The sequence below is a fragment of the Micromys minutus genome (genome assembly GCF_963924665.1).
Source record: "Micromys minutus genome assembly, chromosome: 7".
NCBI classification, from domain to species: domain Eukaryota; kingdom Metazoa; phylum Chordata; class Mammalia; order Rodentia; family Muridae; genus Micromys; species Micromys minutus.
The window spans coordinates 20,175,283-20,247,371 of NC_137976.1; the positions used below are offsets into that span (position 1 = coordinate 20,175,283).

A 72,089-nucleotide genomic window follows, 5' to 3' on the forward strand; every position below is an offset into this window, starting at 1 on the left:
TGTGTGTGTGTGTGTGTATTATGTGGCTGATCACATATGGACTAGAAGACAACTTGTAGGACTCTGCTCTCTCCGTCCACTATTTGGCTCTTTGGAATCAAGGCCAGGTTTTCAGGCTTGGTGTCATACAAGCTTACCCAGTGGGCCAATGAGTTGACACTTCTTTATACTTTAATTTTATTTATGATTCAAATCCTCATTCCAGTGGGAATCTATCTAGTGAATGATAATAGTTATCCTTTATACACACACACACACACACACACACACACACACACACGAAAGATGTATGTTTTAAGGGTGATTGTATTACCTACCTGGAACTGTAGAAAGAGATGTCAGAGAACATGGTTTATGCATCTGACTGAAACATTTCCACCATGAGAAGGATGCTTAAGCTTTCCATAGTTAAGTGGACATGAAATTGAACACAGCATCATTTATACCTTTTCTCAGTGTATTCACATAAAAATATAAGAGCCTAATTTCATTCTGACAAGCGTTTGCCATAAACAAATTTTCAGTGTAATGGGGCAAGTGTAGGAACTAAATAAGTTGCTGAGGAAAGATTCCCTATGAAAAAATTTAACAACTATTCAGTAGGGAAACGTAAGCCATAACTCATCATAGAAGAAATACTTGGGGAGAACTCAGACTAGAAAGGAAAGTATAGGTTTGTGTTGCTTAGTGAGAAACCCAAGTGAATACGTTTAATAAATATGGGGGGAAATCTAGGTACACAATTGAAAATATTGTCAAGAGAGAAATTTTTAGCTATATGGTAAAGAAACTGTGGCTGTACTTGAGGATATTTTAACCTAAAAAAGTGATAAAGTATGTGTAACAATTTTCAGTAATTTTTAGGCCATAGGCAATAACAAAAATCAATGGCAATAGCATTTTAAAATACTGTTTATAAATTGCATTTAATGCTCAAATTTCATTGTTGTCTTTTATCTAAGCTTCTAAGCCACAGTACGGTGTGTGTCTCTTCTGCAGATCTGATGGTTTGCTTAATCCTAACTTACGGTGGCTTTTTTCCTTGATATGACACTGATTGGTATATTAAAAGTTAGTTAAATAAATTGAAGATGAGAACATGTAAAGGGTCTAATTTTGTTTTTAGGCTATTAACTCCTAGCATTTGAAATAAATTCTGAGATTGGAAAACCTTGTGAGGCGAAGAATTTTAATAATCCTTCATTCAAGTCGATAGCACTTGGAAAATGGACAACTTGACATTTTGGGGTGGGGCAGATAATAGCAAGTTACAGGAAGTTGCCTAGGTTTTAACAAAGAAGGATACCACAGTGAAATGGTCTCTCCTAGCATTCTGCTTACCCAGATAGCTGAATACTTAAGAGTGGATACTGAGTTTTCTTTCTCTGATAGGAGAGCTACAAGAACATTTTCCAATTATGACATTTAGATAATATCCTACTTCAACCCAACTTTCCTATACACACGAATCTCAGTTGCTAAGGGGCATCCTTACACACAGCTCTGTTCTCTGCCAGTCACATGGCCAAATTTAAGTCTACCGAAAATTTCATAGCCAGAGGAATGTAGAAGATGATGTTAATGAGTTTAAAGGTGTTACTATAAAATTATGAAAGAATGAATTTTATCTTGGCCATGATTCCAAATTGTCAAGTATATGTTCATAAGAACAAAATAATGCTTTCATATTTGAATTTTTAAGAGTGTAAAAACCCAGATAAAGCTCTATGTGGCCCAATTTAGGGTTTTACATCCATCAACTTGTGTTTGTCGTAACCACTGCTTATATCCTCACTACCCGAGAGTAAAACTCAGTTAGTTGTTGGTTAAAGATAATTTTATTCGTTAAATAAATAATATGTATGAGAGAGTAGGCAGCATGCAAAAGTCACACCCACGTGAGCCTTATTCCCTACTGAACTGAATAGATAACTCTTAATGCATTTGTATAATCCCTTCCATAAGCCTTAATAATTATGCTAAGCTATTAAATTAACAAAAGTGTTGACACACACCATTCCTTTGTCATGTTGTCCCTTTCTCTACTAAAATATGTGAACTAAAATTATAGACTTGGACAACAGGCATGGGGCACAGGGTGATGTGGCCTTATTCCAGAGGCTTGCTCCACAGGGCGATCTACACTGTTGTTACATCCTATCCACCCCTGCTGGGAGAACTGGAGAGAAGATACTGATACCGTCAAACAAGAAATGTAATGTATAAAGATAACCCTATTAAACAAGAATCATAGAAAAGGGGGATAATCACGTATGCCTTTGAGCATATGAGAGTTATCTTTCCCTCGGTACCACAGTCACGGTCATATCAATCATCCCTGATAGTGATGCTCAGAGATCTCATATTAAGACATGAAAAGTGTCACGTACAAAGAGAACTCAAACCTCCTTGCTACATATTTACTAGAACACACTGTTTTATAATTATTCCCTCTAGTCCTGCCAGCCACCCGCAGAGGCCCCTCTTAGGGCAGCCCACCTGTGGTTCAAAGCCTTCCCTGGGACTCTAGGGAGAGTATGAAGCTTGACCCTCAAGGGCTTAGGGAATGGATTTCAAATTGAGTGAAATTTCACCCTCAGCGCTAAAATAAGGCGTGTCGGCAATGGTCCAAAGGTAATCTTGCAAATATGAAAGCACTATGTTATGTTATAGTTTAAAGGCTTCTGATGTTCGTGTGCACGGATGGCAAACTGAATAGCAAAGCGCAGAGTCGCATTTGCCTATGGTCCGAAAAACCACAAGCTGGCCAAGGAATCGGGCACTTGGTGCACCAGATTCTTTCTGCTAGAGAGGTTTGAGAGCAGTGCAGACACAGTCCTCTAGCATCTTTTCTTCTTTTTACACTTGTGGCACTTCCGGCTCCCTTCATTTCCTCTCTTGTCTTTTGAGCTACTGTCGCTGTCGCTGTCTGGCCTTTGCCTCTTTCCTTTGGCCCTAGGATACAGGTCAGGGTCACTTGGAGGCTGGTGAGTCCATTCATGGGAGCTGGGTCCAGCCTCTAGGTCTGGAACGTGATTTAAGGAGCAAGGCCCGGACCCGCTGTTGGGAAGTGGAGCTGTCATCTCATAGAAAGGAGGTTGCAGCACTGGACTGGGTGTGTGCCACTGCTGGGAAGAGAAGACACTCGTGAACACACACTCAAAATGCTAAGGCACCTCACACGCACTTTCCGGCAGCCATGGGTGAGCTGGGCTGGGTGTAACACAGCGAGTGGATTGTGTAGGGTTAGGGTCATTTCTTTAGCACGAAGCACAAAGATGAAAGATGCCACAGAGTTTACTACTGCATTGATTAGTGATGTCCAGTAGAAATATTATGCAAAACATTTAATTTGTAGACATACAATAAAAGGGAACATAGACATAAAATAGTGTATTTATTTATCCCAAATTAGGTAGCCTACTGTCATTTAGAACCTATTACCAATATAGGTTCTAAATTACCATTAAGGAGATATTTTTTTCCCACAGTGATGGAATATTAACCCCAGGCCTTTGCTTTTCATAGGCAAACACTACAACGGAGGCACATCTCCAGGTATTTTGTTTTTATTTTCAGGATGAGTCTTCTCAAACGCTCACAGTTTACGCTATATGGAAGGTAAATCATTCCTGGAATTATTTGGTTTAATGTAGGTTTACATAAAATTGTAAAACAGGAAAAAATAGCTTTCTACCAGGTTCCATTTGGTCCACATATACATAAGTCCTTCCCGATATGTGATCCAAATGTGGATTTGGAGTTTTAATGAAAGTAGAACGTCCTAGGTGCTGACAAAGCTGAGAACTCAGAAGGTGTGAAGAGGCACAGCCATCCTCCCATGGAGAGTCACCTCCCTGCTTTACCAAGTACACTGGCATGCTGACTATTCTAGTCCGGTGACACGGGTGTCACAAGGCAGTCTTCCACTCTGCTGGGTCTGGGGAAAACTCATTACTAGTACGTATCTAGCTATATTTTAGAAAGATTTGCTCCAAGAGGGAAAGCCTCATTTTACAAGAAATTCCCTGGGCTTACTAATTGAAAATAGCTATTAAAAAAAACCCCTAAAACTTACATGCATGTTATATATTCACAAAAAGGTCACCTTCTGAATAAAAAATTAAGTAAATAAGAAACGGTCTCACCACTGTCACTAACAAAGCTATCCTCCAGGCTTTGCTGAGCAGGGCTGCAGGACTTACATCATTTTAATAAGACAGAGTTGTGAGGAACTATTCTAAAATCAAATACTGGGATGAAGAACTCTAGGCTACAGTGAAAACAAGTAGCCTTTTAAAACAGATGAGCCCTGTATACAAATGTTATAAACTGAGTGAAAACCATTATGCCTCAAAGCATCTTTGGGAATGGTCGCTTTGATGAGAGTTCAGCACTTAAATGTGACTGGGTTACTTCTGTCATGGCTGCCACCTGCCCATTACCACTGAGCACATATAACTCACTAAAATTTTGTGTGACGCTGTCTAAGCATGTGCCAGGGCAGGTTCTGTATCCACACTAGGTCAGACGTTTTGATGTTAAGAATGGTGTTTTTGTTTTTAATGCTCTTGTAGATTATACACTGGATCAAAAGTATTGCACACTCACCATATTTTGAAAGAAAAAGTACTCTTGAGGTAAGGCAGCACTCATAACCGGAAAAAACGGCACGGGAAAGGAAGGCCTGCACGCCATCTCATCGTTCCTTTGCAAAAGAAGAGAAGGAAGGCCAGCTGAAAAGGCTGAAGTGCAATTGTTTTCTCCTTCGAACACTAGACAAACTCTTTAGATATGTAAGTGGAGGACAGTACTTCCCTGGCCGCCTTTAGGAGGAACCACTTTGAACACATGTGAATAGTGAACTTTTTCGCTGACAATGTAATGACAAGGCACTGCATTAATTTTTTAATTGCACAGTATTTATGCCGCAATATTTAGAATCACATTTGAGATTTTCCAATAAGGGATATGTCAGATCATGTTATGTTTGAGGAAAGAAATACTTGGACATGAACACAGCACACCAAGTGACTTTCAGCTACTAAGAGAAAACATTTTCTATAGGTTGAAAAACAAGCTGGAATTTTTGTCCCTTTAGTTTGAAGGATATCATTATAGTTTAAATAAGACATTATGTGCTTACCCTGTTGCTTTAATATACTTGTTGATGTCTAACAAGTTAAGATAATGACATTCCATTTTATTAAACAAATGCATGTAGTTACCTGAAGCTGTGTGAGTTAATCCTAGCAAAGCTCTCAAAACTTTGGTTAGCAGGTTCAGAAGAGCGAGAACTTCCTTAAATGAGACAGAATGAAAGAAAATAAAATTGAAGAGGAAGTTTTATGGCATAATTACTTGGAGTTTGAAAATTATAGCATTAAGTCATAGAGTCATGCAAAGCTCCCAAGTTGGTGGTTTGGTCTATAGTTTAACATTTGAGAGACTGAGGCAGGAGGATCTAAGGTTTCAAGTTAACCTGGAAAACACAGTGAGATGCTATTTAATAAAAACCAAACCAAGGCGAGTGTAAAAATCTTACTCTTTCAGGACATAGTATTGACTTAAAATTCTGTACTAGTGCAATAAATTTATATCTAGAATCATATTTACATATTTTATACATGACTATATGCAACTAGATGAAAACTGAACATCTTTCAAAACCCATGGACGGATATTGAACATTATACAGGCATGGTACTAAGTGCTATATACAACGTTGTTTTAGTCCACATTGCTGTAAATGTAATATGTCCCATTGCTCAAAATATCTTATCACCATTGTCATTTGCTTCTAGAATATAAGATATGAGTTCCCTGAATATCACAGACAAGAGATGTTGACTTTAGAAAGGCATGCCCCACCAATGATGATGATGGTAAGGATGAGGAGGATGATGATGATGAGGAGGAGGAGGAGGAGGAGCAGGAGGAGGGGGATGATGAGGATGAGGAAGAGGAGGAGGAGGAGAATGAGGAGGAGGAAGAAGATGGTGGTGGTGGTGGTAAGCCAGCAGCATCCAAGGATGCCGGAGAGGTTCTGAGATGGCTTCTATCAGTCCTCTGAGCCTACAAACACTCTCTGGGCTTCTTGTTATAAATGCCTTGTTATAAAGTTCATGGTGTGTGCAATAGATGTCCTTTGAGGCTTCTCTGTTTGAAATTCAGGCCTTAGCAACGTGCATAAGATGGTTTTCCAAGAAAGACTAATTGGGAAGGACTTTCCTGTAGATCCTAGGTACCTGAGCAGTATGAACAAGGTAAGACAGCCTAGCTATATAAAGTTTAGAACTATTTGTTCTAATTCATATACATGTTCAAGTTGCTAACAACTTTTTTAGGTGCTTCCTGGTTAATTCTGAAAAAAAGCATATTAAAATTTTAAGATAGAAGAGATAGATGTGTTTGGTTTGGTAATGTGGTAGGCACTGCCAAATAATTATACATTAAACATTAGATATATACTCTAAAAAAGTAATAACCTTGATATAAAGGGCATATTTTATTGTCCTATAGCAGTGGTTCTCAACCTGTGGATGATTCTCACCCCAAGGGATGGTGACCCCCTTAGGGGTTGCATATCAGATATCCTGCATATATGATATTTACATTATGATTCATAAAAGTAGCAAGATTACAGTTATGAAGTACCACCAGAATAATTTTATGCTGGGTTCGCCAGAGCATGACGTATTGTGTTGAAGCGTTTCATCATTAGAAAGGTTGAGAACCACCCCAGAAACAACTAACAGACTATATGAAGTTCAAGAAAAAACAGAGGCCAAAAAAAGAAAAAGAAAAAGAAAATGAAAACCCATATGCTTAATCTTTACACACCAAGAAAACTTTGACTAATTCCAAGTTACATCTTGTTTTACATGTACTTTATGCTCATTGTAACTAGTAAGATCTTAATGCACACTATCAAAGCTTTAAAATAACCAAGTACTGACAAAAATGTATTCGTATACTTTTATGCAAAAATGCTTAAAATCTGTGCATTTATCTTTGTTTTTTAAAATAAAGTTGTTCAATTAAAAAAAAAAAAAGGAAGGTTGAGAACCACTATATGTGATATATACAACTTAACCCGTAAGCCCCTGAGAATAGGACCAGAAAACTACACGTTCATGATGGACTGCTGCTGAGAGAACTTACCAAACCGATACTGCACATTAATTGGTCTCCCATACAAACGAATTCCATTCAGCAAGGCTATGGCGTAAGACACAGATTCAGGATGCTTGAAGCAGACAAAGCCAAAGGACTTTGGTTTTCCGTCTCTGTCTTTGCAAAGAGTCACTTTGGTTAGCGGTCCAGCCTGTAAAAAACTCAAAATAATTATTTTCTTATAAATCCAAAGGGTTTATTCTTACTCTAAGATAAATAGATTCAAGTTTTATCAAATAACAGTCATAAATAGCTCCACAAATATTGCATCTTCCTAGAAAATTTTCTAGCTTAACAAAAATGATTATGGAAAAAGAACTTATAGATTATAGTACCAATATTAAGAGGAAACACTGTTTTTATTTTAAGTTTTATACATCAACTTAGAGAGTGTCTGAACCTCACATTAAAATACTAATACCTCTTCACAAATATTAATAGCATTTAACTGAAAAGTACATGGGATTGAGAAAAAAAAATTATGTGCTTGAGTTGGGGCCAAAAAGCATGTCGGCATGATGTCATGGGTTCCCCTCTGTTAAGAAACTGCAAAAGGTTCTTTGGGGAAAAAAATTCAACATTGATGACAGGGACTCTTTTTATTGTCCTACACTATATCTAAAACAAAAGGCAAGCTCCCTTAGCAAAGGTTCACTTTTGTTTGTGGCCACTGAGCTTAAAGTGGGTAAAAGGGTGGCCAGGTAGGTGTGAAGACTTGATTTTGAATCATCAGAATGTAAATTGCTAGAAGCTAGAGGACTAGCTAGCCTGGGGTATACTTCAACAATGACAACAACTGTCACAAAGGCAAAAGTCAAGTACTAACATTAGAAGTGTTCTCTGACTTCCATAAACATGTGGCAGAATGCACACCGGCAGGCATGCCTGTGTATACTACTCAGTGTTTACAAGAGAAAATTAACCTATTATGCATTTTGATGTAGTAACACTGCTTCATATAAATGCTGAAAAAAATTTATTTTAAAACATTTAAGATCTGGTAGAGTGGGTAAACTATTCATAAAACTTGAACAACTCAAAAAGGTAACAACTAGAAATATTATTCCATGGTTAGTTATTCAAACAGAATAAAGTCCAACAAATTGCACGTATTCAGAATGCCTAGCAATAAAAATTTGCAATAGGTAATAAAAAGCAAAGAAGCAAAGCCAAATATTAGAGAACACTGTTAACCACACCTGAGGAAAAAGTTCTATCAATTAATTTATGTGCTTGAAGGCTATGTTCACAGAGACCAGAGTGACTCTAGATGTATTCTAGGATGATTATTTTTCACGGTGGAGTTTCATAAATATTTGCTTTTCTTCCATACAGAGGTGCTGGAGCTTGCACATCTGTCTCTCTTCTCTGAATACTTCGCCCAGGGAGTTGCTCATGATCCTTCTATTTGAATAAGATGATATTAGAAAAATGATTTCCTCATTGCTGCCTCTGTTATGAAGACAGCCTCTTGATGCTGTGCCATAGAGCCTCACACTGAATAAATCTGAGCCTACCCAAGCCAATTAAATTTGAGAAAATATGGTCATTTAGAATATCTTCAAGTGGTAATAGTTATACTCAGCTTACATTTGAGGGTAAAGTTTTTTTGTTTTGTTTTGTTTTGTTTTTTTTAAGTGAACAGAAAGGGTGATGTGTAAGCTTATGTTAAGGCAATACATGGTTGGACAGTAGAGAGGTGGGCAGGAACAGGTCTAGGAAGGCAGAAGAGGAGGCAAGAGGCAGAGTTGGATGAAAGAAAAGATGGAGGCAGATGTATATGTTTCTCTCGGTGCATCACTAGCTTGGTGACATTTTTAAGTTATTTCTAAGGCTTTCTATGGGTCTAATTTATCTCATATAGATGGGAAGTTTATATCTTTGTCTGTTGGTTGTTAGCTTATTGTGTAGAGGGTTTGTGGATTGAGAAGTTAATATATAAACCTGTTTGATAAGCTGAAAAAAGTAAATCTGAGAACACAACCATCTTACCTTTCCATGCCTCCAGTTTAATACTTCTAGTTTAGAAAGACAAAATATAAAAAATATATTTGAATTTTAAAAGAATATTCAAAATTAAAATAAATTATAAAATTAATGTAGTAATAAAAGTAAAGGGACTTATTCTGTTTCCTAGTACTTTTTTTCTTCTATTAACATTAACAGTAGGATATACAGAGAAGCTAACAAAATTCTTATTTTTGGGGTGCTGAAGACAGAGCCTAGCATGGTATGAATGTGAAGCAAGTGCTGACCACTGAACCACACTCCCAGTTTTGGCACATAATTTTCAAAAGTAAAGTTCCATGGACTTTTCTGATATTAACAAGTAGATCACTTAAGCTTCGTTAAAGTCAGAATGAGACATTTTTAGGGCAGCTATCCAATCGTTCAGGGTTTGCTTCAGATCATAATCTACAATTAGCAAATTCTCTCTGGGTTAATTGAAAACATGGACTTCTTACTGCTTGACCTGTTCAACCGGGCTTATATTTTAATTAAGTGGGAGAAGGAAATCATGAAAAGAGATGAAGAAATACTATATGTTTGTTGCCTTCTGTGTGCACACTAATGATGCAGACCTAGTACTTACTGCACAGAGAGCTCATGTCTTAGGGGCTTTGTAATCCTACAAACAACCTTTCTTCATTGGCTCCCTATGGAGGTTCAGAACGAATGCTTTCTGGAGAGGCTAAAATTACTCCATTTCTGAATAGTGAGTTTCAAATCATATTAGGTCACAAAATAGATAATGCCAATTGAAAGTGGCAATGGATAAGATAAAATATTAATTTTGTAATTTACATAATAAAAATTAAGGTTTAGGAAGAAAAATCTGCAGAGAATCTTTGCTAGGTGCCAACCCTTTAGCATCTATGAGTAGCAAAGACATCTTTTTTTTTTTTTTTTTTTTTTTTTTTTGAGCTTAGACATAAAGTAAGTTCTTTAAAAATTAGAAAAAAAATTCACTATTTGTACCCACAGGTCACTCTACAAATGCATCTCTGTTATTGTGTCCCTGAGAATTTTCCCTTATTTTGAAAGCGGAAGTCACTCTTTGTTTCTCTCATTTCAGTTGCAATAATTAGCATCATTATATCAACAATAGCAGTGCTATTAGCAGCAGCAGTAGCCAACAGGGCAGACTGTGGCTGTTTTACAAGAAGTTTATTCTTGGCAATCACATTACACTTCAGACGATTACTCCCATTTTACATTTAAGGACCAGAGAGACTCAGACACTGGCCTCACTGTAAACCTCTGTGTTGTCTCTTTCAACAGGTCCTCCCCCCGCCATATTATTTACCTGTCTTTTGCAGATTAGTATAATCCATAAGAAACAGTTTTGATTTCCCCCTTAGGGTCCCTTCTCAACGCTTTGGATTTTCTCTACAATTCTGAGTCATCAACCAATTAGATGAGGGGCTGAAGACACCCCTCCCTCTCTGGCAAATGGGACCCAAGCGTGTGTTTTTCCAGTTCTGGGGGGTGGGGGGGAATCCTGAAGGTCCGAGTATGAAATAAAGTGCCGTGACTCGGGAATCTATCAGCCAGGGCTAATTGACTAGTATTTCAGAAATCACTTGTATGATTCTAGAACAAAAATGCTCTCCCCATGAAAAGGCTTGGGAGAATGGGTGACAGCCAGGATATCCTAATCTCAGGTGCCATTTTCCAGGTTAGACACAAGGGTGCTTACTATTCCGTGAGGACCGTGACCGGGTTGTTTTGTGTTCCCGCAGCACATCCAGGGCCCGGAGAGGCTCCGGGAGCCCTCGCCTGGGGCTGCCAGGCTGGGGGTAGGGATAAGAAGTCGTTGCCCACCCGGGGCTGCAGAGGAAGGGGCGTGCAAGCCGCTCATCCCCGGGCTGCACACTTGAGGTGCCTTAGTGAGGGAAGGGAGACCCGAGCTCCGGTGGGGCGGGGTCCCGGGGCTCCACAGCCGCCGCCCGGCCTTCCCCGCGGACGGTACCTGAAGGAACAGCTCGTAAAGAATCTCTTCCCGCACTCGGGCCTCTAAATTGCCCACAAACACGGTCCTGTCCGCCTCCTCCTGGGCCGGGAACATCCCTGCGGTCCGCAGCCAGGGATGGAGGAGGTGCCGAGGCCCCGCCCCCTCGCTCCGCTTTACAGCGCGGCCCCGCCTGGGCAGCGGAGCCTGAGGCGAGCGCGCGCCAGGGGCGGGGCATAAGGCCACGCCCACAGGCTCCACGGGAACCGCCCACTACCTCTGAGCCCCGCCCTCCCTGGCTAGAGAGACCTGAAGGCTTCACCAGAATGTACACTTGGAACACAGCCTCTGTCTCTTTCTGAACAAAATTAATTAATTTAATTTCTTTTAAAGCAACGTATGAAATACCGTGACTAGGAAGTTGATTTCAGATTGACTAATTTCAGTATCGATGTGCCTAGGCTGATGCAAGATATTAATTTGTTTCCAAAGAGTTAAGAGGGTAGATCAGTAACATCGTGAAATTAATTGCAAGTAAAGAAATGTCTCCGTGCACGGATATTGATACACGAAAGGACTACAATGAAAGTTTGTTTAGCCTTTAAGTGATACCAAGATAGGTCTTTGAAATTTTTCTTTGGGCTCTGAAAAACCACAGAACTCAAGAAAACACTGCGTATCCATGAATCCTTGAGAAATGTTCCCAGAGGACCCTGAAATTGCCCTGGAAAGATCATTCAGTAATGAGTACATGATTTGGTCCTTGGTTGGTGGAGTGGTAGGAATTAATTTTGAATTCAGGAGATGTACTTCTGCTTGGTTGATTGATCAGAAAATTTCTAAAGAAAAGGAAATGGTTGAGAGACTCACAGAAATGAGTCATTACTGGCCTTATCACCCCCACTGCAAGGCAGCCTTTTGCCCAAGACTGATTGTCTAAAACAAAATCCCCCTTTTAAGGGCTTTCTGTTATGTTTTTTGTTGTTGTTGTTGTTTTATAGGTTTATAGATTTTTTTTTCTTTTTGGAGAAAGACAGTCAGATGGGCAGGCAGATGGATCTTGGAGAAGTTGGGGAAGAGAAATATCAAAATAAATTGTGTGAGACTATTTTAATAATATATACATTTTAGGAAAGTCTCATTTCTCTTTTAACTCTGACATACATAGTTGTATGAGTTGGGCACATATCTTTACTTTGGCATTCAGAATGATTTTTTTTAAGAAATAAATTAGAGCAAATAGGTTTATTTTTATCTGATACTTATTTTTTAATTGATTTTTGGCAGTTAGGAATTGTTTGTAGTCCTGGGAACAAAGAAATAGAAATCCAGGTAGTGGGGGAAGCATATCTGTCTAGATCACACAGATGTCAGTAGCTTTAGTAGTCACATTTGGTTACCTTTTGTTAGTATTTCTCAAGTGTGTGAATATTACCTCTCTTCACTTCATCACACAAATAAACACAGTACATTAAGAAGTAAGAGAAGTAAGCATGTGATAGAAAGCAGATATATGTTGTTCAAATGAATGGACACTTGAAACTTCCTACTCTGTGTCCATCTCTGACATATTTGTACTTACTTACTTCAAAAATCTAATCCAAACCGAGATCTTTTCTCTGTAACACTTATACATATTTGGTGCTTACATATAATTGCAAATGTTGTAAAACTTTGTCTTTCGAAATAATTAAAGGTTGTATTACATTGTGATGTGAAATATATTCTATCCTTTGTATGGGTTTGTGAGTTGTCTTAGTGCCTTAACACAATGCTATGCTCTTCTGGCTTTAAATATATTATGGTCTTTATTTTTTAGATTTCTTATTCATCATATTGAAACTCAGCTCATGTGCTTGGATATTTACTTAGAATTTGATCCCAGTAGATAATTTTTCATTTAAGTACATTGTATTTTAAATTTGTATTAAATGCATGACTCTCAGAAATGCAAAGAAAAAAGTTTTGTTTTTTTTTTTTTCTCAGCGTTTACTAGTTCACTAGTCACATATAAAGGTTTAATGGGAGCATGTGAAATAGTCCACAAAGAATTAGACTGATATGTGGGTGAACATAGTTTTGTGTGTATATATACAAACCTAGAGCTTACAGACTGCTAGTTATAAATAATTTTTCTAATTTCACTTCAGTTGCTCATCCTAGAAAGTGTATTCTTCTGGGATTTCCTCTACTGTGCAGTCTAGAATTGATGGCTGCCCCATATAGGTGGTAGCATAAGTCTCTCGTTAGAATTTTCAAACCCTCTTTATTTGGTACTAGTGCTGCATAATTGAATATAAGCATCCAAGGCAGACCCTGACACATTTGTGACTGCATAGTAAATACCTGTTGAAATTACATCTCTTGGAGAAAAGAAAAAGAGCATCTCTATGATGTATTCCAAAAACCAAGTCTATAAATACATGAATATACATATAAATGAATTGAGAATGGAAGAACGTGAGAATGGGTGCTTTCTATAACTGCAAATAATGGTACATATGCATTATTAATCTTCACAGTACACACAGAGAAATATTTTTCCTGTTAGACATTCATATTTTCCATTTGGGGCCATGGTAATGATGTTGAGATGGATTCTTTTATTCCCATTTTTCTGTGCATTTGTGATTTTGTTATGCCGTGGAATGAACCAGCAGTTCTGCAGCACTGTTCTTCAGGTGTCTAATTGTTGACTCAGAGTTAACAGTTTTGAAATCTTAGGACCTGTCAGTGTCTAGCCTCAGACTTGCAATGGAGCCGTGGTTGACCTTGAAGCTATACTGTTCTTCTATCCTGCTCCTGATGACCAGGTTTGCAGCTCATGTATGTGGTATTAGAAATTGACTGTAGAGTCTGGAGCATACTCTGTTAACATCCACCATCCTCAGAGCTTATTAAATACTTTTTTAAACCAGAATTAACATAAATTAATTTTATCCCAAATTACATTCTGAAAATTGACCTACTAAGTAAATGTTACTTAGCTCTTACAATTAGTGTTGAAGTGCTTAGAAACATGGCTGACACACAGAACTCCATCAACCCTGCAATGTCTGTAATTTTCATCACCAACAAAATCTCCTTTATGACATTATGTTCTCTCTTCATGGATCTATAAGATTGTATAGATCCATTGTATAGATCCATTGTATACTCTCATATTGTATTTCTGAGCAAAAATAAAATAGACACACAGGATAATAAAACCATTAGTATATTTGACATATTCCACTGATCAACTGGGCATTAACAACCAAATGTTCTCATATTGAAAGCAAGTAAAATATATGATAATGAGGTAATGCCATTTTATGCTTTGAAACTTTGCTAAACACTGTATTGACTAAAACCCCAAATTCATAATAGCTGGTCAAAATGATGATAATACAATTATCATCCTAAAATAGTTTCATTTTACCAAAAAAGAAAAAAAAAAAAAAAAAACGTAAAATATGTCTTTTGGAAGGTCTTTCTCCTATTCTAAAAGTATCATCTCATTAAAACTGCGTTTTCCATGTTTCACACTGTTTCTCGTTTCTCAAACAACATAATTATACACTTTTCATTTTGAGATTAACAGTTCTTAACAGCTGAGTAGGATGGAGGTGTCTACATTCATTTACATTCTTAAAAACACAGCCTCAGTAAAACTTGCAAAGGTCAAACACTTCAAATTAATGAGTGATTACCGGCAGTTACATGTCCTGGTTTCAAAATAAATATCTCATTTCTGGAGGTTTCTAAACCATCTCTCCTGACCTATGTGGTAAATAAAACATTCATGATTTACTGTATCATTGAATCATTTCCAAGATATATATTTTTTCTAAAAACAAGCTTTGTTTTGAACTTGTGTTCTGTGTATGAACAGTTACTGCCTTTCCTTGCTTTCTCAACATTTTTGCTGAGAAAGAAAATAGAAGAAAACTTAAACGAGCATAAAATAGAAAACTAGTAATGCTCTTTAAATGGTTTTTATATTAAAACCAAAAATACTTTTTATTTTCAAATTTTAGCTCCAAGAGACAAACTAGAATAGAACATTTATAAATATTATCTTTAATCTTTTAAGAGTCCAGACATTATCACCCCCCAGGTCCAACACTTCCTAATCCCATTCCTCCTACCCTGTCTCCAAGAGGATGTCAACACCCAACCTTCCACAGCCTACACCATTTCTGGGGCCTCAAGTCTCTGAGGGGGTGTCTGGTGCGTGTTAGGTGCATTTTCTCTCACTGAGGTCAGCCCAGGCAGTCCTCTGTTGTATATGTGTTGGAAGCCACATACCAGCAAGTGTATACTGCCTGGTTGGTGGCTCAGTGTCTGAGAGATCTAAAATGGCCACTGTGTTTAGGATGCATAATGACATATTCATAAAGCCTAGGCAGCTTCATGGGTGTAGATTTTCTTATTGATTTTAGGTCTGTGAAGAACTCAGTTTATAATCAAAATGATCATAAAACACAGCTTACTCTGACTCTATTTCTGGGATTTCTAGTAACATATTCTAGCCCCCCCCCCCACGCTTTCCACAAGCATATCCTCCCATGCCACATCTAAAATTCTGAGGTTAACGAATGAAGACACCTATAATTAGGTTTTCCATGCCCTCAAACCCGATTTGTGTAGCTGAACATTTGTGAGTTATTACAGTCTTTGGCTTAGACATACTCTCTTAACACAAGCCAGCAGGAGATGACCTCCCTCACCTTTTCCTGCCAGGGGAGGAGCAAGAATCGTTTTTACAGAAAAGCTTGCCAGACGGAGACAATCTTATCACACGAACCTTAATGAATTACAGAACATTTCGGTCAATTCTCGTGTTTCTTTTACAGTCTCTGATTCCAAATGAGAATATACATTTTTCTGTGTTTGATATGCTGGGCAAGATTTGGTAAGTTGTTTATTAATAACTTATCTTTAAAATGCCTATAAAATAACTAATATGGTTTGTGTTATGCCATCATAATATGAAAAACTTGCTATAATTATGATATTTATACCAGACAATATTATGAAGGTATGGGAGTGCTTATATGTGTGTGTGTGTGTGTGTGTATGTGTGTGTGTTTGTGCTTGCTAAATAGAAGCTTTATGCTCTATTTATTTGTCAGAAGATTAATAGCTAGAAAACAAATATGCAAACAGGGAATACATAGAAACATTCAAGAAAAAGGAAATTAAGGTGTAAGTCATTAGTTCTGTGTCTGAGAATCAAGACTTACTATATAACTTGCTTCTATGTCACTTCTCTGAAAAGTCTGACATTTAAGAAAATTATTGAGTAACTAATTTATCAGTTGCAAAGCAAACCAATTACCAATGCAGGAGGACTTCTCTTTTTCTTGTTTCATATAATACAGGTCCCAACATGGCTGATGGCAATAAACAAGAACTGTAATTCTTCTGCTGGTGATTATGGCAATAAAGCTTAATGTTAGGAATGAGACTTTTTACTTCATGGGTGAACTTCTCATTCTTGCATGAAGGAGTTGTTGGTTATGGTTGAACAACGCATTCTACTTTATGTAAATGAAACAGTAGCAGATTCACAAGTCAGGATGAAGAGCTCTCTGGTGGAATTTTGTGGATGATTGTGTTTTTTATGTCCTCTATAAATTTGTGACTGTGCACTTGAAAAACCATAATATACCAAGTAGAAATTAATATCTTTGTTTTTAAGTTGCCTATTTTAAATACTCCTAGTTTTGGGGATGTTTGAGCTTCATGTTCAAGTAGATAGTCTAGGCAGTATGCGTAGTTTATATTGTACATTTTACTCATTGACATTTTTTTTAAAAGGGTAGTTTAGGTTTGTGATACAGGGTATCTTGACTGAATAGCTAGAGAATCTTGAACTCTATACTACTGGACTTACTTCTCTTCTTATATGATAGTCCAGAGCAATGTTGATAGCATAGTTTGCACATTTCTGGTCCAGGCTCAAAGATTTTGGTTAGAATTTTGGCTAAGGTTAGCCAGCTTTCTAAGTTCTCCACAGGAAAAATAGAGTTATATTTGGTAAATATGTTTGGTTTCTGTTGAAAGTTTAGCTCGTTTATGACAATGACAACAATAAAATAGTAAAATTAAAATAAAATTAGTAAGATGATTTAAAAGTATTTACAGAATACAAGACAAGCAGAAAGGTAGCTAAACAGATTGTATAAAGATATTTATTTGTATGCTTATTCAAATTATATGCAAATATATTTTTATATTACATTTACTTACTACTAAAATTTCAGTTTTGCTGTCACTGTTATTATTGTAGCAAGAAAAGGAAAATATTTTTCTAAAAGGGTAGATAATAAATAGTGGAAATTTGTGAATCAATGTTTAGTTTGTTTTTAGTTCTGCTATCTGACAGTGAATGCAGTTTTGGATTCACTGCAAACAGACCATTGTGGTTTTATTCAGAAAGCTTTATTCAAGAATATCATTGAATTAGTTTTAATTTTCAAATATCACAAAAATGACATTTCTTTCTACTCATTTAAAAATATAAAGTTATTCTTAGGCTACTGATAATATTTGACTTTGGTGCAATGGTTTGTGAATTCCTATGATTAGAGTCAATTTTTTCCCCTAAAATTATAGCCCGTGATCTAAGCTTTATAGTTCAGATAGGAATTTGGTTAAAATAAAAACAAATCTTGCAGGCTATTTAGAACAAGTAGAGTTTGAGGGGGAATCAGAGGAAAACAACTTGGCTATTTGTAGGATGTGTGCATGGTTCAGTTGCTTTCCTTGTTGGATCTGAGCATCCTGAATTTTTTAGCTTCTACATCTCTAAATGGCACACAGCAGATAATCTGTTCTCAGCAGCTTCCAAGTGTAAGAATGAGTTTGAAGTCAAAGATTCTACTAGTGGTAGATAGAGACCTGTTCTATTACCTTATTCAGTGAGACATCCAGTTAAGTGAAATACTCAAGCAAATTGTGTCTAGAAGAGGATACGTGGTAGTGACATAAGGTGCTGAGGAATAATGATTTTGGGGTAGGGGGTCTTCCTCTGTGTCCTTCTTCTTCTATGCAGGATTCTTCTATTATTAAAAGAACCCATGTAATTTAGTCACCAATACCAATTGAACTAGCTTAAACTAATTTATGATCTCCTGTCACTGAATCCAAGTACTTAAAACTTATTACCAGATAGGCTCCTTTTAACTTTAGCTTGTGAAAGAAAAAAGCCACTTAGCCTGTTACTCATTTCTGAAGTATCTGCTTGGGTCACAAGTTCTGCATGAGCTTCCTTCCCAGGCACAGGCCAATTGAGCCCTCAAAGTGTCCGGGGATAAAGAACATTCTTGGTTGTGTACTAGAATGAAGAAAACACCAAAAGGAACAAATAACACCCCCCCCAGTGAAATTTAAAACCAAAATCCCAAAAATTAGTTAGTGTAGAAAATAGCTTACAAAAGAAAATAATGGAGAACTGGTAACTATAAATTAATTTATGGAGATATTAAAGAAAATATTTATTTGTTTGTTTCTGGATTCTTAAAATTATATAATTTCCACTGCTTATATAAGCAAACCATTTATTTCATATGACAGTTATCCAAAATGTACTTATTTTTTGTTTCTATCCTCATATTTTTAAACTAGAGCTAAATGTCACACACTATAAAAAATAATGACTAATAGTAATGATTGGTAAAACAATTCATACTGTGGCAGATGACTTTATTCTTTCTTACTTTTAACAAGATAATTGCTACTAGGATTTCATAATTTTAATAAGCCATACTTCTATTTTCATATATGAGGGAGTAGTAATTAAAATATGGTCTTTTGGTCTTATTGTATGGTATTTTTTTTATCAGATTACGTAACAATTTTGAATTTAGATTGTTGTCTGAGTAATGAATAATCTACATTTTTGTAGCTTATGTGTGCCTGTTGGTTTGTATTTCACATTAGGTTAACTACCTTGGAGTTTTAAGATGACTTAAAGCTAACAGTGGTATATACCTGTAATTCTAGCATTTAGAAGGTTGAGGTTGACTAACCACTGAGACTAGCTCATGACCATCCTAGGGAAATAACTGAGACTCTTGTCTAAAGGAAGTAAATGAGTGTACGTGCATACGTACAGCTTTATATTTGTATTTTCTTTTGCAGATTCTTAGATCATTACTAGCCCATGTCCTTTGGAAGTTTACTTTATCAAAGTATACTTAAGTGCAGCGAAAGGCATAGATACAGCTGAACACATTGATGCATGTTGAAAACTATATGTACCATATTTTACAAGATATTAAAAATCATATCAATTAAGAGGTAAAAGATTTCTTATACCCAAATTATCCTATACCCTTGGCAGTTAATTTCTTTTCTACTTCTGATTTTGTGTAACCTAGGCCTATTTTCTGATATTCTAGATTAAACAGCCCTTTTCTAGAGTTTCATGTAAGGGATTGTTTTTCATTTTTCTAAACTTTTCTATATCTTCTACTTGACCAAGTTTGTCTATGCACTAATAGTTTTTTATTATTATTCTTCATTTGGGAACCAATACATTATACAAACTGTAAGAACACAACAGATCATTTGTTTCCTGACTGACAGATAGGTTCCTTCAAGAATAAGATGTTTATGGGAAGCATGCTGTATGAACTTACACATGCTTTCATGGGGATATGTTGTCAATGATATGGTTTAATGAGGTACATATTTTTACTGTGGTGATCTGATTACAGTGAATATGACATGCCCAACAGACAATAATTCACAGATCTTCTCCCGGGTTTCAGATCTTACATTTTTTTTCTGTCCCCTTTCATCCCATGGAGAAATATTCATATTTCTTAAATATTTATGAGATGATATAATGTCCTTCTTAGGACCAAACATCATTTTTCTAAGTACTGTGAACAATTGTGCATTGCTGTATTTTCACCATTTATTGTAAAGTGAAGCCCTCATTGATTGAGGTTAAAAGTAGCATTATAGGTATAAATGAACATATTTAGAAATTTAGAAAGCAGCTTATCAATTTAGCCCAACTGCGGTAGTTAGATCCCCTTTTGGGCCTAAGGTCTCTCTGCTCATAGAGTTTTGGATGGGTCTATGCTACTAGACATGAGTTCCTTATTTTGGACAGAACTTCAAGTCCATTCAGAGAGAGCAGGTATTTACTACCATAACAGCGGTGCCACTGTTGCACAAAGTTAGTTCATTTTCCCTGGTGGATTGGTATTGGTGCTCAGAGGGTTCAGAGTGGAATAAAGAGTGTTGGTGCCTCTTCTTCCCAAGTAGCTGCTTAGCACTGCCTGGCACTATGAGGGAGAAGTAGTAGCAAGGAAATTTCCGCAGAACTAGCTTAATTTCTCTGTATCTTCCACCCACAGGCTATGATGCCTTTTACAATAACATCGTATCAACTAGGTCTGTTGGACAACCATGGGAAATGGGAACACCTTCTGTTCCTCTGGGATACTCTGGGACCTCCTTAGACAATAGCTTACAAGGAACTATGACACATCCAGCATTGGGATTTGGGAACCACATTTCTAGCCTTACATGATAACTCTTTTCTTCCCCTAACCTCATGCCCCCAGTGATTTAAAATATTTTATAGTTTTGGAAACAAGAATGGGAATCGTATAATACCTTCAGTTGAGGATGTACCTAATTTTCTCTTTTTCTTATCATTGTTCATTTATCAGTAGTTGATGTACAACAGAATACAGGTCAATTGTGTTGGTAACTTTCTGGGTGATTCAGCTTTTTAACATTAAAAGTTAAACCAACATTTGCTTTCAAAACCGCTCTTGGTATTTTAGTCATGTCTCTATAAATCTAACATTTTTGCTTAAAATGAAAGCATGAGGACCTGTGTTTGAATTCCCAGTACTCATGAAAAAAAGATGGGAATAACTATGAGTGACTATAATACCCAGAGTAAGGGCCAGAGACAGTAGGTTCCTTTGAATGTCAGTTTAGTTGAAATGTCTAGTCTTTGGTGGGTTAGTCACTGGGAGCTTTGGGGGCGGAGGGGTAACTGGTTGCTTGCCATTATTGTTTTTTCTATGGGGTTGCAAACTCATTCAGCTTCTTCTGTCCTTGCCCGAACTTCTACACTGGGGTTACCAGGGTCAGTCCAATGGTTGGCTGGGAGCATCTGCATCTGTATTGGTCAAGCTCTGGCAGAGCCTCTCAGGGGGTCAGCTATACCAGGCTCCTGTCAGCAAGTGCTTCTTGGCAAAAGCAATAGTGTCTGACTTTGGTGTCTGCAGATGGGATGGATCCCTAGGTGGGGGGCAGTCTCTGGATGGCCTTTGCTTCAGTTTCTGTTCTATTCTTTGTGACTGCATTTCCTTTTGACAGGAGGAATTCTGGATTATTATTTTTGAGGTGGGAGGTTGCTTCATCCTTCAACCCAGTGTCATGCCTATCCACTGGATATGGTCTCTACAGACTTTATCTCCTCTTCGTTGGGTATTTCCACTAATGTCCTCTCTGTTGGGTCCTGGGAACCGCTTGGTTCCCTGGCATCTGGGAGTTTCTTATGGCTACCTCAAGTCCCCCATCCCCACTGCTACGCATCTCTTTTTAACTTCTTTACCCTCTATACGTCTCCCCATCTCCACTCATATCTGAACTGGTCCGTTTTCCCCCTCCTCTCTATCTGGCATCAATGGAAGGGGATCCCCTTGGTCATATGGATGCTCAGTGACCCCGTGTAGGGGATACTAGAGCTCTGAGACTGGAGTGGTTTGGTGCGTGGGGAAGCACCCTCATAGAGGCAGGGAAATGGGATGGGGGTTTGTGGAGGGGAAACTGGGGAGGTTGATAATATTTGAAATATAAATAAATAAAATAACCAATGAAAAAAAAAAAGAAAAATAATCTAGCTCTTGGGTTAGTGAGGTGTCCCGCCTCAAGGAAGTCAAATTGAGAGTAAGAAAAGCTGTTTCTATATGGTCTATACACATGGGCGTTTGCAGCCATACAATGATGGATATCACACATGTGCATGTGCACACATACATTACCATAGCAGTAAGTGTAACATCATCATTTGTGAGTACTATTTTTTAGGAAAGGTGAAAGATTATTAGTCCCCAAGTATTTCCATTGAAAGTCTCATTCTCTACACTTTAGTCTCTTTGATGAATTGTTCAAAAGGAGACACTTTGGAGTTACCACTATCCTGTTTGTAATCAGAATATTCCATCTTCACATTTTTAGGGCATTTAAATTTTCCATCGAAAGTCAATGGCGATTCTCCAAATTCCGGTGAGTCCATTTGAGTAATTTTTCTCTGTGTTGTGGTGAGTTTGTTGAGTTTGCAAAAAATGCCATCCAAACACGTCCTGAGCTGATAAAGAAGCCCTCCTCTATTCTTCCAACAAGTGACAGCTCTCACCAAACAGCAGCAAGTTTTAATGGTGGGATAATTTTTTAATATGTAAATATATTTCTGTATTTCACAATCAATGTTATCGTTACTGCTGTCCTTCCCACTTGATTACTAATAACAATGATTTATGTCAGACCTAATTTATTTTATTATAAAAGAATGTTTGTGATTTTTAGCCTATGCCATTTGTTCATATTTGTCAATATTATTTCTATTACATCTTGTTCGGGAAGTCTTTTTGCCTGATTCATGGACAGCTTTAACATTAGAGTAGTCCAGTAAACCATGTTTCAGTGCAAATGAAGAAGAATTCTTATTCAATTGTATAATCTTATACCAACAAAACTGCAATGGTACCCTAATGTTCAGACTGACTTTTTTATCTTTCCAGAGAATAAAAGACCATGTCTTAGTTTCTCAAAGTTGAGTGCAATGAATTCCTTAAGAGATTTATTTTATTCCAAAGTAAGGATAAATCTGCTGATGTACTCAAGGGACAATGCCAATTGTGCCGAACCACTCTTTGAGTCTAATAACTCACTCAATTCCCGTTTCAACCCATCAAAGAAAACCGTCTGGATTATTCATGGGTACAGACCACTGGGCTCCACCCCACAATGGCTGAATAAATTTACTAAGCTCCTTTTGGGTAAGGAAGATGTGAATATCATTGTTGTCGACTGGAACCTGGGCGCTACAACTTTCATTTACAGCAGAGCAGTTAGAAATACCAGAAAAGTTGCCGAGATCTTGAGAGAGTCCATTGACAATCTTTTGGTAAGTTTGAAAAATGGAAGGCAGACATGTGATGCAGTGTATGCTTTGTTATGTGATACCACAAAATCAATACTATTTCCATAGCAGTTGGAGCATTAACTTAGACTTAGTAACTTTAGGGCATATATTGTATACTATAAATAGTAATTCCACATTTCATTCATATTTTCTAAATATGAGAAACCTTTTTATTTTAAACTATTAAAATTTTAAAGTTCTTTCAAACTCTGAATTTGGACCAAAGTAGTGATCTTATGTGAGTTAGTGGACGGTATGGTAATGTCTGTACAATTTTTTCTAGTTTCCTTTTCTAACATCAGTCTGATAAGATTGTTGTTGGTAAATATGAGAGAAAAGAAGCCGAGGAGGAACTTTACTCTGACATCCCTGAATATAGCTCTCAGTTTCTGTCAGGTCTGCTCAGGTTTGGCATGAATCTACTAAATTCAAGGTTACTTATAAGGTCTTTTATTTTTGAATAATTATTGTTTAGTAGGCCAACATTTATGGGATAGTAAACACTTTATGGTAGTTCTTTTTTTTTTCTGAAAATTGGTGATAGTAAGTATGTCAGAGAAAGACAGATCATATTCGATTTCTTGGGATGTTCTGGGTTTTGAAGTCTACACTTTAGTTGAAATGAACTTGCTAAGTTGAACAGGCATAACGTCAAAGCATCCACACCAGGGTTCAGTCTGGAGAGCATCAAAGCTCGAGCCTGTCACCTCTCATCCATGTCACCATGAACAGCCACTTTACCTCTCTGGCAAATTTCTTTGTTTATCCATTAGAAATAATGAAACTTTATTGTCTGCCCCATGAATATTAAATTAATATAGAGACATGGTACTATATGTATGCAGATATTTATAGGATTCATCGGCACGTGACATATTCTAGTAAGTGAATCAAATATTTATTATTAAAATCTTTAATTCTAAAAACATTGTGACCTGAGACAGAAGTTGAGATAATGCATTTGTCATACTGTGGAAAGTGTGAGTTAGGCAGAAAATTTTAGGGAAAAAAAATCACAGCATTTTGCTTGCAAAGTATTTAGAGGAGTTGGGAGAAAAGTAATTTTGTGGTTGGGAGAAGTTTTTCTGAGACATTGTATTGAGGAATTTGAAAAACAGAGTTGCTTTTTTGTTGGGAAAGTCCCATCTTGCTCTACCATAGTGGTGAAAAATGCCCATCATTTTATAAGCTTCAAGCATTACAAAATCAAAAAGTAATCTGGACCATTACTACTAGCTCCCTGGGAGTCTGCAGGAAAATATTCACCCAGAGAGCTCTCAAGGCTGTCTACTTGAGATATACTAGACACCCACACCTTGTCCTTCAATTATTTTGCTGAACTACCTAATCTGTAGTCCCTGTACCCACCTTAAATCCACAAGCTTCATTTTAGCATTTGAAAAGCTAGAAGTTCTGCTAGGGGGTTGCTACAGCCTGAAGAAAAGACAGAAGGTCAGCATATATCTTGTAATCAAACAGCTTCAGGCTTGGGTCTTAGTCCATTTGAGCCACTGTGTAACAAACACTTTACCTACCTTATATACAAGCACATTCATGTCTCACAGACCTTGTGGAGCCTGGGTCCTTACTTTGAATCTTTTTTTTCTGATTCATTGTTTGAATCTTTTTTTTTTTTTTTTTTTTTTTTTTGCCATTCTCACAACATGGAAAATCCAAATGAGCTTCTTTAAGTCTCCTCTGTAAGGACATTAGCCCCATTCTTGAATGTCCCAATGGTGTTATATCACTTTCTCTGAGTCCTACATTCAGCAGAGGCCATAGCATTAAGGTATAGAATTTCAGCATATTAATTTTCAGAGGCACAAATATTCAGTCTTCAGTGACTTAGAATACATCTTCTTTATATGTAGCTTTGTATACGTCTTTAACTTCTGTTTTCTTAGTAAAACAGATATTTAACAGAATATTATTTAGTTAATACTTAATTTTAGCATAGGCTAAGTTTTAAATAATAGGATGGATATGACTAACTTATGGCAAACATGAATATTAAATATAAAGCATAAAGCACATGTTAAGATACATAGCACAAAATAAGCACACAATCATGCCTGTTACTACTATTTGATCACTATAGGTCTCAGTAATTAAATGACATTTTTACATATCTCACTCTATATTATGGGTGATTAACCGTTTTAATTTTAATTAAATTTAAATTTACTTTAAATTTTCAAGTAAAATTTAATGGTGTTACTGGAAATGACTAGAGAAAAATCAGATATTTTGTTGGGAAAGCTAAACAAACCTATATCTCTTCACAGTTCTAGGTCCCCTTCCTTATGTGCCAGAAATATATGAAGCCAAAATCAATAATGGATTTCAGAATGCCAGTATATTAGGAATTATTTGTGATTATCCAAAGTTAACATTATTACATTGAGTTTTTCATTTACAGATCCATGGAGCATCTCTTGACAATTTTCATTTTATCGGCATAAGCTTAGGGGCTCATATTTGTGGCTTTGTAGGAAAGATTTTCCATGGTCAACTTGGAAGAATTACAGGTAAAACAATTTTTTTCTTTTGTAAAATTTTTTTTGCACATTTTCCATTAGATTGTATTGTATTGAAAACCTTGCAGGCATAGCTAAAAACTATACCTGACTACTCCTTTGTAACTGTAGATTGTGAATTCTTTCTTAGTGATTAGAATGGTCATGAGAAGCAATATTGAGTTTTGTAGCTTTATATAAATGTCAAGGTTACATGGCAAGATTCATTCCATTCAGTTGAAATATCATTTATTCTGAGGAGGAGGAGGTCTGGTTGGTTGATATTGTTGTTCATCCTATGGGGTTGCAAACCTCTTCAGTTCCTTCAGTCCTTTCTCTCACTCCTTTTTTTGGGGTCCCTGTACTCATTCAAATGATTAGCTGCATCTGTAAGGCTCTGACTGAACATTTCAGGAGACTATATCAGGCTCCTGTCAGCAAGTACTCCTTGGCATCAGCAATAGTGACTGTGTTTGGTGGCTGCATATAGGATTGATCCCCAGGTGGGGCAATCTCTTGATGGCCCCAGAGCTCCCAGAGACTAAACCACCAACCAAAGCGTACACATTGGTGGACCCATGGCTCCAGCTGCATATGTAGTGGAGAATGGCATTGTCTGGCATCTATAGAAGGAAAGGCCTTTGGTCCTGTGAGCAATGTGAAGTCTCATTTTCCCAGTGTAAGGGAATGTGTTAAGGTGGGAGTGGATGGGTGGAAGGAGGAACTTCTTAATAAAAGCTGGGGAGGGGGGATGGGAGAGGAGGGAACCAGGAAAGGGGATAACATTTGAAATGTAAATGCATAAACTAGTCAATAAAAATATCATTTATTAATTAGCTAAAAATTTTAGCTCTGTTGTTAATTTTCATAGGTACTATGGTATTTTCATTTATTTATGCATTCCTTTGAGTACTAGACAAATCAAGTGTTGCTATTCAAGTCTGGGATATTCTTATTTTCAAGTTCACTCAGATTCACAATTAAACTTAACTATAGTTAAGGGCAGCTCACATAAATTTACATCATTTGTCAATGTCAGGTTTATTAAGCTATTATTCATATCTATATCAATAAAATAATTATGGTAATTCCAATGATTTATAAAGGATATTATTGCCATAATAAAGCTCCATTGAAGAGAAAGGAGAAGTGAATTCATACACATGCCTGGGCTTGCTTATCAATTTTTTCTACTGACACAGGTTTCTTACATCATAAAGATTTAGAGAAAGAGATAGGTGGACTTCTCAAACAGGCTAAATAAAATAGAGACAATAGAAGACTGTGAGGTGAGCAATAGTTAAAATAGCACTTATTTGTATATTAGTTTGAGTTAAAGAACAACTTGCTGGAGTCTGTTTTTTGTTTTTCCTTCTGCCCCGTGGGCAGAAGTTCTCTCTTGCTGGACTGATTTTTATTCCCACCACCTTACTATGTTCCAGAAAGTCACTATCTTAAGATTTTATTTTAGAATTCATTCTATAGATTAACATTCATATTTCATGGGTTGCAACATTTTTGCTTAAGGGTGTATAAGAAATTCTTTGGAAATATGAATGTTAAGGTAATAGGAATTTTGTTACTTGAATTGTATTGATATCTGAGGAAGATTTTTGACCTAAAGACAAAGGGTGAGACTGGTAAGGCAAAATTGAAGAGATGTTTATAATTATTAAGATGCTTATTAAGGTTTTCCCTTCACCACAAGAGGTCATGGTTACTATTAAATGTACAATTACACAGCTTACTTGTCTACTCCTTAGATAAATTTGCTAAAATACCTTATCAATCTTATGTTGAAACATCTTTCCAGAGATTGGAATGCATTTGAAGGGTGCAGATAAATATTCAGATAATGAAAGTTCTTGCTGTTTGTCAAATTTAATTTAAGTTTAAGTATGTTGGGACAAGTTTAAACTAAAATTTCATGGGCTTATGTTTATAATTGAAAATCGGGTGAGTGTAAAATAGATAAAGCTAGTAAAATATAACTCAATGGATAGCCTATGTTTTACATTTCAGGTCTTGACCCAGCTGGACCAAAATTTTCTGGAAAGCCACAAAACAGCAGATTAGATTACACAGATGCAAAGTTTGTAGATGTCATCCACTCTGATTCCCAAGGTAAAATAATAAGTCTCTATGAAGTTCGTGTTTAAAAACAAAGTGTGAGATGTAGATTCCAAGGAAGAGGTTTTAAGATGAGGAAGAGCTGCAGATAAAATGTTTGGGGTTTATTTAATTCTTCATTCTTTTGGCAGTCACTGACTTTACAATACTTCTTTGCCATGCTCAATACTGCTACTTAGGTTACTGTTTAATTTTTCATCTTAAGTGCAAACCAACTAGAACTAAGAACAATGCCAAAACCTCTGTAACTAGAAGACTAGTTCTCTATTGATTTCAATTGTCTTTATGAAGCTCTCTAACAGGATTTTGACACCATTGGTCATACAATGTTGGACAAGTGCTTTAGAAGAATTATAGAGATTCTGTCTTGAGGCCCTTTTGATTGAAGGAATGAAATGTGCAAGAGAGAGAGAGAGAGAGAGAGAGAGAGAGAGAGAGAGAGAGAGAGAGAGAGAGAGAGAGAGACAGAGAGAGAGAGAGGGAGGGAGGGAGGGAGGGAGAGAGAGAGCTTTCTGGATTTGATCTGGTGATTCTAGCATTGACTAGACTCTTCATATCAAAGAGTCTCTTAATCACTTACCAAACTCACTTCAATGTTTTTCTGCATGTATGCTATATAACTATGTTTATTGTTGTGCTACTTACCACAGCAAGGACATGGAAGCAGTCCTCACCATGAATAGATAAAAACATATAGACATTTATATAGCCATAAAGAAAAATGGGTGAAACTTGGAATCACTATGTTAAGCAAGACAAGCCAAATGTAAGCAAATATCCCCTTCCATTTTGTTTTCCCAATCTAGACTTAAAATTATGTGCATTGGGTACTTCTGGAAAGGCTCTATGGCTCAGATCATGCACTGCCCTTGGCAGAGATTCAGAGTTTGATTCTCATCACTGACATCAGGTGGCACACAACTGCTCATCATTTCAGATCCAGGGAGTATCAAATAGTTCTGGTCTCCACAGACACCTGTAGTTATATGTGCACGCCCCACACAGACACACTGACATACAAATCATTAGAAACATTTAAAATCTCTCTAGAGTTATTTTTTATGTGTGTATACATATACATATACATATACATATACATATACATATACATATACATATACATATACATATACATATACATATACATATACATATACATTATACATATACATATACATATACATATACATATACATACATACATACATACATACATACACACACACACACACACACACACACACACACACACATATATATATATATATATATATATATATATATATATATATATATATATATCCTCATGCACATATATGTACATATGGCAGGCCTGGCTCAAGGACCAGTTGTGAGTTCACAATAAGAACCTGTTGTTTCTTCTTGATGGTTGAGTAGCTTTGTTGTTTTTACCCTTATTCATTGACAGGTAGGAGATTTGTCTCCTTAACTGGCGCTTCTTGCTTTTTAGCTTTCATGTTAAACTGAGACATGCAGAAGATTCAGAGACCACACAAAAGAGCTGACTTTCTTCTAGGGCAGTGGTATTCAGCCTTCTTAATGCTGTGACCCTTTGATGTAGTTACTCATGTCGCAATGACCCGTAACCATAAAATTATTGTTGCTAAGACTTCCTAACTACAGTTTTGCTACTGCTATGAATTTTAATGTAAATATCTGTCTTATGATGGTCTTAGGTGACCCCTGTGTCAAGGTCATTTGATCCTCACAGGGATGGTGACCACTCTCATAAGGTTGAGAATCAGTGTTCTAGTGCCCCATTTAAAACAGTGGTATTCTTGGCTTGAATTCTACTAAGTGAGCACATTATAATGCTAAAAGAGAGATTCTCCACTGCTATGTTGATGGGAGGGACACTTGCTTCTATGGAGTCTGAGGACTTGCAATGAAATGATTTAAAATGCCTTTCATCTGTTGTACATCAAAACTCTTTTATCTGCTCCCCATGCTGCATATGCCCAGAATTTTATGGCTCTTTATGATATCACGACACATTGCTGGATCCTGTTGTAGGCTCTACCTAGATCAAGTTGCTGCACATTGATCCATGCCTAGACACTAATATTTATCTCAAGAACTCAATAACATGAAATTGCTTGTACCTCCAGCTGAAGTATTTCAATTTTCCATAACAGTGAGATTTCACATGTAAGTATATTCCAAAGTTTTCTGAGTTTGATATGCCTTTCAGGATCCCCATGATTATTGATTGAAATATTGGCAATAGATCAGAATTTGAACCTTCTCTAGAGCCCTGGAAATCTATAAGCAAATAGAAGCTCATAAATCATAGCTATATGGCTTATGACACCCAATCTCAAGTTGTAATCAGTAGGGGCAGCAAGCTTTGTAGCTTTTGCTCCAGAGTAAACCTAGCTAGCATCAGCAAGCCCAAGGCACCCTCATCCAAAGAGGAAGAAAAGCAAAACACTGCCCTGATAGCTACATGTGACCTAATAGTATTTGACTGTGTGCTGATCCTTGCCCATGGTATCTTAGGCTGTTTCTCTGTGGAACCTAGTCCTCTCCACTGTTGACTCTGTGTCTCCCACTCTTCACACATCCATTTAAGTTGTCAAACTTCAGAGTGGGGAATTCTCTAGCCATGCAACCTTAAAAAGGTTTCCAGTTTTGATTCTTGCTTTAAGAAGTGTTCCAGGACAATCCTTAGCAGGTGTTTTTAATTTTGTTTACTCAATTGCACTGATGACACTCTGACAAATAGTTATTTCAGTTTCTCTTATATTTTTCTCCATCACACATTTTCCACAAAGGTTTTCCTCTCCTGGCTACCTCAAAGAATAGGGATTGGCCCATAGTGAGTAGATGAACAATAAATGTGAAAAATTATTAACACATAATTTTTATAACAGTCGATTTGAAAAGGAGGTACTAGAAAATTGCTATTTTTTTTAAAGAAAAAGCATCTATATATTGTAACTCATTCATGTAATCTTAGGATTTAGGAGGCAGAATAAAGAGGGTTATTCTGAGTTTTGGGCCAGGATTCAGTTACATGGTTCTAGGGTATTTTAAGCTGTTGTTTATATATATTCCACATTTTTACATCTTTGAAAGGGGAAAAAGTAATAGGAAAAAGAAGGAGGGAGTGGGGAGAAGAAGAGATGGGGGAAGGGTTGCGGGAGAAAGAAGATGCTATCAAAGAGCAACTCCTGAAGAAAGAGTTTGATGGGTTTTAGCAGATTTTTTTTTTTTTTTTTTTTTTTTTACTGTATACAGTTGCTCAAAATATTTTAAAAGCTCTATGATTTCATGGGTGTTGTCTTCCTAGGTTTGGGCATTCTAGAGCCATCGGGACACATTGATTTTTATCCAAATGGAGGAAAAACACAGCCAGGTTGCCCGAAATCACTTTTTTCAGGTACATTAAGAGTATTTTCATTCTCATCTTTTATTGAAACTAGATATGTTTCATACAATATATCCTGATTACGGTTATATGGAATTCAAAATGATATGTGAGATTAATTTACCTTTTGGCTTTTTAATCCGTGGGCAATATTTTGAAATTAGAATATTTGCTATGGACTTAGAGGAGTTATTGGCAAGAAATAATTTAAATTCATAGTACTTAATATGCAAAGGTTACTAGTGTACGTAACAACTGGTCATAGATGAAACTTGTTTTGTGTTTTTTCAATAATTTTAGTTTGTTATTGTAACCATGAAGAACAATTTTAAGTCTTCTAAAGAGAACATCTATAGCTAAAGTATCCTAGAATATCCTAGAACTTGAATCTGATCACAAGATTTGGCCCTTATGATCAATATATTTCCACATATACACATATTTGACAAGTCCGGTCACATTTTTGTTCCACACATGGGATCAAGCATGGCTTCTGAGTGTTCTGTGGTGGTAAAGCACATGACAAAATGCCACGGTGACTAGAGACACTTGAGCCAACGAATGAAAATATGAAATATTGGCAAAAGCAAGTGACATCAGTGAATTTTAACATCACTTGCCTACAAAGACATATTTGACATTGCACCAATATTTTAAGGATATAAAGTTAGAAGGGAGAAATTCTGTAATAGTAAACATTGTTGCAGTGTGTTAGTGTAAGCCTCTCGAATTGAAGCAGCTATGCTTTGGGTATTAATACTTTAGGATAATGTTTTGTTAATTTCATGAAAAAGTCATGCTCAATTTAATATTTTGATGGGACTTTTTGATCAGTTGAACTATAACTGTATTTTCAATGCTTTGCATACATAAGAAACAGAATTTGTTATACCTTGACTGTCAGTTTTTCTTTAGTTCACTTGACCTTGATTTCATGTATTTACTGTTATTTTTGCTTGTCTTTACTCACTCCTAAGGAATGAATTACTTTAAATGTGACCACCAGAGAGCTGTTTACTTGTTCCTCGCAACTTTTGAGACAAACTGCAATTTTGTTTCATTTCCTTGTCGTTCCTACAAAGATTTTAAGAGTGGCTTGTGTGTGGACTGTGGAAGCCTTTTCAAAGACTCCTGCCCAAGACTCGGTGAGAAAAACTGCTTATTACAATTCCTTTGGAAAATGAGTAATACCATCAGGGTAGTATTTTGGTCTGGATACTAAAGTATGCTAATCTCCTAGTATATTACAGTTTGGGGAAAATTTATCAACAGGAGTAATGGTTGCTTCAGTGTATATATTCACTATTAATTTTTGTCTAAGGAATGTGCCCTCTTCTTTTCCTATGTTTAGAGGCAGAATGTCTAGGTTCTTTGTGCACTGAAGACTGTTTCTTTTTCCTTTCTTACTTTTAATAGGAAGTCTGAGGGACAAGTGAGGTGGCGTACCTCATAGCTAATTAGCTTCATATTTGCTCTCAGTAAGCAGTCAAGAATTCTTTTTTTTTTTGTATTTTTTCTTTTTTTTCAACTTTATTTTTTTAAAAACAGAGATATATGTACAGATTTTTAATAGCATTTTTTGCATGAAACTATATGAATATATTTTGACTTTTTAAAAGGTTTGATAGTATACATTAAAATCTTACTAGTTACAATGAGCATAAAGTGCACGCAAAACAAAAAATAACATGGAAATAATCAAAGTTTTATTGGTGTGTGCAGATTAAACATAATGATTTTTAAATACCAAGAATTGCTGCAAGGCTATATTCTTAGCTCTTGATTTATTCATGACTTAAGGTCTAAGTGTATCCCACTCTGAGAGGGTGCTATATGCTTCTTCTTCTTCTTCTTCTTCTTCTTCTTCTTCTTCTTCTTCTTCTTCTTCTTCTTCTTCTTCTTCTTCTTCTTCTTCTTCTTCTTCTTCTTCTTCTTCTTTTTGAGCTTCATATGGTCTATGAGTTGTTTTTTTGGGAATTCAGAGCTTTCTGAGGCTAGTATCTAATTATCAGTGACTGCATATCATATGTGTTCCTTTGTGACTGGGTTACATCACTAAGGATGATCCATTTGTCTAGGAATTTCATAAAGTCATTGTTTCTAATAGCTGAGTAATATTCCATTGTGTAAATGTACCATAATTTCTGTATCCATTCATCTGTTGTTGGACATCTGTGTTCTTTCCAGCTTCTGGCTATTATAAATAAGGCTGCTATGAACATGGTGGAGCATGTGTCCTTGTTATATATTGGAGAATCTTTGGGGTATTTGCCCAGAAGTGGAATAACTGGGTCTTCAGTTAGTACTATGTCCAATTTTCTGAGGAACCGCCAGACTGATTTCCAGAATGACTGTACCAGCTTACAACCCCACCAACAGTGGAGAAGTGTTCCTCTTTCTCCTCATCCTCGCCAGCATCTGCTGTTATCTGAGTTTTTTATCTTAGCCATTCTGATAGTCAATAATTCTATATAGTTCATGCCTTTCATATTAGTAAAACGTAATAAAGGCAGTTATGTTCTCAGCCTTTGAAAATTAAAACCTGCCAATGAAAAATAAAGAGAAAAATAAATAACCCACAAAATGATGATATGAAGTAGGAGGAGATGAAGAGGGTAATGGGTGGGTGTATAATCAATGTATGTTATGTATGTTGCCTTAGTTGGAGTTGTGTTGCTGTAAGGAGACACCATGACCACAGTAATCCTTACCAAAAAAAAAAAAAAAAAAAAAAAAAAAAAAAAAAAAAAAAAAAAAAAAAAACAAAAAACAAAACCAAACAAAAAGACAGAACAAAAGAAAGAAAGGAAGGAAAAGAAGGAGGGAAGGAAGAAAAAATGGCATTTAAGTGGGGCTTATTTACCATTTTGAGATTTAGTGCATTATTGTCATGGAGAGAAACATGGTAGCATGAAAGCAGACATGGTGCTTGAGAATTAGCTGACAGTTCTACATCTGGAGCAGCCAGCAGCCGAAGGAAGGACACTGGCCATGGAGTGAGCATTTGTAACTTCACAACCTGCTCCTAGAAACACATGCCCTCCAACAAGACCACAGATCTTATCACTGCCCCTCCCTCTAAATCTATGAGGGCCCTTTCAATCCAAACTACCAAATTCATATCATCTATATAGAAGAAACTGTGAAGGAATAAATAAGTAAATTAAAGTTGTTCAAGTAAAATGTTGAAAAAGAAAAGACTTAAAAGAATTCCAAAGATTTTTTTCAGTGTTTTTCAAAGAGAATTCCAGGTCTCAGCATATTATAAAAATATAATATCTGGTTAGTATCATGGATCGATATTACAGAAGTGCTGGCAAAGCCAAGCTCTAGGAACAGGCATTAATAAGACTGGAATGAACCCAGGGCACCTGCTCTATTCAATTTTCATTGACTACACCTGGAGCATCCCTACAGAAAGTATGACCTATGCAGGATTTGTCAAATCCGTGTATTTCCATTCCATAGATTTCTTCTGTCCACAGGACCTAATTAGGTTATTTATTCACATTTACAGAGGGGGATTCCTTTTCTAGCAATATTGCTTCTCTGTGTTTCAAGTTAAGTATAGGATTGTTTAAGAACATAAGTTTAAAAGAGAGTCAAAAATTCTAAAATACCAAATCAGTATTTTGTCTACCATGTTAATCTTAAAAGTTTTGAGGTAGACAGAAAGATGTATCTGAATATATTTAATATATTACTAATTTAATGTTTTTATAGATATGTATATATAAGAAATATATTTCATACATAAATATTTATATTGTTTATGTTCATGTATATTATGGAATGTAATAAATACTGTATATATAGTATATAGCTGATAATTTGGGACCTTTATTTTTTGAGCTAAATTGCGTGTTAAAACTTTATGTAGTTCTTCTATTATGATGAGTTTTCTAGAAAGATCTGTGAATAAAGTTTTGATTTTATAATATGATGTACATATTATAACTGATACAAGTGGATTTTAATGTCAAGTTCTAATCAGCAGAATGATTTTGTGAATCTTGGATATAAGAGTTTCTTTGAAAATTAATGTAAAGTATCTTGCATATTTTAAGGTACCTTTTAATCTATATTTGATCACATGCATTGCTATTTAAGAACATTAGTGATTAGAGGAGTTTGTGTGCTCTTTGATAGAAATTCAACTCCTGTTCCTTTTTTAAAATCTTAGGGAATCAAGCTAAACTATGGAAAGAAGAGCTGAAGAACAAAACAGAAAGATGGCCTCTTAGGACCATCGCCTTTTTGGATACTACAGGCCAAAATCCATTCTGCAGTAAGATGTTTGCATTTTTTAAAATGAGTCATTATAGACAAGCATATGTTATCAGAGATCAATGGTGGCGAGTAATCAAGTATGACATATTCACTGTTTGCAAACATGTAAATAGAAGAATCCAGTTGATTGCTTCTAAATGCAGTGGTTAGATAATAGTTAGAATAAATATAAGAAGTGAGAAAATGGTGACTGTGGGAGACAAGGGGAGAAAGACAACAGAGTCGCTGTACCTATGCAATGTTCCAGTCAACATGCACTCACATGTACTTCTGCATTCACATGTATTTCTGCACTCACATGTACTTCTGCACACACATGTACTTCTGCACTCACATGTACTTCTGCATTCACATGTACTTCTGCACTCACATGTACTTCTGCACTCACATGTACTTCTGCATTCACATGTACTTCTGCACTCACATGTACTTCTGCACTCACATGTACTTCTGCACTCACATGTACTTCTGCACTCATGTACTTCTGCACTCACATGTACTTCTGCACTCATGTACTTCTGCACTCACATGTACTTCTGCAATCATGTACTTCTGCACTCACATGTACTTCTGCACTCACATGTACTTCTGCACTCACATGTACTTCTGCACTTACATGTACTTCTGCACTCACATGTACTTCTGTACTCATGTACTTCTGCACTCACATGTACTTCTGCACTCACATGTACTTCTGCACTCACATGTACTTCTGCACTCACATGTACTTCTGCACTCACATGTACTTCTACACTCATGTACTACTGCACTCACATGTACTTCTGCACTCACATGTACTTCTGACATTCACATGTACTTCTGCACTCACAGGTACTTTCTGCACTCACATCTTCATGTTTTCAGGGCTTTTTTCTTCTTCACCTTTTCTTTTCTTCCTAATGTTGACTGTTCTTTTCTGTTTCATAATTTCAGTTTCCTACATATGTTTGTTGAGTTCACCCTTTTTTTTATTGCTTAATTCTTTATTGTTAAATATATCCCACTAATAACTTTCTAGTACTGAATTATGCTGGTCAATTATTTTTTATATTTTAATTATTTATTAATATTTTAATGCTTTTAAACACAAGGTTTTATGCTTTAAAATATGTATATACACGTGCAGTGTACAATATGAGTCCTTTGTATTGTATATTTGATATATAGCTGAGGTATAACAGCTCCAATGAACTGAGGCTATATGCAGTTATTTAACGTAACTGCCATTCCTCAGCAACCAAATCCATTGACAATTAAAGCTGTTAAGCAAATTTAGCTGTATATATTATCAAGTAATTAGGAGACTTTATAATAAGTACTTAAATATGTTCCTTAAAAACATAACATTTTCTAATTGGCTCATATTGTGTTTCTATTTTATTTTATGCTTGCACACAGGTTATAATTTAGCATTGATTTAGCCAAATTATCACCATACACATGATTATATAGCAGTTTTTTATTCTTCAAAATTGGACTTTCAATTTTTTTTCTAGAAAGTCTGACCCTTAGTATGTTGACCATTCTTCGGGGAAGGTCACACACCAAGAATCGCTAGTAAAGATAATCTGTACTCAGTGAGGAGGAGCTTTGGGAAACTCAACTGGGTGAGAAAGTTAAGGTGGGGATAGTGGATATGGAAATTTGAGAATGAGAATAAATATAATCAGGAGAAAGTCTTTGAAATCTTCAAAGAATCAAGAATAGTTCGACAAGAAACAGAATAAATTATCCATTTGTAAGGTCATTTTGTCTGAATAATTTTATTTACATATAAAATGTGCATATGTCATGAGTTCTTGTGTGTCTATTTTTATGTGTAGTAAAACAAAGTTTGAAATGTAATATGAATAACATTCTGTGGTTTTATTTTGTAGCCTATTATTTTGCTCTCAAAATAGTCGCTTTGAGTGAAACTATGAGAAATGGCTCAATTTCATTTGGTTTATTAAATGACCGTGGAGTATTGGAATACCCAAGGCTCTATGAGTGAGTATTATTTATTATCTATTTCTTTGATAGATCAAATGTTTGCTTATTTGCATATTTGTGAATGGCTTAGTATATAATTTGTAGTAAAATTTCTAAATGAAGACATTTAAATATTAGTAGCATTTTACATATCACCTATTCTCCTATTCTATGGGACAAAAGTAAATACGAAATAGATAGCACATGGTTCACAGCTCATGGGCACACACATTAGAGGAGTAGGAAAAGCCACGTATTAAACTCTTAATTCCAGTGTTCCTTCTAAACATCTTGCTTGCTCACTTTCTCAAGCTTTTAATCAATATCATCTTCATGGCGTCATAAATAAAAATCTAGTGCCATTAGTCAATGACAGCATTATACAAATTTAACATTTAGGGAACCCTGAGTTCCAAAGCTCCCAAATACATGCTGAATACACCCTTCTCCCTAATTCCAGTTGACTTTTTACATACGTATAATTTGATATGTACATTTCTAAATTTACCTAATCTTTAAGCTCATTCTTAGCTCAAATTTGTGGAACATATGTTTATTGCTTAGGTAGATTCATAAAATATAAATAAAAATTCTCTTAGATAAAATAATGATATAGAGATGGACATCTATCTATCTATCTATCTATCTATCTATATATAAATTATAGTTTCCAATGTGCTGGTTTAAACTGCTACAAAGTTATTTAATAGTGAAACCATGTCTGATGACTGAGTAAGCAATGAACTTTATTTGGAAAATATTAGGCCATAAACTCGCTATAACTTTGACCTGCTATTGGTAACCTCTGAGATGCAGGAGGCACAGTTGCTACCTCCAACATTTACTGGTGTGACATCTCAGTTAGTTATAATACCCAAACTGGCCAATTGGCTAAAGATACTGTGTCTTGTGTCTAAACATAGTATAACATACAGATTGAGTCAGTTTTCAATTAAGAGAAAAACATCCATGACTGGCTTTAAGTTTAGTTGTCGAACAATGGTAGCCTTCTTCTTAATATTGCAGTTCTATAAACATTTAATGAAAAGATCTGCAATGGCGTAAAATATAATACATAACCCATCCCATAGTAGATTTAATTTGAAGCACAGAAGAAAATATTTCAAAATTTGATATCTATGAAGATCACAAGGAAATAATATACATTGGCAAAGTACTGGAAATCTTCAAGGTGACATAAAATGAAGAGCCTCTGTCAAAGATGAAGAGAGCATCCCCAGTGCTGAAATCCTGGCTCAAAGTCAGGCCAGTGAAAAAAATCTTACATCAATATTTTCACATCGCATTCTATAAATATATGTTTAAATTCTTAAGAACCTTCACAGATTAGTGGTAACATGATAGTTGAAGGGTGAAATAATATTTTCTCCTTCTTTTAACCTCTTTTCAGTCTCTCAAAGAAGATACAAAACACATCATAGAAGAATTTGATCCAAAATCATTACTCCTTTCAGGGTTCACATTTCATTAAGACAAATTTCAATTTCTTTTCACCCAAACTCATTTACATTTAATGTGTTGTAATAAAAAATACTATTCAGTAAATAGTTTCTTAATATAGATCTCTTTAAGAAAAGAATAGTAGAATCCTTTAAAACTATTTGATGATTCTTCCTCCTCTTTTTTGTCTGGCTCACACCTCACTCTTATACATGATCTGTGAACACAATATCTTTTTTAATTTTTAATTCTTTTCTTTTTCAGAATATTTTTTTGCTATCCTGAATTTTTATTATTACAAATGAATTTTCAAATTGCTCTTTCTAACTCAATGAAGAATTGAGTTGAAAATTTGATGGTGATTGCATTGAATCTGTAGATTTCTCTTGGCAAGATGGCCATTTTTATTATGTTGATCCTTCCAATTCATGAGCATGAGAGATCTTTTCATCTTCTGAGGTCTTCTTCAATTTTCTTCTGCAGAGATTTGAAGTTCTTGTTATACAGATACTTCACTTTCGTGGTTAGGGACACCCCAAAATTTTTATATTCTTTGTGACAATTGTGAAGGATGTCAATTCTCTAATTTCTTTCTCAGCCTGTTTGTCCTTCAACTAGAAAAACGCAACTGATTGAGGTAATTTTATATCCAGCCACTTTGCTGAAGTTGTTTATCAGCTGTAAAAGTTCTCTGGTGGAATTTTTGATGTAACTTAAGTATACCATCATATCATCTGAAAATAGTAATATTTTGACTGCTTTCTTTTCATTTTGTATCTCTTTGATTTCTTTTTGCTGTCTGGTGGGTTTGTCTAGTACTTCCAATACTATATTGAACAGGTAGGTGGAGAGTGAGCAGCTTTGTATATTCCTTGATTTTAGTGGGATTGCTTCAAGCTTCTCACCATGTAGTTTGATGTTGGCTTTGGGTTTGCTGGTTTGCTGTATATTGCTTTTATTATGTTTAGGTATGGGCCTTGGATTCCTGACCTTTCCAAGACTTTTAACATGCAGGGATGTTGAATTTTGTCAAATGCTGTCTCAGCATCTAAGGAGATGATCTTGTGTTTTCTTTCTTTGAGCTTGTTTATATAGTGGATGACAATGATGTATTTCAGTATATTGAACCATCCTTGGATAAAACCTACTTGATCATGGTGAATGATTATTTTGATGTATCCTTGGATTCTGGTTGCAAGAATTTTATTGAGTATTTTTCATCAAAGTTCATGAGGGAAATTGGTCTAAAGTTTTCTTTCTTTGTAGGGTCTTTGTGTGGTTTAAGAATGAGCATAATTGTGGCTTCGAAGAATGAGTTGAGTAGTGTTCCCTCTATTTCTATTTTGTGGAATAGTTTGGAGAATATTGGTATTAGGTCTTCTATGCAGTCAGATAGAATTTTGCACTAAACCCATTAGGTCCTGGGTTGGTTTTTGTTTTGTTTTGTTTGTTTGTTTATTTTTGTTTTTATTATGACAGCTTCTATTTCTTTAGGGGTTATGGGGCTGTTTAGATGTTTTATCTGATCATGATTTAACTTTGGTACCTGGTATCAGCCTAGAAATTTGTTCATTTCCTCTAGATTTTCCAGTTTTGTTGAGTATAGGCTTTTGTAGTAGGCTTTGATGATTTCTTCAATTTCCTCCGTGTCTCTTGTTATGTCTCCCTTTGTGTTTTGTAAATATGGATACTCTCTTTGTGCCTTTCAATTAGTCTGTCTAAGGGTTTACTGATCTTGTTGATTTTCTCAAAGAATCCGCTCTTAGTTTTGTTGATTCTTTTTAGAGTTCTTTTTGTTCCTATTTGGTTTATTTCAGCTCTGAGTTTGATTATTTCCTGCAGTCTACTACTCTTGGGTGTATCGGCTTCTTTTTTGTTCTAGAAATTACAGTTGTGCTGTCAAGCTGCTAGTGTAGGCTCTCTCCAGTTTCTTTTAAGTAGGCACTCAAAGCTTTGAGTTTTTCTCTTAGGATTGCTTTCATTGTGTCCCATAAGTTTGGCCATGTTGTGCCTTCATTTTCATTAAATTCTAAAAAGTCTTTGATTTGTTTCTTTATTTCTTCTCTGACCTAGCTATCATTGAGTAGAGCATTGCTTAGTTTCCGTGTATGTGTAGGATTTGTGTTGTTTTTGTTGTTATTGAAGACCAGCCTTAGTCCATGGTGATCTGATAAGATGCATGGGATTATTTGATCTTCTTGTATATGTTGAGGCCTGTTTTATGAGAGATATATGGTCAGTTTTGGAGAAGGTTCCACGAGTTGTTGAGAAAAAGCTATGTTCTTTTATTTTAGGATAAAATATTCTATAGATGTCTGTTAAATCCATTTGGTTCATAACTTCTGTTAGTTTCACTGTGTCTTTGTTCAGTTTCTGCTTCCATGTTCTGTCCAGTGATGAGAGTGGGGTGTTGAAGTCTCCATCTATTATTCTATGTGGTGCAATATATGCTTTGAGCTTTGGTAGAGATATTTTGTTTTGTTTTTATATGAATGTGGCTACCGTTGTATTTGAAACATAGATGTTCAGGATTGAGCGTTCATCTTGATAGATTTTCCCTTTGATGAGTAAAAACTGTTCTTCCTCATCTTTTTTGATGACTTTTGGTTGAAAATCTATTTTATTCAAGATTCGGATGTCTGCTCCAGCTTGTTTCTTGGGACCATTTACTCGGAAAGTTTTTCCCCCAACCTTTCTCTTTGAGGTAGTGCCTGTCTTTGTTGCTGAGATGAGTTTCGTTTATGCAACAAAATGCTGGATCCTGTTTACATATCCAATCCCATAGTCTATGTGTTTTTACTGGAGAATTAAGTACCTTGATGTTAAGAGATAGTAGGCAATACTGATTGTTGTTTCCTGCTTTTTTTTGTTGTTAGAATTAGAGTTATGTTTATGTGTTTTTCTTCTTTGGTTTTTGTTGCAAGAAAACTAGTTTTTTGATTTTCATAGGGTGAAGTTTCTGTCTTTGAGGTGGAGTTTTCCATTTTTTATTCTTTGTAGTGCTGGATTTGTAGACAGATATTGTGCAAATTTGTTTTTCTCCTAGAATATCTTGTTTTCTCCATCTATGGTAGTTGAGAGTTATGCTGGATATAGGAACCTGGGAGGGTCTGTATGACGTCTCTCCAGGATCTTCTAGTTTTCATAGTTTCTGTTGAGAAGTCTGGTGTTATTTTGATCAGTCTGCCTTTATTTGTTACTTGTCCTTTTTTCCCTTACTGCTTTTAGTGTACTTTTTTTGTTTGTTTGTTTTGAACATTTGGTGTTTTTGGCTATTATGTGTTGGGAGGAATTTCTTTTCTGGTCCAATCTAATTGTAGTTTTATAGGCTTCTTGTATGTTGTAAAAATATTGTTGAAGATATTTACTGGGCCTTTCAGTTGAGGGTCTTCGCTCTCTTATACCCACATTTTTCTTAAGTTTGGTCTTCTCATTATGTCCTTCATTTTCTCGATGTTTTGGGTTAGGAGCTTTTTGGATTTTGCATTTTCTCTGATTTGTGTCAATGTTTTCTATGGTATCTTCTGCCCCTGAGATTCTCTCTTCCATCTCTTGTATTCTGATGGTGATGCTTCTGTCTATGACTTCTGACCTCTTTCTTAGGTTTTTTATGTTCAGGCTTGTCTCTCTTTGTGTTTTCTTTATTGTTTCCATTTTTGTTTTTAGAACCCGTATGGTTTTTTTTAGTTTCTTCATCTGTTTGCTTGTGTTTTCCTGTGTTTCTCTAAGGGCTTGTTCTTGTTTTCCTATGTTCTCCTGTGTTTTTAAGGGAGTTATTTATGTGCTTCCTGACACCCCATATTTTCAGCATGAGGGACAATTTTAAGCCCAAATCTTGTTTTTCTGATGTGTTGGGATATATACTGCTTGCTGTGGTAGGAGAGCTTGGTTCAGATGTTGCCAGTTTGTCTTGGTTTCTGTTGCTTAGGTTCTTACACTTGCCTCTTGCCAACTTCTTATCTTCACTGTTAGTTGATCTTGTTGTCTCTGAATGGAGCTTGTCTTTCCCTTGTGTCTGTTGGCTATGGGCCAGGGACTCTAGAGGGAGATTGGTCCTTGGTGTCCAGCTCTCTATGGGCAGGCTGTGAGATCCGATGACAGTGGACTGCTCTAGTTCTGAGTGCAGATGGAGGCCCGGAGGGCACAGACCCAAGCAGTAGCATGATCTCTGCACCTTGAGAGTTCCCAGAGGGCTCTTCCCAGACAATCAGTAGAGGGAGAATATGGGTTCACCAGTGGGCTCAGTAGAGAGAGAACTCCAGTGTCTCCCCTGGGTGCTCAGTTCTCTGAGAGGAGGCCATGAGTCCTGATGGCAGTGTGCTCGATCTGCCTGTGGCTCTGGGAAGAGATGGAGGCTGGACCAGTCCAATCCTAGACTGCACAGAGATCCCTGTGCCTGAGAGTTCCAGGAGGTCCTCCTTAGACAATCAGTGGAAAGAAAGTTTGGGGTCACCTGTGAGCTCCTGTTTCTCCCCTGGGCACTCAGTCCTCTACAGGTAGGCCATGAGTGCTGATAGCATTGTGTTCTATTCAGTTTTATCTAGAAAATTGTCCTCTGTTTTCTGCCTCATTATTATTTTACTGATTTAAAAATATATTTATTAATATATTGAACATATCATTTTTTTCTACTTAGGAAGAGCAAGCCGTTTGCTAATCTACATGAAGTCAAGATTCTTGCTCAGTTTGTAAATGATGTTGTGAACATTTCACGCATTTTGATGACATATTTTCAGTCCACGAATTCTTACTGTTCTACATGCAAGTACAGAATACAGAGTCTCCAGTTAAAATCACTCACACATCCAGAAAGGTAGGAACTCACAATTTCAATTACAATATTTTATCTTGATATTAAAAGCACTCTATAAGTTTTGGTGAAGAATTTATGGGTATAAATATTGAATAATTTTATTGTACATGAATTCCAGATTAATCATAGTGTAGGTTAATTTTTACTGTGGCTTTTTGTTCTCTATTTGTGGTTTCTATGTATGTACATATAACTTCAAGTATAAATGTATGTGTTTATTCTGGTATATGTACATATATGAGTGCATGCGTCTTACAAAGGCCAGAGATTAAAGTCAGCAATTTTCTTTACTCAACTGTGATTTATTCATTTATTTATTTATTTATTTACTCATTTATTTATTTATTTATTTATTTATTTGTTTGTTTATTTATTTATTTATTTATTTATTTACTTTTGGAACCTAGTCTTTCGTTGAGGTCTGAGCTCACAGATACTGTTTCATACCAGCAAGTTCCTGGGATTGGGATCTCCCGGTCTCCCCTCTTGCTCTCCTGGTTTACATGTGTACTGGGGCTTTTAACTTTGATCTTCCTGTTTGTATGGGAAGAGCTTTACCAAATGGAGTTTGTCAGTCTTATCCTTACATGCTTTGGCTGATAGGGGCATGTTCTCACTTGGTTTGAGTTGCTTTCTAAAGTGCTTTTCACAACAGTGTTTGCAGTGTGAATGCATTATTACGGAAATACAATATAATATTTTTGGAATATCCCTCACGTTTTCTTCATCCTAAAACAATTTTTACTTTCAGGACTTTTACAGGTTGCTATGGTGTCTGTTGCTTTGATTGTATTGAAAAGTCTATTGATACATTTCTTATTTTTCTCGAAAAATAAAAATTATTTTCTTTGGATAAGCATTTTTTCTGAAGTATTACAGTATTATAATATGCCTGATAATTTTATTCATATGTCTTAGAATGATTGATTATAATATTGTACTATAATAACTTTAAAACATAAAAGGTAAAAAAATAATTTTCTACTATGAAGGAATTTGATAAGTTTACTCTTGTCTTTAAATCCCATGGTCTTGGCCCTGCAAATTTTGGGTATTTTTCTTTACTTTTCTCTTCTTTGCTTTTTAATAAGCTTCCATTTAAAATTTCAATCACATCTTGAATTTATTTTTGTTTCTGTATCAATTATCTATATTCTTTGGGGATTCCTATTTTCTGTTCTACCTCCGATCTCCTCCAGATCCCCTCCTCCACTTCCCTTCAGAGAAGATCAGGCCATCGGATATCAACTGAACACAGCATGGTTGCAATAAAACTAGGTACATTCCCTCATATCAAGACTGGATGAGACAACCATGTCAGAGGAAGAGCGTCCCACTAGGAGATGAAAGAGTCTGAGATAATCCTTTGCCTCCACTGTTAGGAGTCCTACAAGAGCACCACGCTACACAGACAGAACACACATGCAGATGACCTAGATCACACACATGCTGGGTCCCTGGAGGCCACGTTAGACTCTGTGAACCCCTATAAACCATGCTTAGTAGATTCTTTGGGCTGTGTTTTCTTTGTGCCCTGATCTCTCTAGCTCCTCCAGATCTTCTTCTTCCCATTTCCCTGGCTTTGACTACTGTTTGGCTTTGGTTCCCTGCATCTTCTTTCATCAATTGTAGGATGAAGCCTCTCTGTTGGCCTAGGTACCAATTTTTTCTGTCTGGTGTGGCCTGAAACTTTCTGGGGTTTTAAGTATATTTTAAAAATACAGAATTTCTATAAATATCTTTGAGGTTGGCTTTCAAGAAGCTATTAAATTACTTTTGGACAGATGTTCTTTAGAAGACCTGATTCCATGGTATACTAGGCAGACTTGGAGAAGTATTTACCCTAGGCTAATTTACTTCCACACTTTAAACACACTTTAGCTAGCCAGTGACCTGTATGTTGTGAATTTATTGCTATCTAGCAGTTAAAACTGGGCATATTTCTGTCTCTGTATTAATGCTTAAAATCTTTCTCTTTGCAAAGGAATATTATAAAAGTAAATGGGGTAAGCCATGCTAAGGTCTCAGAAAGATTTTTAAGATAAGAAAAATACATTTCTTATCATTTGTTTTGTTATTTATATATTGCAGTAAAAACTAGATTGGATTTAGTTTTAGATATTATCTTAGAATTACTTTCAATGTTACTAAAGTTTATATTATATCAATGAAATAGCTTTTTCTGTATTATTCTGTAATAAGCAAAATATTAGAAGTATAATATTCAATGTGTATGGTAAAATAAAAAAAATAGAAGAAAATTTTTTTTCCTCGTGGGACTTGTAACAAGTAAACATTATTTTGAAATAGTGCTTTCATGAGGACACAGGACACATCAATTGTATAAAATAAAACTCTGAGAGTCATGGCACAGAAAATAGATGTCTTTCCATAATGTAAAGAAAGAAAACTGAACTCACATACACACTGTCAAAATGTAAGGTTACACATTTAAGTAGGCCTTACACACCTGCTTAAATTGTTCTTATAATATTGCATGTGCCTTATGAAGTGAAGGTTATTTAATAGGACATATATTCTACATATTAATATCCTAAATAGGACATACATTCTACGTATTAATAACATTAATCCATGGTAATTAGCTCATCAGCTTCTATTTTAAAAAAATGGAAGAAAACATCCTTGCTTTGTTCATATATTTAAGACATGCAGTCTGGAAAGGCACTGAGAAGCTGAAATAACTTTTTTATTTGTAGGTCTGACACATTTTTAATAAAAATGAGTGTAAAAATATGGCACAGGAAATTCAAGTATGAAGCCATGTTCACACATAAGTACAACAGAAGACAGCAAGAATTGGTAAAAGTTTTTGAGGAACTAAAAATCTTTCCTCAACTTTAAAAAAAAATTTAAATTATTTTTAATTTATTTCATATGTATGTGTATTTTGCCTAAGTAGGCAACCTTGTACTCCTTGCATGTAGTGGCTGCATATTCCAGAAGAGGGAATCCAATCTCCTGAAACTGTCTCTAGGGGCATTGTGGTTGTTGGAGATGGACCCCTATGGTTCTTTGGAAGAGCAAGAAGTGCCTTTATAATAGCCAGAAGCTGGAAAGAACCCAGATGTCCTTCAACAGAGGAATGGATACAGAAATTGTGATACATTTACACAATGGGGTACTACTCAGCTATTAAAACAACGGGTTTATGAAATTCCTAGGCAAACGGATGGAACTTGATGCTATCATCCTGAGTAATGTAACACAGTCACAAAAGAACACTCATGGTATGTACTCACATATAAGTGGATACTAGCTTCCCCCCCCCCCACCAAAAGAAAGCTCAGAATACTCAAGAAACCATCCTCAGAACTTATGAAGCTCAAAAAGAAGGAAGACCAGAATGTGGATGCCTCAGTCCTTCTTAGAAGGGCGAACAAAGCAGGAGAGGAAATAGAAGGTCAAATAGAGGAACAGGGATTGAATTAAAAGATCTACAGAGACTGTGTCACCTGGAGAACCACCCCATATTCAGCCACCAAACCTACACACTATTGCTGATGCCAAGAAGTATTTACTGGCAGGAACCAGATAAGAATGTCTCCTCAGAGGCTCTCCCAGAGTCTTATAGATACAGATGAGGATGCTTGCAGCTAAACATCAGACTGAACATTCCAATGAAGGAGCTAGAGAAAGGACTGGAAGAGCTGAAATGTTTGCAACTTAAACCAGCCAAGGCACTGAGGTGAAAAGGGTGAATGGGAGAGGAAGCACTTTCCTGGAAGCAAGTTGAGGGGGAGGAGGGAGGGTATTGGCAGGGAGGGTATAACCTTTGAAATGTAAATACAGAGAATATCCAATAAACTTGAAAAAATATTAAAAGAAGTGCCTTTAATTGCCCGAGAAATCTCCAGTTCCAAGAGGCACACACTACCATCTCCTACAACACAATGAAAGCAGCTTCTGCCAATATCAGAGATGTTTTCCAGTATTTGAGTACTGTCATTCTACAATTCTAGTGCTTAGTGTGAGAATGAAAGTCATAACCCATCTTTACTACTTCAAATGTGAAGTATCCTTTTAATTTTTAAGATGATCAGAGTTTATATTATATAATGGAAACATAAAATGTATGTCTTATGAAAGCCAAGCATTTTGCACAGTCTGCTTCTAAGTGTTTTATAACAGTGACAGCTGTAGTGGTTCTGCCTGCATATACTGGGTAGAGCCAGTTTAAAGTGAACCCAAGACCAACCTGAGCTATGTAACAACACAAACAATCAAACAAAAATAGACAACAACAACACCCAAGAGCAATTCCACCAGGTAGTACGCTGATAAAAGGAAGATAACCTACAAGGTTGACTTGACATCTTTTGACTTAGTTACTGTTGATGATTTAAAAAAAAAAGTTTATTTCTACCATGTGCTAATTTTTCCTTTCTATAGCTTTTTACAAAACGTTTGCTATTTAATTTGATTTCTTGTGTTTTTTGTTTGTTATTTTTGGTTTTGTCTGCAAGTTTCTTCAAAGATAAACAGGAAAATAAGAAACTGGACATGATTCTTAAGTAACCACAGTTTTTTTGATAAATTAGACAACTCAAATACTGTATACAATGTCTCATAAGAGGAGCAATATGGTACATGGGGTAATTTCTAATTCCCTTCATTTGGAAAATTAGCTAGTTACAGAATAGACTATTCTAACGTTACATTACAGTTATACAGTAAAAGGAAAAAGTTGCTACTTTACTCACAGCTGTTTCCCTCTTTTTTTCTCTTTTAAAGACCACCTATTTGTAAGTATGGTTTTGCACTTAAAGAAAGAAGAAGGATAGATCTTCAACCGGAAGCATGTAAGACACAGATGGGGTGAACGCCTTCTTTCAAACAGTTTTAAATATAGAATAACAAATTTGTCAACTGCAGCAATGTAACCAGCCACTGCTTTAGAATGTATCATTCAATATGTAATTCAGGTGTATCTATTTCAACACATTTCTGCAAATCAAAAATTATAAAACCAAGCATGCACATGACAAAATGCATTCTGAATCTCTTCTAAAGCTGTTTGTTCTTACCTTCATCCTATGTGAAATTTAATATGGAATGTTTACATCTGCTACCTAGTCTACTAATAAGTGAATAAGCATGGTTCCTAAGAAAAATGGAAAGTTTGCAGTGGAGCAAATTCAATATCACTGTATATCTCTAATATGGAAAATTACTTTTTTATATTGGAAAACATACTGTTTAGTGAAATAAGTTGGGTTCATGTGAACCTTGTGAACATAAAGAACTTGTAATGTACTGCCAATCAATTGTTGTGCTCAGTAAATTAATAATTCATAGACCTACATTTCTTAAAAGGAAATCCTAAATCCTTGATTTAATAATAGGAATTTTAAAGTGGATTAATTTATCTTCTTTTCCCCTAAGAAATGTTTGTGAAGTTTACTCAACAAAACTATGGACAGTGTCTGTTCATTGTGATGATGAAAATCAACATGATTCTACCTAATAGAGACAAGGATCATTATTAATTTTGGAATACCTTAACCTATCATAAATTTTAAAACCTGATATACAAGTCTTGTTTCAAAACTGATGAGGAGACTTCAGCAGAATAATGCTGAAGACTCAGTGCACAACTCAGATTCAATGTCTGGATACCTGTCAGTCATCTTGTGAATGTCTTTCATCAACTTGTAATTTGAAGAACTAGATTAATTATCATTCTTATTTGAAATACAATCTGTATTTCCGTGACTTTGTGCAACCCACCTGTGTAATCGAGACACTTCTATGCCATAGATTTTCTTACATGTATCTCCACCTCTCTATACTTCGTGTTATATGTTTATTTTTTATTTTTATTGAATATTTCATGTATTTACATTTCAAATGTTATCCCCTTTGCTCCCCATCTCATTCCCTCTCCCCATCACCTTGCTTCTTTGAGGATGCCCCGACACTCATGCACTCCCACCTCATCGCCCTGGCATTCCCCTATACTGAGGATATAGCCTTCACAGGACCAAAAGCTTCTCCTATTGATGCCAGAGAATGCTATCTTCTGCTACATTTGTGGCTGGACACATGGGTCCCTCCATGTGTGCTCATTTGTTGGTGTTTTCGTCCTTGGGAGCTATGGGGGTTTTGTTGGTTGATATTGTTGTTCTTCCTATGGGGTTGGAAACCCCTAGAAGTCCTTCAGTCCTTTCTCTAACTCCTATATAAGTTCCTGTGCTCAGTCTAATGGTTAGCTGTAAGCATCCTCATCTGTATCAGTAAGGCACTGGCAGAGCCTCTCAGAAGACATCCTTATCAGGCTCCTGTCAGCAAACACTTCTTGCAATCAGCTGATACCAAGATACCAGCTAATACCAAACCATCATAGTGACTGGGTTTGGTGGATGCATTTAAGATACATCCCCAGGTGGTGCAGTCTCTGGATGACCTTTTCTTCAGTCCCTACTCTACTTTTTGTCTCCCGAGAATATTTTGTTCTCCTTTCTAAGACGGACTGAAGTACCCACATTTTGGACTACCTACTTTTGGAGCTTCATATGGTATGTGAATTGTTTATTGGGTATTCTGAGCATTTGGGCTAGTTTTTTACTTATCAGTGAGTGCATACCATGTGTGTTTATTGTGACTGGGTTACTTCTTTCAGGATGAGAGCTTCAAGTTCCAACCATTTTCTCAGTAATTTCATGTAGTATTGTTCTGATTAGCTGGGTAGTAAGCCATTGTGTAAATGTACCACAATTTCTATATTCACTCCTCTGTTGAAGGACATCTGGGTTCTTTTCAGCTTCTGGCTATTATAAATGAGGCTGCTATGAACATGGTGGAGCATGTGTCCTTGTTATATGTTGGAGTGTCTTTTGGGTATATGACCAGGAGTGGTATAGCTTGGACCTCTCATTCAGAGATTGCCTTATCTGGGGATCCACAACAAGATATTTTATTTTATTATTGGTTATTGTGAAGGGTGTCATTTCTCTCATTTCTTTCTTAGCCTGTTTATCCTTTGAATAGAGGAAGCCCACTGATTTGTTTGAGTTAATTTTATATCCAGCCACTTTGCTGAACTTGTTTATCAGGTTTAGGAGTTCTCTGTTGGAAATTAAGGTCATGTAATTATACTACGATATAGTCTGCAAATAGTTGATTTTTGACTTCATCCTTTCCAATTTGTATCATTTTGAAACGCTTTTGTTGTCTAATCATTATGGTTAGGACTTCCAGTACTATATTGAGTAGGTAGGGGGAGACTGGGCAACCTTGTTTTGTCTCTGAGTTTAGTAGGATTGCTTTGGGTTTCTCACCATTTAGTTTGATGTTGACTACTGGTTTGCTATATATTGCTTTTACTATGTTTAGGTATGGGCCTTGAATTCCTGATCTTTCAAGACTTTTAACATTAAGGGGTATTGAATTTTGTCAAATGCTTTCTCAGCATCTAATGGGACGATTATGTGGTTTTCTTCTTTGAGTTTGTTTATATAGTGGAATACATTGATAGATTTCTGTACACGGAACCATCCCTGCAATCCTGGGATAAAGCCTACTTGATTATGGTAAATGACAGTTTTGATGTATTATTAGATTCAATTTGTGAGAATTTTCTTAAGTATTTTTCCATCAATATTCCTGAGGAAATTGGTCTGAACTTTCTTTGTAGGGTCTTTGTGAGGTTTAATTGTAAGTGTAATGGTGGCTTCAAAGAACAAATTAAGTAGTGTTCCTTCTGTTTCTATTTTGTGGAATAGTTTACAGAGTATTGGTACTAGGTCTTCTATGAAAGTCTGATAGAATTCTACACTAAACCCATCTGGTTTTTTTTTTTTTTTTTTTGATTAGATCATTTACTCATTTCATAATATATATTCTCTGTATATTAAAAGGCCATGTACTATAGATGTTTTCAAAATCAGATTATTGATATCACTACAAGAAGTACTTTTCTAGACTATCAAGTTTAGAAATGGGGGCTATGTAAAACAGCTGTTTTTTGTCTCTACAAGCCCACATCAGTGTTCGTATCTGAGCAATAATTTGTCATCAGAGTGAGAGAGACAAAAATGTCATGTCCAAGATGGTAAGTTATAAATTTCTATTTTAACAACACACATATTTATCCCATTCTTAATTTTCTATCAGAGAACATACAGATTGATAACCACTCACCAATGTTTAAAAACCAAGTGATGTAGGTTTTATGACAGTATCTGTAAAAGATGATTCAGGATGACAACTAGAGTGTTACTGTGTGTGTGTGTGTATGTGTGTGTGTATGTGTGTGTATATGTGTGTGTATGTGTGTGTGTGTATGTGTGTGTATGTGCTTGTGTGTGTATGTGTGTGTATGTGTGTGTGTGTATGTGTGTGTGTGTGTATGTGTGTGTGTGTGTATGTGTCATGCACACATACAGAGTTTTTCCTCTCTGATAATTTAATTCAACTTTTATCTTGAGTGGATAGATTTGTAAAGCATAAAATAAAAATTTAAGAAAACATCTTAAGGGTGTCAAATTTATGGGAACTGGCAGCTTATTAAATGGAAAGTTTCAGAGAGCTTTTGTGATTATATTTAGGTGGAGAAGCATTTTAAGATGACTCATTTCCATCACTAACTTACATTGGAGAATATGTGTACATGTCTTTGTGTTCCTGTGAAGCACAGAGTTGGATTAGAACACCAGTGTCACTATACATGCTCTTCTGGGCTCACAGGATGCTTTCTTTTTTTAATTAAACAGCTTTATTTTTAAAAATAGAGATGAATGTATAGATGTTAAAGCATTTTTTCATACAACTATATGAATATATTTTTGTCAGTACTTGATTTTTTTTAAAAGTTTGATAGTATGCATTGAAAAATTACTAGCTACAATGAGCATAAAGTACATATAAAACCAAACATAACATGGAAATATTCAAAGTTTTCTTGGTGTGTAGAGATTAAACATAATGATTTTGAAAAACCAAGAATTTTCACAAGCCTATATTCTTAGCTCTTGAGTTATTCATGACTTAAGGTCTAGGTGTACCCCACTCTGAGAGGGTACTATATATTTGTTTGTTTTTCTAAGAAGGACTGAGGATTTCACAGGTTGCCCTTCTTTTTTAGCTTCATATGGTCTATGAGTTTTTTCTTGGGTGTTCAGAGCTTTTTGGGACTAGTAACTTATCAGTAACTGCATATTATGTCTGTTCTTTTGTGACTGGGTTACCTCACTCAGGATGATATTCTCTAGTTCCATCTATTTGCTTAGGAATTTCATAAAGTCATTGTTTCTAATAGCTGCATAGGATTCTATTGTGTAAATGTACCACAGTTTCTGTATCGATTAATTTACTAAAGGACATCTGGGTTCTTTCCAGTTTCTGGCTATTATAAATAGGGCTGATATGAAAATCTTGAAGCATGTGTCCTTATTATATGTTGGGGCATCATTGGGGTATATGCCCAGAAGTGGAATAAGTTGGCCTTCAGTTAGCACTATGTCCAATTTTCTGAGGAATCACCAGACTGATTTCCAGAGTGGTTGTACTAGTTTACAACCCCACCAGCAGTGGAGAAGTGTTCCTCTTTCTCCTCATCCTTGCCAGCATCTGCTGTCACCTGAGTTTTTGATCTTAGCCATTCTGACTGGTGTGAGGTTGGAATCTCAGGGTTGTTTTGATTTGCATTTCCCTGATGCATTTCCTTAGGTGCTTCTTAGCCGTTTGATATTCCTCTGTTGAGAATTCTTTGTTTATCTCTGTACCCCATTTTTTAATAGAATTGTTTTACTCTCTGGAGTCTAACTTCTTGAGTTCTTTATATATATATATATATATATATATATATATATATATATATATATATATATATATATATATATATATATATATATATAAAGAATATATATATAAAGAATATATATATATTGGATATTAGGCCTGTATCAGATGTGGGACTGGTAAAGATCTTTTCCCAATCTGTTGGCTGCTGTTTGTTTTCTTGACAGTGTCCTTAGCCTTACAGAAACTTTGCAATCTCATTAAGTCCCATTTGTCAATCTTTGACCTTAGAGCACGAGCCATTGGTGTTCTGTTCAGGAAAATTTCTTCTATGCCTATATGATCTAAGATTTTACCCACTTTGTCTTCCAATAGTTTCAGTGTACCTTGTTTTATGTGGAGATCTTTGACCGACTTGCACTTGAGATTTGTACAAGAAGATAAGAGAGAATCAATTTGCATTCTTCTGCATGCTTTCAGTTATGCTTTCATTTTCATTAAATTGTAAAAAATCCTTAATTTCTTTCTTTATTTCTTCATTGACCATGTTATTGTTGAGTAGCATATTGTTCAGCTTCCATATGTATGTGGGCTTTTGTTGTCTTTGTTGTTATTAAAGACCAGCCTTAGTTCATGGTGAACTGATAAGATGCATGGGAGTATTTCAATTTTCTTATATCTGTGAAGCTTGTTTTGTGACTGACTATATGATCAATTTTGGAAAAGATACCATGAGGTGCTGATAAGAAGGTATATTCTTTTGTTTTAGGATAAAATGTTCTTTAGATGTCCATTAATTCCAACTGGTTCATAACCTCTGCTAGTTTTGCTGTGTCTCTGTTTAGTTTCTGTTTCCATGATTTCTCCATTGATGAGACTGTGGTGTTGAAGTCTTCCACTATTACTGTGTGTAGTGCAATGTATGCTTTGAGGTTTAGTAAAGTTTCTTTTACAAATATTGGTGCCAATGCATTTGGAGCATAGATGTTTCAGACTGAGAGTTCATCCTGATAGAGTTTTCCTTTGATGAATAAAGTGTCCTTCCTAATCTTTTTTATTTTGATAACTTTTGGTTGAAAATCTATTTGATTTTATTTGATATTAGGATGGCTACTCCAGCTTGTTTCTTGAGACCATTTTCTTGGAATTTTTTTTCCTAGCCTTTTATTCTGAGGTAGTGTCTATTCCTGTCTTTGCCTGTGTTTGAGATGAGTTTCTTGTATTTAGCAAAATGCTGGATCCTGTTCATTTGTCCAGTCTGATATTCTATGTCGTTTTATTGGGGAACTGAGTTCATTGATGTTAAGAGATATTAAAGAATAATGATTGTTGTTTACTGTTATTTTTGTTATTAGAGGTAGAATTAAATTTGTTTACTTATCTTCTTTTGGGTTTGTTGCAAGATTACTTTCTTGCTTTTCTTAGGGTGTAATTTCCCTCATTGTGTTCATTTTTCCATCTATTATCCTTGTAGGACTAGATTTATGGACAGATATTGTTTAAATTTGGTTTTGTCTTGGAATAGCTTGCTTTCTCCACTTATGGTAATTGAGAATTTTGCTGATGTAGTAACCTGGGCTCATTTGTGTTCTCTTAGGGTCTGAATGATGCCTGTCCAGCATCTTTTACCTTTCGTAATCTCTGTTGAGAAGTCTGGTGTAATTCGGATCAGTCTGTGTTTATATGTTATTTGTCGTTTTTACCTTACTGCTTTTATTATTTTTTTGAAGATTTGTTGTTTTGACTATTATGTTTTGGGAGGATTTTCCTTTCTTGTCCAAGCTATTTGGAATTCTGTAGGCTTCTTTTATGTTTATGGGCATCTTTATCTTTAGACTAGGGAAGTTTTGTTTTGTAATTTTGCTAAGCTATTTATTGGCCCTTTAATTTGGGAATCTTGTACTCTTCTATACCTATTTTCCTTAAGTTTGGTGTTCTCATTATGTCCTGGATTTCCTGGGTTAACTGGGTTAGGAGATTTTTGCTTTTTGCATTTTCTTTGACTATTGTGTCAATGTTTTCTATGGTATCTTCTGTCCCTGAGATTCTCTCTTCTATTTCTTGTATTCTGTTTGTGATGCTTAAGTCTCTGACTCCTGATCTCTTTCCTAGGGTTTCTGTCTCCAGAGTTGTCTCCCTTTTTGATTTATTTTTATTTTTAGATCCTGGATGGTTTTTTTCAATCCCTTCACCTGTTTGCTTGTGTTTTTCTGTAACTTTTTAAGGGCCTTTGTGTTTCTTCTTTAAGGGCTTCTACTTGTTTATTTGTCTTCTCCTGTAGTTTTTTAAGGGAGTTATTTATGTACTTTTAAAATTCCTCTATCTTCATCATGAGATATGATTTTAAGTCCAAATCTTGCTTTTCCAGCGTTCTGGGATATCCAGTACTTGTTGTAGTTGGAAAATTAGATTCTCATGATGCTAAATAGTCTTGGTTTCTGTTGGTTAGGCTCTTGTGCTTGCAATTCCACATTTTCCTTTTTTTTAAATGTTATTTGTCCTTTCTGTTTCTGACTGGAGATTGTCCCTCCTGTTGTCCTCTGATCCTGTGATCTTGGGAGTGAGAGTACTCCTGGGAACACTCTCTGGTTTTGGACAGCTATGAGACAGCCTTAGCTCTGGGCAAAGAAGAAAACCAAAAGGTTTCTGTCCCAGGCCACCCAGCTGCCTCTGAGTGCTCCCGGCTGTTCTCTCCTCAGACAGTGGAGTAAAATTTAGGTCTCACATGTGGGCTTAGGAGTGAGAGTGCTTCTGGGAGACCAGCTGTCTCTGGGCAGGTTTTGGGTCTGGAGGACTTTGGGACAGCCCCAGCTCTGGGTGTGTTATATGTTTTTAAAGCAAAATAAGAAATAGTGAGTGTAGTTGCCTGCAGAGTAAAGACAAGGCATCAGATCATCAGGAGCTGGGGTTACAGGTAGTCTTGAACCTCTCAAGCATGAGTACTGGGAACTGAACTCAGGTCCTCTGTAAGAACAGTAAATACTTTTAATGGCTCAGACATCTCATCATCTCTGTTTCTATCATTTTTATACAGGTTTAGGAAATTCGATTGAGGAACAGGCAAGTGATTCATTTTCTTGCCAAAATTATTAATCTAGCTGAATACACTACTTTATGTCATATTTGTCAGAATAAGCGAAATTTCTGTTGATATATCAAAATTATCAAATGACAAACTGGTGTGAGAACGGTGCTAGAATTACAATAGCTTCTTCAATATTGAGCTCCATGTCTCCATCTTCATTAAACTACAAGTAGTAACGACTTCTAAAATCTCTCAATACCACTGTCAGTTGGGACCTTCAACATATAATCCTTCATCCAGCTGACCATTAAGATGCTATTATAATGATATTATAGCACCATTACGTCTATGCATTGAAATCTTTACTTGAAACATCTCATGTACAAATTTTCTGTAAGCATGCACTTTGAATATCCTCAGTGACTGGGTTAAGAATCAAGTAATAAAGGATGAATGATGAAAGATATTGGGAAGACATTTTGGGGCATGATTTGATTGTTCTATAATGAGTAGTTAGTGAGCATTCTGTAAATCTATGAATGAATAAGTGAGCAAGAAGTCAAATCCTCCACAGAAGCCTAGATCAAAAGGGGGAGCTTGGCTCTCTAAAAGTGTGATGTGGCTGGGGAATATTGAGCCAAATGACACAGAATTTGCTGAATGTGACCATCTTGTCAAGCTCACAGAAACACATGCTGTTCTTCTGGGGTGTGTTTTTAGATTTTTCAGATGAAGACACTGCTAAACATTCCTAAACAGCCCCAAGACAAAAATATATAATTTTGGTTTGCAGGTAACAATAATAACATAGATGGAAAGCATTGCAGGGGTACTTTTGAGATGTAGGACTTAAAACATGAAGAGAATGTACCTTAATATTTTATTGTCTTGGAAACATAAGGTATATGAAAAATTTTATAAAAGTCTGAAAGGTGAACAGCTGGTAATACAGATGGTGTTGATGAATTGAATTTGGATTTCTGTGCCATGGCTTACATTTCTGGAATGCTAGGCTCTTGGCTCAGAGTAGAATTTTGTCTCATAGGGACATGGAAGATTGTTTTTGCATGCAGGCTAAAAGTGGTTTAAGTGGAACACAAAATTACAGAAAGTGTTTGAAGATTATGTTTAAAGCCACCATTCACCAAGACTCATTGTGCCAAATTGCATACTCTTCAAGGTTTCTTTGCTTGATCCTTATCAACAGGAAAACAGTATTTAGCTCAGACTCATCCACATTACCATTTTCCCCTGGAGCCTTTCCTTGGTTGTTCCCATGGTTAATTTATTTGTCCCACGCATGCCTTCCACCTTTGCCTCTGTCTCCCTTGTTAACCATAAATACTGTCCATATTTGTATGATAAGATGGCTCTTAGGTATCTCAGGACACTTGTATCCCATCCTGATAGTGCAATTAGAAACATATATGTCTTTATTTCAGGGTATCAATGAAAGTCAGAATTATTTCAGTTGTTTAGTGACCTATGTCAAATTAAATAAAGGAAGCAATAACATTTTCAAGTTTCTTTCTTGTCAGTGGGGTGAAGAGTGGGCAGCAATCATTAATATCAGACTGTCTGGAACAAAATGTTACAGATAGGTCTGCTTGAAGATCAGAGTATTCTTGGAGATAATTTGATATTTTCTAGGTTTCAAACATTTTCAAAACAAGAATTAGGTATGACAAGATTTTGACCAAGACAGAGTATAAAATAAGTTTAATTAGAAACAAATTGAAAAATATTCTCCTAACTTTGAGTATTAAAACAGTCATTAACATCAGAACAAATAAACTAGAAGTCATTTTAATGTCGTTCATTATTAGCATGTTAGGAAAATTAAACATTGCTTGCAAGAAAGCAGTGTCCACAGCTATACAGATTCTAAAATCACTACACTCTATCAGATGACTCTGTCATTAGTTTTAACAGTTTGTTATAGAGATTTAAAAATATGTATCAATGTTATTTACTTCCAGAGCTTTCATCAACACTAGCACTTAATATTTTTTGGTTTAAATATGTATTCAGTTTTTATATGCAATAAAGAAAAATATTAAAGAAAAATTATTTAAAATCTATATCAGGGTTGTGATGGTGTAGTATACAGGTGCTATATTACTTCAATATCTCTTTTCACTGAATAATAGAATATATAGGTTATGAAGTTATCTTATTATATAGGAATGTATAGAAAATTTAAATTCAACAACGAGGCTGCTTTGGCAAGCAATCATAGCCAAAGGCCTTCTAGGTCTATATAACTCAGCCAAAAGGTAGAAACACTCTCGGTTATAATATGATCTGGCTGGAATACAGATATGCTTTTAGTATACACATTTAATACCTCACAATGAAGGTAAGGTTCGTTATTAGAGGGAAGTAGCCATGTTTGAAAGTGACATGTAATTGAGGGTCAGACAAAGTAACAAATTAGGAAAAAAATTGACAAAATGAGTCAGGGATAGGATAAGTCCAAGCCATGATAGACCAGCATAGTAAAGATAAGAAAGCAAGATTACTTAATAGCAGAGGCAGGGTGGGGGTAGAGAGAGAAAAAGAGAGAGAGAAAGAGAGAGAGAGAAAGAGAGAGAGAGAGAGAGAGAGAGAGAGAGAGAGAGAGAGAGAGACTGAGGTAGGTAGGTAGGTAAGGATGAATTAGGGAGGGAGGGAGGGAGGGGGAGGGAGGGAGGGAGGAAGGGAGAGAGGGGGAAGGAGGGAGGGAGGGAGGGAGGAAGGGAGAGAGGGGGAGAGAGGGAGGGAGGGAGGGAGAGAGGATACAGGTTACAGAGAGAACGAACTAGACACAGGTAAAGATGGAACATGCAAAAGAATGAGAAGGAGCAACTAAATTATTACATATAACCAAAGTTAGCATGATGTAAGTAAGCAAAACAATTTTGTCAGAAGCAGAGAGAAACCAAGTTGGGCCTAAGACTATACCACAGGAAAAAAATTATCTGGACTCAGTCCAAGCCATATATTCACAGAGCTTGGGTAGGGCTCTCATCTCATCTCTTCACTTCATCTGTGGAAATAAAAGTGATATTTACAGAAAAGTTAATCACAACATTCCAGGTTCAAAAAAAAAAAAAAAAAAAAAAAAAACCTCAGAAACAAAAGCAATTCTTCCCTTATATATTCTATACAGTAACTATAATGAAAGATATTTTTTTTCTTTTATCCAAATCTTTAGATTGACTCTTTAGTATAAAAATGGTATCCATTTTAATGGGGTCCTGTTTGCCAGTTGCTCTTAATCCAGTTATTGGATGATGTAGTAGATTGGCCTGATGATGCTCGCATTCCAGTGCTAACTTGGGCCTTCAAACCTGATTGCCCCAGAGAGGTGAGTGTCCACACTGAAAAGCTAGCTTAGTGACCCTGTCCCCAGTTAATTGTGAGTGAGAAATTAAAATGCTAACAGCCAATATCTGGGCAGAAGAAAGACATAGGTGTAGTTGAGGTTTCAAGGTACTGAGGTAGAGAGGACCATGAGATGGAAAAAGAGGAAGAAGAACTGTTATGGTATAAAAAAAAAAGGTGCAGGAGAAGAGAAGGGCCAAGTGCTCAGGGGTTAAGAGAGAGGAGAGCATAGCCCTGAGAATTGCCCAGATGAAACATCAAATACTAACTTGGGGTTATCAATAGGGAAATATATTCTAACATGGAGGCTTGGCAGCTGCCTTGCTCTTATGCTGATGATGGATTATTGCAAATATAAAGGCTTTTTTTGTTTGTTGGTTTGTTTGTTTTTTTTTTATTGTTTTGTTTTCCAGAAACTCAATGATCAAGGTGGAGAAGCAGCCACTAGGCCAGGAATATTTAATATTTATTATAACAAGGTGAGTTTGGGGCAGGGTAAGAGATATGGGTCTAATTTATCTCTTTTTTCTGTAGTTATCCAGTTTGATCAGCAAAATTTGCTGAAGATTCTTTTATCTGGTGTGTATTTTGGAAGTCTGTTAGAAATTTGGTAGCTATAGGAACTAGTGTCTGTATCCTTGATAATAGTCCATTGTTAACTGTGTCTATATTTATGAGAGCAACCTGCGGCTTTTGCTACTTTAGCTCAGTAATTTAAATTTCAGTGAAAAAATGCCAAAGGTATATTGATTGGGATTGCATTGAATATGTAAATCGATTTTGGTAGGATGGCTATTTTCAGAATTTCAATCCATCTAATTCATGAATCTTGGATGTCTTACTATTGCTAATATCTTCTATTTTTACCTTCAGCCTCTTGCCATTTTTATTGTACAAATCGTTTACCACCTTCCTTAGATTTCTTCAATAATTAGCTTTGAAGACTTTTGTGCACAGGATTTCCTCCCCAGTTCATTTCTAAGTATTTTGTCTTCCTTAGCCACCAAATAAAGGCAAACTTAAATTCACTGAGATTATATCTTTCCCTAGTCAGAATGACCAAGATTAAAAGAAAAAAAATACAACTAATGCTGGCATAAATGTGGAGAAAAAAGAAGCACTGATTTACTTTTAGTGAGTATGAAAACTGATCAACAACTATGGAAATAAGTGTAGAGATTCTTTAAAAATCTAGATTATAGGTTGACCATATGATCCAGTTATATCACTCTCAGTCCTATTTTCCAAAGGACTAAATGCACTACTGTAGAAATACTTGCTCATTCCTGTTCATTGCTGCTTTTTTTTTAGCACAGTAGAAAATATAAACAACAGTAATGCCAATGAATTAATGGATAGACAATGGAATGTGGTACATTCCCACAGTATAATATTATTCTGCTAGAGATAAAAATAAAATTATGAAATTCATAAATAAATATAGAGAGCATAAAATAATTATTCTAAGGTGGTATCCCAGACTTAAACAAGGGAGCAAAGACAAATAGCAAATATTATCTGTTATATTTGGATGCTAGATTTGAAACTTTGTATATTAAAATTGGACTGTGCAAAGATGTAAAAACAAAACTGGTTAATGGCCATGAGGGTAAATTTCAAGAGAATTTGGATATAATATAGTTAGTGTGAAGGAGGAAAGACGAATTCTGGTATAAAGGGTTTAAATGGAGTAATGAATGGAAAAGCTGGGCAGGAGAGAGAGAGAGAGAGAGAGAGAGAGAGAGAGAGAGAGAGAGAGAGAGAGAGAGAGAGAGAGAGAGGGATACTTAGCAATACTGATCTTTGAAACTTCTATTTGAAATTCTACTATTGTGGAACGTGTCATTCTTTCTTTGTTTCTTTGTTTATTAATGTATTTATCCACTTTACATCCTGGTCCCAGCATGCTCTCTTCTCTTCCAGCACCACCCCCACAAATTTACACCCATTACACCTGCCTCTTCTCTTCAGAGAAGGGAAGCGCCCCTTGGGTACCAGCCCACCCTGAGACATCAACTCACATAGTTTCCCACTGAGACCTGACCAGGCAGTCCAGCTAATAGAAAGGGATCCAATGCAGGCAACAGAGCTAGCAACAGCCCTATTCCAATTTTTATGGGGACCCACAAGAAGACCCAGATTCACATGTACATAAAGTGGAATTAAATCAAGTTATTCTATAGTAGGAAACAGTGTCTCTCCCAAATCCCACAGACAATTAAACAAAAATCTCACTGCCAGGGACAGGATTAAAGTTGTTGGTCGGTGGGGTCTCATAAATGGGTTATTGCCATTTATCTTGGTTCCATTTTAAGAACTTGGTGGTAAGATCCTATTGATGAAGAAGCCAAACTCTTAAGTCATAGGACGTGGAGAGTCAGACTGGCAGTTATGTGGAACTTCATCCACATACAGTAGCTTTATTAGTACTAGAAAGTTCTGTTTACATGACCATGGGAGAAATGTGCTCAGTGATCGGGACCAGGTGTGAAAGGGGTGTGTAAAGAAATAACTGCCTTGGTAAAGTGTGTCCATTGGTGCAACAGTGGCACAGATAGACTAGAAATAACCAACCATCGTTGCTATTGTTGTTGTTGGTAGCGGTGGTGGTGGTTTAAGATCTGCTCCACAAGATGAAATTAATATCTACTACCATTAACTAGGTCCCAAACCCATCATTGCTGTCATACCTTAGAAAATATAGTATTATTATTCTGTTATAATTTAAATAATACTAAGCTGTCCCACATGCTATCTTTAAACTTATATTACGGTATCTCTCACTTACCACCAGAAAAGCCCCTTTACATCATCTGCATTCTATTTTAGGCCACTTTCCACTTGTCCCAGAAGAAAAGTTTATGTCTGTCTGTGTTCCATTGCCCAATTCTGGATTGTGTCATAGGTAAAGACATGTTACCTCCAGGTTTTCCAGAACCCGGCTCTAAGGATTCATCATGAGATATTCTTGACACTTGTATCAGAGTGAAGGCTCTAGGAAAACACGGAGCAGTATGTTGCCTGAAATCACCAGAACAACATGATTCTGCCCAATGGAGATTTCTCATTCATCCATTTACTCATCCATTTTTATAGTTATTATTATTAGTTTTGATGTAACATCTCATTTTGTAGTCTAGCACTTTCATATTTTTGTACTTTTGTATTTAAACTTGCACAATCTTAGCATATTAATGAATAGGATCTGAGGGTTTTACCCACTATATCCAGGAGAATTTCAATGAGTACCTAAAAAGCATCTCAAATGAAGACAAGAATACTATGGTTATTCCCCTCCATATTCACATGTGATGTCGCTGTCAATAGGCTGTTGATTTATGTGAGGGTTTATCTCTCAGGTGGGAGATTCATGGACAGAATCGATAGCCAACACTTGTAAGAACTTGGGTGGATATTTTAGTCACTAAGGACACATCTAGTGACAGACCATAGTCCCACCAAACATAGCATGAGTCCGGAAGCTTCACCGCCTGGCTACCTGCCACCAGCCCCTCCTTTGTCCTTTTCTGCTTCACTTATCTTACCAGAGTCCCCAGTGTTCCCTCCTTGGTTCTTATTCATGCCATTAGGTATGATACACATACCTGTGTCATAACGCATGCAAGCTGCTTCTTAATTTCCATGTGTTACGTCAAGGCTTAGATCAAAAGTTGTTTAAAGCCAGAGGCTCTATTCTGTCTGCCATTCAAAGAGAGAAACTGGCTGCTGAACACATGCTTCTGGCGTGCAGTGACATATCTATGACATCAATGTAAGCTACGGCCTTCTATGACGTGACATTTGAAGATGAAGCTGTCATTAATTTTTCTAAAGATGGAGATGAGTTGTATATTCTACCAAGTCTGAACATCAAACTGCCTAAATAATGAGATTAAAACATTTTTTTCCCAAAATATCTACTGAAGGTGAACTTCTGATCAAAAATGTATCATTATAAAAAGGCCCCAGGTATTTGATTTCGTTTTTTAACTCTAAACAGTACTATAGTTTTACTTATTAAGGTACTGGGGATTGGATTGTGAAAGGAAGCATGGGAAGGAAGCATGGGTCTTTCTAGAGAACATCATCCTGAGTGAGATAACCAGTCACAAAAGAACAGACATGATATACAGTCACTGATAATTGGATGCTAACTCCAGAAAGCTCTGAACACCCCAGAAACAACTCACAGACTGTGTGAAGTTCAAGAAAAACAAAGGCCAAAAAAAAAAAAAAAAAAAAAATTGAAAAGCCATTATGCTTAAAATCTTTACACACCAAGAAAACTTTGACTATTTCCAGGTTACATCTTGTTTTACATGTACTTTATGCTCATTGTAATTAGTGAGACTTCAATGCACACTATCAAACCTTTAAAAAAATCAAGTACTGGCAAAAATGTATTCATATACTTTTATGCAAAAATGCTTAAAATCTGTACATTTATCTTTGTTTTTTTAAAATAAAATTGTTCAATTTAATTTTAAAAAAATATAACACATTGTCACAAGAGGGCAGCCTTTTAACAGAAATTTCTTCACAACCATAGGGCTTGAGCAGGTTTTTATTGCTCCTGCTTTTTGTTTTGTGCTTGAAATTTCCAGGTAGTTCATCTAATACTAGATTCTGACATGATAATCCACTGTTGTTGAGCGAGCACTTTGTACTCTGCAAGTTTAATCTTTATATCACTGCTAATCTCAATGATTGATACACAGGCTAAACCAGGGATGGAAGCTCTCAATCCTCTCTTTAGGTTGTGGGTTTGAAATATCTTGGGGGAAAGTCATGCTCAGTAAGATGAGCATATGGAAGTACCCAACCCAGGTGAAGGTACTCACCTGAGAGTCTATCTCTGATCTACCTCCGATTCAAATCAAGCCGAAACTACGGGGCCACATAAGAATTGCGATTCTGGTTTTCAGCCTTTCAAACATCATGGAATATGGTGCTCCTGACACGTGGTTTCAGAGTGTGAACAACAACTTTTCCTGGTCTTGATCTTCCAGATTCTGTTCACTTCAGCTCTGACAATTGCTTAGCCAGGCAGAGGCAGCATCACAGAGGTCATCCTTGCTGGGATTCTGTAAACCCCACCCCACAGCTACCTGGCAACAGCCAGGTATGCTCTGCCCCAGTTACTTGGCACTATAAAGGGGGCTGCTTACCCCCTCCCCGCTTCTCTCTCTTGGCCTCTTACATTCCTGCTCTTTGTTCTCCCATTTTTGCTCTCCCCCCCCCACGCCCCTCCTCTCCCCTTTCCTCCTCCCCAAGTACCCAAGTACTCACGGCCGGCCTCGGCTTCTCTACTCTTCTCTCTCTCTCCTCTCCTCTCCTCTCCTCTCCTCTCCTCTCCTCTCCTCTCCTCTCCTCTCCTCTCCTCTCCTCTCCTCTCCTCTCCTCTCCTCTCCTCTCCTCTCCTCTCCTCTCCTCTCCTCTCCTCTCCTCTCCTCTCCTCTCCTCTCCTCTCCTCTCCTCTCCTCTCCTCTCCTCTCCTCTCCTCTCCTCTCCTCTCCTCTCCTCTCCTCTCCTCTCCTCTCCTCTCCTCTCCTCTCCTCTCCTCTTCTCTCTCCCTCCCTCCCTCCCTCCCTCCCTCCCTCCCTCCCTCCCTCCCTCCCTCTCTCTCTCTCTCTCTCTCTCTCTCTCTCTCTCTCTGCCCCTATTACCTTCTTAACTCCCCTCCCCATGCCCTGAATAAACTATATTCAACACGATACTGCTATGTGGCTGGTCTCTTGGGGATGGGGGGAGGAATTCCCAACATGGGTTCCCAGTGGACCCATTCCTCCCCCTTCCCCCAGGCCTCTCCGCACTTCCATGGAACATATCTCACCCACTCTCTTCATCTTTTTCCTAACAATCCTCATGTCCAGAAGCACCTTTGACCTGACACTTTCTGAATTTGGAAATTACAAGGCTGGTACCCAGCAATCCGTGGCATCAGTGACCTCCAGTTGTTTCTGTTGCAAGGTAGTGATTGCTGACAGCTCAGCCAAGACCCAGATCCTTCTCCCAATCTACACGTTTGCACCGTCCAGTCCGCATTCGGGTTCCCCAGGAAGCTGATGATGCCCTCGCGTTGTTTTTAACCCGAGGCAGAGAAATCATCAGTGGTTTTGTTTTATTTTGTTTTCCAACAGGCTCTCACACTGTAGTACAGGCTAGTTTCGTAGCAGCTATCTTGTCTCTCACCCTTTCACTGTTTGTGATTAGTGTGATGAGCTACCACAGTAGGCTAGGCCAGAGGCAGTTATGAGGGACTCCTCTCTCTGTCGTTCCCGACTGTTTTTTTCCTAGTTGTAATCCCGGGGCTAACCTCTTTGCTTCTAGCCCTGTGATCTATCTCCGTACAACTTTCAACTTTGGAATGACTTCAGACTTTTGGTTGCTAAGTGCTCTCTTCCAGTTATTTTTGTGTTTCTGACTCGGTGTTCTGGTAAATGGTTCCACTCACTGCAGCATTGCCTTAGATCTATTGCCTACATCCTCCTTTCCGGTTTTCTTCTGAGTTTCAGACAATAAATCCATTTTTATTCCCCAGGAATTTAAGTTGTAAGACCTATATCAAAATTAAGACATTTTAGAAATCAGTCTGAAGTTGTACTTTTCTTTGATTTTTCTCAGTTAGGCAGAAGAGGAAGAAAAGAAAACCACAGAGCAGAAACCAAGATAACATAGAATCTGACAGTTGATGCCTTATTTCTCAGTGAGCCGGAAGGATGCAGTGATGTAGAGAACAGCTAGTTATCTCTCAGCTAGGGATTTGAAAAGACAGCAGTTATAAAAAGCATGACCTTAGGATAAAATGTTCTCTGTAACCAGTTTGTGAAGAAGGAATGATCGATTGGAAGTTAACATTCTAGCCAAAGGTAAAGTCTTTGTGGTCCCACACTGAGACATCATAACCCTGTAGACCTGTAACTAGGAAGACGTTCATTGTAGATCTAGCATAACTGAAGAAGCCATGTGATTGTGGGTCTAGTACAGACCTTTGTATAAAGTAATAAAGACAATTATACTACCTATGTCTGGCTTGTTTATTAATACATGTTGTTGCATCTCACCTGTTACAAATGTCTTGCTCAGTAATCTGTCTTTCACTCCTATAATTGAGATTGATTCTGGACAAGAGGATGAAATTAATTTAATTGATAATTTCATTCTCCTACCCAATGGCTATTGTACATGCCTTACAAATGCATAGGACATGTGCATTTCATATTATTTTTTCAACATGACACAAACCTGGGTCACCTGGGAAGGAGGCATGCCAATGGATAAAATGCCACCAATCAGATTGACTTGTGAGCTGGGGGTACTTTCACAATTGATGATTGATTGTGAGGGACTGGGCTACTGTCAGTAGTGAGCTAAATGTGAGACTGCATACCAAGCCGGTAAAGCAGTACTCTGCATTCCTCCGAGGCTGTTTCACCTCCTGTCCTCACTTCCCTTCATGATGGGCCAGGAGTTGAATGATACCATTAAACCCTTTCCTCCAGAAGTGGCTCTTGGTCGTGATCATTATGGCAATAACGAAGAGAAAACCGGACATCAATTGGTGTCTAATTGCCAACCCTCTAGACAGTTCTTGGCCTTGAAACTAGAAGAGGAATGTAAGTTTTGCATTTATCAAATTATCTACTGATGGGAAAGACCAGAGCCGTTGAAGAAAAAGTGAACATTTACCATGTTATACGTATTGCTGCCAAGATTTTTGTCTCAGAGATAGCCAATCTCCATGTAAGTTCGACTTGAGTTTATTAAACTCATAAAGATCAAAAACCACATTTTACCTCCTGATGATATCACAGTGCTGATGATTATCACAGTACTGATCATTTCTATTCTAAAATTTAAACATTTCCATGTATTCTTTGAGCTTCATTAAATTGACTGTGTGCCAGGGGAGGATCCATTAAATTCCTCATCACTGCAGGATCTGAAAGCAGAAGGTTAAAACATGAATTAGTGGTAGACTCTGGAAAGTATGTCAGCATGATAGCATAAATGGATACTGAAAGAAATAATTTAAAACTGGCCACTGTGGGCCTTCTGAATTCAAACTAGAAAAATGAATTGATTAAAGCTCTAAGGACTAATAATAGCTGTTCATTATATATATATATATATATATATATATATATATATATATATATATATATATATAGTGTTATATATATAATATAACACTATATTCTGCAGGTATCACTAGCTACCATTTCAGGAATTGAAACTAATTTGAAAGTAATGATATAATTTTTTGATATAATTTTTTTCAGCTTATGGTTGAAAGATTTTTAGATGAGTACATACTCTAAAAGAACTATTTTTGTACCAAATAATTTTGAAAAATATTCAATATTTCTAGTAGTTTAACAGTGCTCATCTAAGAATTGATGTGATCAGGTATTCTTTTATCCCCGTGTTGTAGTTGCAGGATTTGGTTTTTAGTGGAGGAAGCAGTTGGGGGTTTGTGAATTCCTGCAAACTAAGTTTGGGGGCTGCATTTCCTTTTAGACCTGGATGAGCAAACCCCATCTTTTACCTTTCCAAAAGGCAAAGAGCTGCGGCTGTGACTCAGTTGGTAGAGTTGCTGGTCACGGTTGTTGTGCCTCCAATTCTAGTCCATTACAGGAAAGCACCATCATTGTTGGAGAGTCACATGGGAGGGAAGCTCATGCACATGACAATTATACGTAAACTTTGTAGTCAAGATTGGCTCTCACACGGAAAATCATAAAAATGGGAAGAAAGTGACATGGGCCAAAATACTGAGAAAAGTTCAAATGTAAAACTCTGACTCTACCTGTTCTGAATTCACAATGAAATGTCAGGCCTTGAGTGTGGTTATTCATGTGAGTGACATGTAAGTGCGTGTTTTGATTACAAAGGAACTTGTGGTTTAGAAATCAGTAGGCTGAATAATGAAAGGGGTAAATGATGGGGTAATAAGCATCTTTATATCTGCCAGTGTCCAGTTCCTGTTATACATGTTAGAGCAGAGGACATGAGAGCCAGAAGCACTTGAAGCTGCTGTCAATATTACCTCTACACTTAGACCAAGAATGCAATAAGTACACTCATTCTAGTGTTTAACTTGTATTCCTGTATAGTCCCAGCTCTAAACCCAGGAAATGGTGCTCCCCATGGTGTGTAAAGCTTCCCACATCAATTAACTTAAGATGAAGATGTCTGCATTAATTAGTCTTTTGTCAACTTGACACAAGATAGGGTCACCTGGGAAATGGGAATCTTGGCTGAGAAAATGACTGTGTAAGCAAGCTGTAGAAAAATTCTTTTCTGGCCAGGTACTGCTAGGTTATGTAACAAAGCAGGCTTAGTAAGCCAAAGCTAAGCTAGTATGCATCATCCTCCCATGGTCTCTGCTCTAGTTCCTGGCTCCATCTTTCTGCCTTGAATTCCTGCCTTGATTTCTCCTTCTGGTGGCTTGCTACTGGGACACTTAAGACAAATTAGCCCTTTCAACTCCAAGTTGCTTTAGGCCAGAATGTTTCATTTCAGTGTTAGAAAGTAAACTAATACAATCATAAAGCAGAATTCTCAAAGATCATTTCCAGTTCATTTTACATGGCATCTTCAACACAGGATGCTGTGCAAACTAAGTCAGTACATGCAGACAAATGAAACTCAAGACTTGTCTCAAACCCTGCACATAATTTTATCCATACTAGATCAAGGAGCTAACATAACCCTGTGAATATGCTAGAAGAAAAAGTAGGGAATATGTTTGAATGTATTGGCACAGGAAAGGAATTTGTGGGAAGGACAGAGGATTTAAATAGGAGAACTAGGGGCTAGAGAGTTAACTCAGCAGCTAACAGTGCATGTTACTCTCACAGAGGGCTTGCATCTGATTGCAAATAGCAGCATGGTGACTATAAACTGTCTGAAGCTCCTGTCTCAGGGGATCTGATGCTCACCCTCATGGATGGACTACACACGGTTTACATATATGCATGCAGTCTAAACCTCAATTAACAAAAAATGGCAAAATAAATATGAAAGTAAACAAAAAATTAACACTAATAAATGGGACCTCATGAAAGTATAAGTCTCTGTAAAGCAAATGACATCAACACTTGGGTGAAGGGCAGGTGCCAGAATGATAAAAATTTACTGGCTTTATAGTCTTTTCTAAAATTTTAAATTTGTATGTTGTATTTTTCAACTTGCTCTTTTCTTTCTTATTCCCACTGTTCCTCTCTCTTACCCTCAAGTTCATGACTTCTTTTTCCTTAGTCGTTATTACACACACACACACACACACACACACACACACACACACACACACACGCACACACACACACACATGAATACAAATATCTGAATCCATATCATGTTGCTTGTTGATTTATTTTTTTATGACTGACTCTTGATATTGGATGATCAACCGGAGCAATTATTCCTAACAAGGACTGAGTTCCCTTTTTTTGGGAGTCATTGATCATTGCTCTTTATATAGATATAGCTCTTTGTGAGATTTTTCCCATTTACATTAGCGTGTCCACTGGGGTTGGCATTATTTGTGTCATGTTTAGGTTACAACTGTTGAGATTTCATAGTTAAGGCTTCCCTGTCATAATATAAAAGAGACTATCTTGCAGCAGTCTTCCTGGCAATATAGCTGTTACAGTTCTCTGCCTCCTCTTTTGCTCTGTTTCTTGAGGCTTAGGTATAGAAGTTATGCAATGAATGTATCAGTTGGGGCTGGGTACCTCACATTCAGTTGGTATCTGCATTTTAACCAGCTATGGCTTTCTGTACTCTTTTATTTGCTGCAAAATAAGGTTTCTTTGATAAGAAATGAAGGCTATATTTTCTGTGGGTCTAAGAAAAAGTATTAATAATGCAGTTAAAGGTTATACTGGTTTGGAACAGTGACAGTAAGAGGGTTGTCCCCAGGCTTTGTGGTCTCCTCTGCTAGGTTTAGAGTACCAGACATGAATTAATTACCTTATTTTGAGTGGGCCTTAAGTTCTGCTAGATAGTTATTGGCTACTGCCAAGGCATATTTACCTCTGTGGCACCTTTGAAGATATCTTGATACACTCACTGGTCATTGCTTTGATTTGTAGACATCAGAGCTGGATAGTACCATCGACTGCTTTTCTCCATTGGCAACTTGCATAACAACGTCCAATACTATGAAATCTGGTTCTTGTGGGGAGTGGACTTTAAGCCTATGTTCAACAGGAATTTTTGAAGTTCAACATCTAAGTATGTAGTGTTTTCTGAGATAGATACACTGAAATTCTACAAGGTGACCAAAGGCAACACCAATAGCCTATTGTTTTGGGAGTTGTTTAGGCTCCCCAAACTATCTCTTTTTAAATCAACCTAAGCATAACACATTCCTAACATTTCTAAGGAAGAATGTTCTGTGTTCTGTAGATGTTATATCTATGTGTGGGCTAACTTTATCATCATTTCTCTTTAACCAACATTGTCACAGAAGTTATTTTTATTACCATAAAATACATAAATATAAAAAATACATAAATATGTCTATTTAGACCTCCTAACTCATTGTATCTTTAGAAGTCGGTGATACTTACTTTGAAACACTATTAAAAGTCTTTTAGTCTTTACATATTCCACTCCTCTTTTCTAACACTTGACTCTGAGAGTTTAGCTGATAAAATGTAAGCTACAAAACTAAAAGCACTCCCAAAACATTGGCTCATATTGGTCTGTAAAAGTGTGCCTCTCCGTGCCATTAGCCTAACTCATCTGACAGTAATATATCTTCAGCAGTGAAATAAGAGGAGTGATTTAGGGGAATGCCAAACAAGAAGCAACTTCCCTCACTTAGAACTCCTCTCCGAGAGACTTATTCCAAAACATTTTAAATGTAAACATGGCAGTTTCCTTTGTTTGTGTCTTTTACCCTGTGTCTTCTTCTTCCCTTCTTCTTCTTCTTCTTCTTCTTCTTCTTCTTCTTCTTCTTCTTCTTCTTCTTCTTCTTCTTCTTCTTCTTCTTCTTCTTCTTCTTCTCCTTCTCCTTCTCCTTCTCCTTCTCCTTCTCCTTCTCCTTCTCCTTCTT

General features: G+C 36.5%; 2 protein-coding genes across 2 annotated transcripts; one reads left to right on the forward strand and one right to left on the reverse strand.

The window, feature by feature from the left end:
- Positions 1-3,037: 3,037 nt before the first annotated feature.
- RBM11 (RNA binding motif protein 11) lies at positions 3,038-11,245 on the reverse strand (the record flags this gene model as incomplete). Its single annotated transcript, XM_080919560.1, is given in 6 exon segments — positions 3,038-3,079; positions 3,083-3,128; positions 4,612-4,652; positions 4,656-4,708; positions 7,165-7,327; positions 11,150-11,245. Coding segments are annotated over 6 exon segments (441 nt in total).
- A 4,734-nt stretch (positions 11,246-15,979) lies between these two features.
- On the forward strand, positions 15,980-48,712 carry LIPI (lipase I; the record flags this gene model as incomplete). The annotated part of the gene is made up of 10 exons (XM_080919230.1): positions 15,980-16,025; positions 22,894-23,279; positions 25,717-25,825; positions 27,836-27,937; positions 31,257-31,346; positions 32,312-32,479; positions 35,518-35,622; positions 37,502-37,613; positions 43,693-43,869; positions 48,625-48,712. The coding sequence occupies 10 exons, from the start codon at positions 15,980-15,982 to the stop codon at positions 48,710-48,712; spliced, it is 1,383 nt and encodes a 460-aa protein (XP_080775356.1).
- Positions 48,713-72,089: the final 23,377 nt, after the last annotated feature.